We start from the raw sequence: 72,089 nt of genomic DNA, 5'->3' as shown, positions 1-72,089 counted from the left end.
ATTTAACTATTACTATAACTTAAAAGAGAAAATGACTAGATGAGACTTTTTCTTTTCTTTTCAATTTAGAGAAAATGTTTGTGATTTATTTTTAATATCACATTAACATGGTATACCATATGAATATGATTTTCCATTTTTATTGTTTTTTCCTCTATTCTCAATTTTATATATATCCACACTTGAATTTGTATTATTTTATACTAGCGTCCAGACGGCCACTCGCGTGCGTACCCGTCTGTCCGCTTTCTTAATGCACATCATTGAAAATATAAGTGATATTTTTTATTTAAATATGATTTTTAAAAAGTACAGCATGTGAAAGTTATTAGTAAGAAGTTACGTGGAAGGTATTAGTAGGAAGGTACGTGGAAGTTAATAATAGTGGTTTTATTGGAAGTTATTAGGTAAATTACACAATAAAATAAGGGTAAAAATGGTAGGAAAATAGGCTACACCAAAAGAAAGTATTCCCTTTATATATTGTTATAGATTATGTTCAATTAGAGCGCCGGTATATTTTGAGGCCGGAAGCAAAATTTAAAATTAAATATTTTAAATATAAATTTTTAAAATTAATATATTTTAAACATTTTAGGTTGTTAAATTATTAAATTAGTATAATAAATTTTATTTAGTATTTAATTTTAATTGATAATAAAATCAATTCAGCCATAGTTTGAAATTACGGACCATCACTTGAAGCGGCCGCAATGTTGCGGATGCGGACGGCACCGCAACGGCAACACACCGCAATTGTGGTGTGAAATGAAATCACATGGAATCGCCACAACAAAACCGCATCATCGTTACACCGGACTACATCGCCGCCACACCAGACTGCATCATCACCGCATCGGACCGCATCACTGCTGTAACAAGAAGTCCTATTCATTTCTATATAATTTTGTGTTTGGTGCGAGTATAAAAGTATTTCACACCGCAACCGCATCCGCAACCGCATCCGCAACCACAATTTAAAACCATGAATTCAGCTAAACACTTTTCTCATTATTTTAAAAAATTCAAAAAAATTCAAAATTGTAAAAAGAAAAAATACTTAATATTAAGTCTCCTATTAAATTAAAAAAACAAAACAAAAATGTTTTTTATACATGTGGCTTTTAAACTAACAAATTAAACAATTCACATTTTATTATAATAAAATAATTTATAAAACTATTTTTAATAAAAATCAATTAATTAAAATTATACAAATATAAAATAAAAATTTGAGGCCCTAGGCGGCCTGTTCAATTAATGTGTATTTAAACAGTTTTTCTGTTTTTTCATTAGGAATCATTTTAATATTTTCATTAAATATTATTATATGAAAAGAGAATTAAAAAAAGGTTGTAATTATTATTATATGAAAAGAGAAATTAAAAAAGATTAACCTATCAAACCAATTACAATATTGTCCTACAAAAAGAATACTATATACCATTTATAAATATACTATGGATAATATGGGGACAAACTTAAAAACTAAATAATTTTTTTTTTGGAAATTTATATATAATTAATTCTTTTTAGTGCTTTTAAAAAAAAATTGTCGTCTTTTAAAAAAACCAAATTACTCAGGCTACATCAAGTGAGAAATACACGAGCCAAAGTATCCGGTCTACAAGACGCGGCTAACGACCCATCGTGATGAAAAGCTAAACCATACACACTTCCACTATGACCTACTTGAAGAAGCAACTCCTCTCCTGTTTCAACGTCCCATAATATCCGTGCAAGACGATCAAGATGACCCTCAAATGTTCTCAAAAGAGATCCTTTATCATTCCAATACTTTGGATAATGAATGGTTTGTTCGTGTCGAAATTTATTAATTCTCTCTATGGTGTTTGATTAAATTAAAAGAAACGAGAAGAAGAAAAGAATCAAAATTGTCGCATTCATCACAAGAAAGACAAAGAAAGTTCAAGAACGGTAAATATGTAACGAATCAGTAAGGAGTTCAAGGCTTACCAATAGAGGGGAGGATTCCTCCTGTTATTATTGCAAAGAATCGCTGATGAATTTATCAAAGAGAAACTCGAAAAACATTAAAGTAAGCTCCTTTAATCTCATTAATCCTTGCTTGATAATTATGATTAAATATAAATAATGAATGTAGAAGATGAATCTTGAATGTAGAATATTGATGGATATGCTTGAATCTTGATGAACTTTGGATGATGATTGTTGAAACTTGATTGATGATTTGTTGAAATTAGATTGTGGCTAAGTTTCACCAAATTTATAACTTCAATGTGAAGTTCTAGATGATGATGAATATGAACTTTAGTGATGGTGAGAGAGTGAAGAAAGGAGAGAATGATGAGATAACTCTCACTTTAGCTGATTTATCTGTTACTCACCCTTATGATGTTCTAGAAGATGTGTTAGTATATGTGTTGGCTCCTAATTTCGATGCTCATATTGGAATTAAGAAATGGAGTTCCCTGTGAAGATATTTCGACTAGATCTGATATTGGAAGCTCTAGTCGAAGATGCCTTTATGAGAGGATCAAGATGTTGCATGGACTTAAAAATATTTTTTAGTGTTTGAAGACGTTTTCGACGAGAGATTCAAATTCAAATAAAAGAGGGAACTTTTTTTCTTATCTGAATTGCTGAAGATACACGTCAAGTATAGTGGATAGTTGCATCCATGCAAAGTGTCATTTGTCTCGATGTGATAGAAAGGCTGTTAGAAGCGGTTATTTTTATTAGTATAAATAAAAGGTCTTAGTGCTAGGCTCAGGGGTGTGTTCAAAGTGTGTACAAAATCTGTAAAATTTACCAAGTATCCGTGTGTAGAGAAACAATAAATTGAGAAATGTACGTTTGACTTACATCATTGTCATTTACTTTGAAGTAATTCAATTCATCTTTATTTTCCAGAAATATCTCTTTATTTAAAGGATTTATCTTTGTTGCCATTTATCTTCGTTCTTACAACGTTCTCTTTACTTTGTGTTGGTCACTTCCTTTTTTTAAGTATCTTCACGAATCACTATTATTGCAAACACTATTGAAGTGTTTATGTTCACTAGAATTCACTTTAACAAATAATTAGCACATGTCCTAGGATCAATCTGATCGATCCTGTAAGTAACCAAATTTAGTAATTTGGAAGATCAGTGGTTGTTTACCAATTTTCACGGTAAACAAATTGGCAGGCCAAGTGGGACAGTGCTAACGATTTTGAAAAGTGAAATTTTCCTCATTTTTAATTCTGGTTATTCAGTCATCTTCCCCCTTTTGAAAGAATTCGTTGTATGTTATTAAGAAGTGGTAAAGTAGCCACAACCAACGAACACAGATCAAGGAGAAGATCCACTAGGAGAATGGCGAATTTAAATGCTCCAAATAACCAAAACTCTCAAAATCCATCAACCAGCAATGTACCATCCATTCTTCTTCGATAGGGGTGAACATGGTCACAATGCACGTGTTTGAACCGGTACCATCTATGGAAAGTTCGATGCCTACGCATTCGATTTCCCATACTGAACCTACTTTGACTTACATTGGGTCTAGGGGACCTCCTAACACAAATACCCAGCCTTACCAATAACTCTGCAGCAGTGTGGAGACAACAGATGGACGAAAGCAATCATGATATGGTCCAAATGCTTACCCAAACATTGACCATCGTTTTGAATCCTTTGATTCAAAATACGACACAATCGAATCAGGAGATAACAACAAAGATGGCGCGAATGTCTGACTTCTTGGGTGTACCACAACCTCATCGACACCCTCCGAGGGATTGGATAAGGGAAAACCAGAGGGTAACCTTCGAAGAAGACCCTACTATTAACCAAATTCCACAAAATCAACCGCCACCAGAGATGGTAAATCAGGGAGTAGGAGACGAATCCCCTAGGGCTGAACCATAAATCCCCAGGGAGAGCGAGCCAAGGATAGTAATGGTAAATAGAAACCAAAATGCTGATAATGTCATACGGCAGATTCGACATGATGATATGAAAGCAGATAACAATCTGGAAGCCATGGCCGTAAGGATTATGGTTCGAAATGGGGTAAACTTTGGTCTTCGAAGGCCAAATTATACATCACCTTTGTCAGAATATATCCTACAGACAGAAACACCCCCTAGAACAAAAATCCCCAAATTCACTAAGTTCTCTGGGGATACTACTGAATCCACTGTCGAACATGTGGCTAGATATTTAATAGAGGCCGGAGACATTTCGAACAACGAAAACCTTAGGATAAAATATTTCCCAAGTTCTCTCATAAAGAATGCATTCACATGGTTCACCACCTTGCCACAAAATTTGATCCATACTTGGAATCGGTTAGAAAGAATGTTCCATGAGCAGTTTTACATGGGGCAAACAAAGATAAGTCTGAAGGAATTGGCCAGTGTTAAATGAAAGTTCACTGAGCCAATTGATGACTATCTAAATAGATTTTAATTACTCAAAGCTAGGTGTTTTACACAGGTACCAGAGCATGAATTGGTCGAAATGGCCGCTGGGGGCCTTAACTATTCTATCAGGAAAAAGTTATACACCCAGTATTTGAGAGATATGACCCAATTGGCTGATAGGGTTCGACAGTTAGAACGCTTGAAGGAAGAAAAGGCTAGAGCAAATAAGAATAAAAGAGTAGCCTACGTCGAATTCAGTAATGATGACGAAGGGTCCTATAATGAGCCTTTAGACTTCGAAGAAAATGAGATTGACCTTGCTGAGTTGAAACAAGGGTCACCTTACGCTTGTAAGGTTTTGGCCCCGTTGAATGGAAAGAACCCTATTGAACCAGAAAAGAATGATAAATTTCCTAAGAAAACTTACACTTTCGACGTTACAAAATGTGACGAAATCTTTGATTTGTTAGTTGAAGATGGTCAAATGATAGTGCCTCCTGGTGCTAAAGTGCCTCCATTAGAATAAAGAAACAAAGGAGGATTTTGCAAGTACCATAGTTTTCTGGGTCATAAAACATCTCAATGTTTTCTTTTCAGGGATCTTGTTCAGAATGCTATCCAAGAAGGGAGACTTAAGTTGGGAGACAAACCTAGGAGCCAGATGAATATCGACTCCAATCCTCTGCAAATGGTTGATGCCCACTACACCGAACCAGAGGAAGTAAACATGGTCGAAGTCATTGATGATTTCGACATGATCGAAGTTGCTGAGGACTTTGCCAACAAACCTGTCATGGTTAGGGTCTCTGAGCATCTTGATCAGGGATTCTTCAAGAACTTCGTTTAGGAAGCTGTTAGAGATGTCACCAATGGAAACACTGATGGTTTCAACACAGGAATCACTAAAGATTCCAACCTGATGATAGTAACCAAAGAAACTGTTGATGGTTTCGTGCAAATATATAAGGCTACTGAGGGCCTTCGATTGAAATTCCAGAATTTAGACATCACTGAAGATGTCGACATGGAGGTTAATATGGTCGAAATCTCCCAAGAAACCTCCATGGAAGTTGACAACGAGTGTCGACAAGAAGAGTACAATAAAGTAACCTTCCCCCAAGAAGACAAAACTTTGACTGATTTCCTGCGGAGGTGCTAGAAGAAATAATCAGAGGTTATGTTTGTCGCAACCTGAAAAATACAGTGTGCGAAAAAACAACCGGCAAAAGAAAATGACAGAAGAGTCGCCACCGTGCGTTATTTATCCCAAAGGAGGGAAAGGAAACGCTCGAAGTAAACCTGAAAAGAGGCAAGGAAAAGACAAGGTCTCGCAACCAAATCTTGGGTTCGGGAGTCGGTTATGCGAAGGGAAGGTATTAGCACCCCTACGCATCCGTAGTACTCTACGGGATCCACTTTTGTAGTTCTTGTCTAAAGGGTGTGAGTTTATTTTGTGCTGTTTACTAAAAAAAAGGGTTAAATGAAAATGACTCACGCGGATGCCGCATCCACTGCATACGTATCTCATCTGAATATGAGAATCAGAGTCTTCGTAGCTCGGCTGACCTATGGGTTTGGGGGATGTGTGCTCGCTAAGACATCGCGTCTTATGCCTACGTATCTCATCTGGAATGAGAATCAGAGCAAGCCGTAGTTCGGCTAACTACGGGGTTATGGATTGGGTTTTGGACGAACGACGTTACTACGCAATCTACCAGATGCTCGACCTTTGGAGACTTACTCACCTGTAGTAGAAGGAGTAAATGTGTGTTTAGGAGAAGAAAAATCAATGAAGGGTTAGGGTTTGGGAAACTCATGCAAAAAGAGTCCTGGACGAAGGAACCTGTAAAAAAAAATAAACACACAAAAACATTGCCTCCTATCGAGGTCTTCCAGCTAGGAAAGCAGTAAAATGCGGGAAAAATGTAAAAGTACCACGCGGATAAAGATCCGAAGTAACAACAATTAGAGGAATGGGAAACCCAGGGATCCTTCCCAGCTAAACACCATCAAAGAAAGTGAGTCAGTACAGGTAATCAGAATGAAACCTCCAGGCGATATCCCACAAATAAAGTGGAAAACCACGCAAGTTATCCCTGCAAAAGTCATGTGACACTACGCCAAAAACTGGAATAGACAGCGCACCTTAGAGGGCGCTTTATTACAAAAGCGCACTCTAAAGTGAAGCGAAAAAATAAGGAGCGAACAACTGGAATAGACAGCGCACTTTAGAGGGCGCTTTTGTAATAAAGCGCCCTCTAAGGTGAAGCGAAAAAATAAGGAGGAGATAGAGGGACAACAATACAGGGCGCTTTTTAGAAAGCGCCCTCTAAGGTTACCCTTAGAGGGCGCTTTTAAAAAAGCGCTCTATAAGTCCATGTGCATTTCCAGTTTATAAAGCGCTTTTGGAAAGCCTTAGAGAGCGCTTTCATAAGCGCCCTCTTAGACCCCCTTTAGAGGGCGCTTTTTTTCCACAAGCGCCCTCTAAGGTCCCCTTTAGTAAACATTAAAATTATAACATACTGCACGTTTTGTTATTTCACTCTCTGTTATTTTCGTTCTTTTTCACGTTAGGGTTCTCACTGCTACGATTTTCGCTACTTCTAAGGCGTTCTCCTTCAACCTCTGTTAGATCTACGACGTTTCCTCCTTCTATTAATTCGTTGTTAGCTGTTCGATTTTGACACCATAGGTATTTTTCTAATCTTCATATTACTTGGTTTCTCTTCTGACGTTCGCTATTGTTCATTTTTGGTTTCATTTTTCTTGGTTCATACATTTATTGAGTATTCTCAACAATAATTATTGTGTTGCAATGCTAGCAATGGAGACTAGGCATTATGGGTTAAATTTCACCAACTGTTCCATTTGTTTCTCGATGTAGAAAAAGGAGGCAGCAATATCTAAAACACCTTCTACCAATCAAAGGTACACTATGCAACTTATGAGTGTATTTATTCTAGCATACATAGCGTAGCTAGTAACTTAAGAAGTTTAGGTATGGATGTTATTTGATAGAGTAAATTAGAGTCGACTATTCTTCTGTAAGCTTTCAGTTAGACCATTATACAATTCTACATATATATTTTCTAGTCAATGTTTATCTTTTGTAAAAACTATATGATGATATATAACTATGCTACAAATTAGTGCATACCACTAATGCTTAATGCATGGTTCATACATTCTCATGCTATTGAAGTCAGAGATATCTGAAAATGTTGAGAAACTAACTCAATAAACCAAAATTGTTTTGGTTTTGGGTTGTTGTTGGAGACATGAATGCCCTGCACAGAGACTAACTCAATAAAGCGAAATTGTTTTGTCTCATCCCATTTTTGGTTTCTCTTCTGAAATTGTTTTTTGTTTATTCTAATTAGTAATGGATAATACATGGATGTCTTCCAATCGATTGTCGAGAGAGTACGAGAATGGGGTATCAGAATTCGTTAAGTTTGCGGTTGCGCACGCCGAAGACCCCAGTAGAATGATATGTCCTTGCTTGGGTTGTTGTTATGGGAAACAGGTTGACACAATTCAGTTGACATCGCATCTAATGAGGCATGGAATTGATCGAAGTTATACATGTTGGAATTTGCATGGTGAGAAAAGTAACGAGAATGTTGAACCGGGGGATAGTACGACCTATGCCTCAAACTATAGTGGCGCAGATACATACGATTGTGATCGAGTTGAAGAGATTGCAGAAGCACTTGAAGGAGATCTTAAGGATTGTCCCGAAATGTTTGAGAGGTTGGTAAGTGATGCAGAGAAACCTTTGTATGATGGTTGCACTAAATTCACAAGATTGTCTGCGGTATTAAAGTTGTACAACTTAAAGGCGGGCAATGGATGGTCGGATAAAAGTTTCACAGAGTTATTAGCCATTTTGAAAGATATGCTTCCTGAGGATAATGTTCTTCCCAATCGAACATATGAGACCAAAAAGATGTTGTGCTCTATTGGCATGAGCTATGATAAGATACTTGCATGTCCAAACGATTGCGTTTTGTTTCGAAATGAGTATGCATCGTTAAATGAGTGTCCTAAATGCGGTGTCTCGCGATATAAGAACAAGTTGTCTCCAGCAAAAGTCTTGTGGTATTTTCCTGTTATTCCGAGATTTAGACGCATGTTTCGTAGTGAAACCGATTCAAGACACTTGACCTGGCATGCAGATGAAAGAATTATAGATGGAAAGTATCGACATCCGGCAGATTCACCACAGTGGTTGAAAATTGATAATGATTATCCTTAATTTGGAGAAGAATCAAGAAACCTTCGCTTGGCATTATCTACTGATGGAATGAACCCACACGGTATCCAGAGTATCTCACACAGTACATGGCCTGTGATTATTATGATTTATAACCTACCTCCATGGCTATGTATGAAGCGAAAGTACATGATGTTGTCTATGTTGATTTCTGGACCTAAACAACCAGGGAATGACATAGACGTGTACTTGAAGCCCTTAATCGAAGATTTAAAGATTTTGTGGGAGACCGGTGTGGAGGTTTATGATGGATATAGGAAAGAAAGTTTCAACTTGAGGGCGATGTTGTTTGGCACAATTAATGATTTTCCAGCATACGGAAATCTATCAGGGTATAGCATAAAAGGTCAATGTGCGTGTTCTATTTGTGAAGATAAAACAGATTGGAAGCGCTTGGAGTTTGGTCAGAAGAATGTCTTTCTCGGTCATCGGAGATTCTTAAATTCAAATCATCACTACCGTGGATGGAGAAAGGTGTTCAATGGAGAGACAGAACAAGGCAGAGCTCCACCTATATTGACGGGTGATCAATTTTTTGAAAAGGTGAAAGATTTGGATACTCAGTTTGGCAAGCCTTTTTCCCACACACTTGTCAAAAGTGGGTGGAAGAAGAGGTCAGTTTTTTTTGAATTGCCGTATTGGAAGTCCTTGTATGTGAGACATTTTCTTGATGTTATGCATATTGAAAAAAATGTATTTGAAAGTGTTATTGGCACGTTACTCAATATACAAGGAAAGTCTAAGGATGGCCTTAAGGCAAGAAAGGACTTGATAGCGATGGGAATAAGAACTGAATTAGGACCCTTGAAGAAAGGAAAACGAACATATCTACCGCCTGCTGCTTATACTCTATCTAGAAAGGAGAAAAAAACATTGTGTAAGTTTCTAAGTGAAGTTAAAGTTCCAGAAGGGTACTCTTCAGATATTAGAAGTCTTGTGTCTATGAAAGACCTCAAGTTAAAGAGTTTAAAGACCCATGATTGCCATGTTATAATGGAACATTTTCTCCCAATAGGTATACGTTCTATTCTTCCAGAAAAAGTAAGAAGCTCTATAACTAAGTTGTGTTCTTTCTTCAAGTCAATTTGCAGTAAGGTGATCGATCCTACGATCTTACCAATGTTGCAAAAAGAAATCGTTATTACTTTGTGTGAGCTTGAAATGTTTTTTCCTCATCATTTTTTGACATAATGGTACATCTAGTTGTTCATCTTGTGAAAGAGACACAATTGTGTGGACCAGCTTATATGAGATGGATGTACCCTGTTGAACGTTATATGAAAATATTAAAAGGGTACGTGAAGAACCGAAGTCGACCAGAAGGTTGTATGGTTGAAAGATACATTGTTGAAGAAGCGATTGAGTTTTGTACTGAATATTTGTCTAATGTTCAGTCAATCGGACTCCCCAAGTCTCAGCTTGTCGAAAAGAAAGAAGGAAAAAATCTAATTGGAAATAAAATCGTGGTAGTATCAAGGGTCGAACGGGATCAAGTGCATTTGTATGTTCTGCACAATGAGAATGAGGTTGAGCCGTATGTTGAAATTCACAAGGATGTTCTCCGAGGTTTAAATCCCAATAGAAATGAAAATTGGATAGTACGAGAGCACAATCGATGTTTTATACCTTGGTTTAAGGATCATATTTATTCAAAGTATTATTCAGATCCCGCTTCAATAACAGAAATGTTGAGATGCTTAGCATATGGTCCAAGTTTCCATGTTTTTTCTTATAGCGCATACGCGATTAATGGATACACATTTTATACCAAAGAACAAGATGATAAAAGTACTATGCAGAATAGTGGTGTCACCGTGGTAGCTGAAGCAATGCACATATCAAGTGTGAAGGACTTAAACCCCAAATTTGCAAATCTGTCGTATTTTGGTGTTATCGAGCGCATTTGGGTGTTTGATTATGAGAAGTTTCAGATTCCTATATTTGGTTGCAAGTGGGTTGAAAATAATAACGGCATTCGAATGGATAAGTCAGGATTTTTGCAAGTGGATCTTAATAGGGTGGGATACAAAGATGAGTCTTTTATTCTAGCCTCTCAAGCTAGACAAGTGTTCTATGTCAATGATCCGAAAAGTACGAAATGGTCTATAGTTCTTTTTTCCAACAAAGTAATTGATGAAAACACTGGAGATCAAGGTGATATTGATGTTGAGATTGAATCGTTTACCAGAAATGATCAAGATGAGAATATTATATCAAATGATTCATATATTAGAAATGATCATAATGAGGGTATTTGGATCAATCCAGCCGTCCGTGTTGTTAAGAGACATGTAGAACATATTCCAACCAAGAAAAGAAAGAGAACTTAGTGAAAAAGGTACAGGTCAAATGATTTTAATTGTTTTCTTTATTACAGGTAAAATGGCTTTTATTACAGCAAATCGAGTCAGTTGCATAAAAAAAAAAGGTATAAACACAATTATATGATATTTATGCATAGAAAATGTTAATTCTTGATCTTATACTTCACCTAACTAATTTTATGATATTTTAGGTTCATGCTATTGATATTGAACAAAAAGAGGTTGTTGCTAAGAAGACTGCGGCTAGCAAAAAAAACATACATCTCAGAGATGCTTTTGCTACTTAGTTTTATTTCTTTTTAAGTTATGAATTGGTTGTATATTTAGAATCTTTAGAAGTTAAACGATTATATATCAGTGGATTGTTGTATATGTATGGATTGTTGTATATAAGGCTTGTTGAATGCAATGTGTGAAAAAGGGCTTCAAATTATACAGTTTTAGGTGTACTGCTTCAATGTACAGGTTGTCTAAAATAAATAAAAAAATATAGCGTTTTTAAAAAAAAATAAATTAAATAACCACCCACTTTAGAGGGCGCTTTCCAAAATAAGCGCCCTCTAAACCCTTTAAATTTCCACTTTAGAGGGCGCTTTCCAGTAAAAGCGCCCTCTAAACCCTTAAAAGTTTCCACTTTAGAGGGCGCTTTCTTTAAAAAGCTCCCTCTAAAGTGGCCCTTAAAAGCGCCCTCTAAAGTGGCCCTTAAAGGGCTTAAAGAGCCACTTTAGAGAGCGCTTTCACCAGGAAAAAAAGCGCTGCCTTTACCTATGCCAGCGCCAGATTAGAGGGCGCTTTAAAGCGCTGTTATAGGCCAAAAAAAGCGCCCTCTTTTCCCTTATTTGGCGTAGTGTGAGTCCTCACAAAAACTCAACAAACAGGTTAGAGACAAAAAAATAGGGTAATCAAGGGTTGCCCCCAAATCAAAATGTAACCACATGAATCATGCCATTAAAATTCACAAAAAAGACATGCATCAAAAGGGTATCAAATTCACCCATAATACCTCAAACATTCAGAGTATTCAAATTCAAAGCTCAAAGGTAATGGGAATAAGGGCAAATCTGATTGGAGAGCTTGATTGAAATTGAGTTGCACCCGTGAGGTTTACAAAACAATCTTTAGGGTTTATGTGAGGCAGAAGTGATTCTGTGCAGTTGAGTTCCCTTCAGGGTTTGGAGGCTGCTCTGAACTCTGTTAGCTCTTCTCTCACTATCTTTTTCCCCAGGGTTCTTCTCTCACTATCTTTTTCCAGCCAGGGTAATAGGAATAGAATGGCCTTTTGTTTCACTAAAACTCTGAATTTATAACCTGATTTTTGTGGACCTGTGGGCTCAAATGAGAGAGGTCCAAGTCCAAGATTTTTCTTTTATTTATTTATTTATTTTTGTTTTCCGTTTTTTTTTTCGTTTTTTTTATTATTTTTTTTCGTTTTCCGTTTTTTTTTCGTTTTTTTTTTCTTTTTCAAAACACGTGGGCTTCGCCTAGCGAGCATGACAGCTCATGAACAAACCTTTGCTCCTTCAAGATTAACGTTTTAACTGATGAATAGACCCCTGTTGGAAGTATCTCAAGTCATTTCCTTGTGTTGACTGATCACCCAGATAGGACCCACAAAGTTTCTTGGATGATATTCAAGTTTCTTGGATCTAATTCCGATTGACATGATGAAATGCAATATGAAATGTTAAATGACCTAAAAATGAATGCATGCATAAGGGGTAAAGCGTATGCTTCCAGGAAAAATGAAGGGTAAATTTTGGGGTATTACAGCTGCCCCTCTTCAATCAACTGGAGACCTGGAATGAAGATAGTAGCGGCTTTCGTGCTTTCGAGGTATCAAGGGATTGAATACAATAAAAGCCCGAAAATTTGCACTGAAGTGAAGTGAAGTAACAATGCCTGTCAGAATCGGCAAAGAGGTGGTCTTGAAAGAAGAATCCGTCTGGTACGGTGAGAGTTAGTCTGAATACCGAAAAAGAATGTTAACCTGGATACCAAAATAAATGGTAACATAGAAATAACCATGGCCTGAATGTCGCTCATCAGTCTGAATACTGGAAATGACTGTTAACCTGGATACCAAAATAAATGGTAACACAGAAATAACCATGGCCTGAATGCCGCTCATCAGTCTGAATACTGAAAAAGAATGTTAACCTGGATACCAAAATAAATGGTAACACGGAAATAACCATGGCCTGAATGCCACTCATCAGTCTGAATACTGGAAATGACTTCGATCTGAACATCGGGAGATATGAGATTATTAATATCGGTCTGAACACCGAGAGGCTGGCCTGAATGCCACAAGTTGCGTTGACCTGAACGTCGGAAACTTCTTCGATCTGAACATCGGAAAATTGGCCTGGATGCCACAAGTTGCATCGACCTGAACGCCGGAAACTTCTTCGATCTGAACGTCAGAAAATTGGCCTGAATGCCACAAGTTGCATCGACCTGAATGTCGGAAACTTCTTCGATCTGAGCATCGGAAAACTGGCTTGAACGCCACAAGTTGCATCGACCTGAACGTCGGAAACTTCTTCGATCTGAACATCGGAAAACTGGCCTGAACGCCACAAGTTGCATCGACCTGAACGTCGGAAACTTCTTCGATCTGAACATCGGAAAATTGGCCTGAACGCCACAAGTTGCATCGACCTGAACGTCGGAAACTTCTTCGATCTGAACATCGGAAAACAGGCCTGAACGCCACTTCGGTCTGAATACCAGAAACTTCATGCCTGTCAGCATTGGCAGAAATAGGGAACGATAATAGAGGCGGCGCATGGGCCAATGACACTTGTTGGGGATACCAAAGGTAAGTCATGAACAATCTTCAGTCTGAGTACTGGAAACACTACAACAAACAAGACCTTAGACAGCACTTTTTTTAGCCTTAGACAGCGCTTTAAAGCGCTGTCTAAACCTCCGCTGCTAAAGGTTTAGACAGCGCTTTTTTAAATCTTAAAAGCGCTGTCTAAGCCCCCCCCCCCTTAGACAGCGCTTTGGCCAAAAGCGCTTTATAAGACCCTCTTATTTTAAATTTTTTAGGTATACCTTAGACAGCGCTTTTGAAAAGCGCTGTCTAAGCCCCACCCCCTTAGACAGCGCTTTGGCCAAAAGCGCTTTCTAAGACCCTCCTATTTTAATTTTTTTAGGTATACCTTAGACAGCGCTTTTCAAAAAGCGCTGTCTAAGCCCCCCCCTTAGATTAAAATTTATCCTATGTAAGCTTTTCTAAAAAGCGCTTTCTAAAAAATATGTGCATCATTCACAACAGAATAGGAACCTTAGCAGAAGGTAATGCTCCATATAGCTTGTCTGTATTCCATGGAGAAATTTGTTTTTGTACATAGTTAGAGAGTATTATGCGGCTTTAAAAAAATAGAAAATGTAACACATGATAGGAAATAATTGTAGACAGTTGTTGAATAGAAAAATAGATTATTAAATTAGATAAAGTGTATAGAGTCTATCATAGATATGGATATAATTAGCTCAATATTGTGCCAGCTACTGAAAATATTGAACAAAGTTTCATTTATGTCATAATCCCTAAAAACATAAAAGGCACAAATATGTATTCATCAGCATTCACCAAGAATCCATATATTAAAAGTTAGAACCAAAACAAAAGCTCATCTATTTCACTTCTAAAATAATTCCTAGAAAGCTCTCTGACTTGATTACCAAATTCACAATTTTCATATAACAGACTACCTACTAGCTATATGTTGGTGTTTTTCATTTCACACAAAATAAATGGATTCCACACAAAATCAATTTGATTTGTATATTTAGGCTTTAGAGAAATGTTAGCTTAAGGATATAATCAGCAATCTACCAAATCTCTTGAACTCTAGGAAACCCCGATACTCCAAAATAGTCAAAGTATCGGTGTCTAACACATATCTGACACCATAAACCTGTCCGATACAGAAAACTATATATCATGTTTGATTATAGCACACATTTTCAGAACTGTTAGACAAAAACGCACTCAATCATAATAACATATCCTGTGAAATTAGTGGTCTAAACTTTGTGCCTATATACTATTTAAGACTACATGCACAACAAAAACTTTTGTGTTTCTCCCAGCTAATTCATTCATGGAAAATATACTGCTATCATAAAGTAATCCTCACATTATACATCAGTAATAACAATTACAATTTTTTGTCAAGAGAAAGGACTTAGTTCCAAGGAACTCATTTCATATCAATTTATTCAATCTAATGTGACTCACTTACAAGGCAAAACATAACAAATATGAATAAATTAGACAATTTAGAGAGGACTGCAAAACGCATCTACTCATATATGAGGAAATAACATAGATTAAACTTACAATATGAATGTATAATGATGGCGAGATAGGAGCACGAGACAAAGATGAACGACAATGAGAGAGTATGGACTGAAAATGAAAACTAGTGTTAAAGAAATGATAAGTGTGAAACATTTGTAGAATGAGGAAGGAACGAAAAGATTAAACTTACAATATGAATGTCTAATGGCGGCAAGACAGGAGCCGGAGAGAAAGATGAACGGAGGTGAGAGAGTATGCGCTGAAAATGAAAACTAGTGTTAAAGAAATGATAGGTGTCAAATGCACACGCAAAACAGTTACAAGATTAAAATTGTTAATTTGTAGTAATTAAGTAGCCTAGCTAACTATTCCAATTCAGATGATATGTGACAACAGTTACTAGATAAAAAAACTCATCTACTCCTATAACTTGTTCAACAAGTTCTCTAACCAAGACAAGTCACCACTTCATTTATACACACAAGTTATCTTGCAACATTATATACTAAAATCATATAGCAAAAAAGTTGTATACTCCTTAAAAAACACATACACATATTTTAATTGAATACATACTAACTGTATAATAGACATCCCAAAGTATCTAATATATCAAACTGCACCTAAAAGCAAAATCTCTTTCTATTAATTCTACTTAACTCTTCAAGCTAGATAAGTAAGATAACTGGTAGAATTAAGTTGTTACATTGCACTTGGAGAAATTACGCAACTCAATCTTTTCAATAAATTATATATTAATAGGTGAAAGTCATGTTGATCTCATTCAAATAAGAAGTTATCTCATTCATTTCATTATAATATTATTTGGGGAATGTATACAAATTATGAATCAATATCTTAAAGTGCCATAGCACGTTAAATGCCAACACAATAAACATACTTAACAAACAAACTTACACCTGGTCTCTTCCAACACCAACCGAAACATGCAATCTATCAATCATTCTTACATCTTTCAAATTAACTTTTTATTTATTGAAAAAGCCAAAAAGCAATTTATTAATTAAGGCACAAGATGTGCAACCAGGACACCACAGACATCACAAAGAAACTAGTACAAGAACCAACAAATATGCTTCTATACCAGATACAACCAAATTAACAAAATAACACACTACCATAAATATAACTCATCTACCACCTCCTATTACAAACTTGAGGAAAATAAGCCAGCATTCAATATTCATTCACCTCTGCCGACGTAGCAAAGATGAGAAAAGATACACTCTAAACGCCTTAGACCAACCAACAATTTTTCAATGAACCAAGTGCCAAGCCAATAATAAAATGTGCCTCAGAGCTAGACTCAAAAACACGGTCCCAAAACCGGAGCGCCAACATAACAACCCTGCAAACCCTCTACAAGTTGTCAACTCATAAACGGTCGAATATCATGCCTCACTGCACTGACAGGTTAGAGCTACACTAATGACAGCAAAAGCCAACAGGACCCTAATACAAGTCGGTTATACACCTCCAAAACTAAACTTTCTGCAGAACACACAGACCCAGAAATACAAACCAGAATGACATAATCAATCAAAAGACAACAGCCTGACATCATCGTAACAGCTGAAACCATAGGGGAAGCATTTGACTACAACTTAGCAACATTAACTAAAATACAACATTGCAGACTTGAAGAGATTATTATCCAAATCATTAGTTGAGCTTATTGGTTATTCAAAAGCCTAAGTATTGCTCCCCTGTTATCCCAAGTTCACATAACGTAATAGAAAAAATATATTTCCTTCATGATTTACACAAACAATAAAGTAGTTGTGATTCAGATTTCATGCATCTCTATATGTTAAACAATAAACCCTAAAGTTGAGTCAACAAGCCCAACTGTGACTCCCACAACACCAATTACTAGAAATCTTAAACCCTAAAAAATCAAAAATTCAAAGTAACATAGTTTCAATTTATGATGTGATTCCAACAATCATTAGTGAGAAAAATACAATAAAAAATTAAACCCTAGCAAGAAAGCAGTCAAGAGAGATGAGAAAAGGGTACAACAGAGGAGCCAAGAGTAAGTTACCGGTGCGAGCTTCGATAACCCCCGTTCATGAGTGACCGTCATGTTCTTTGTTAACCTTCGTTCTCGAGTGACCAGTGTGAAAAAGCTTACATAGGATATACAATCGGTAAGGACAAAGCTTACATGAGTGACCGTCATGTTCTCGTTCGCTGTTAGGGTTCGCTGGAGGGGTTTAATCGCAGGAGGGAAAACAAAAAGAACTGAGAACGAAAATAGAAGTCTGAAATTTAATTTTAATTAGACCTTAGACAGCGCTTTTGTGGAAAGTGCTTTCTAAGATAAGCCTTAGACAGCGCTTTCCAAAAGCGCTTTCTAAACCCCCACCTTAGACAGCGCTTTTGGTTTTAATTTTTTTTTTTAATTGAAAGACTTTAAACAGCGCTTTCTCAAAAGCGCTGACTAAGGTCTATATTTAAAAGCGCTTTCTAAAAGCGCTGTCTAAGGGGGGGTCTTAGACAGCGCTTTCTAAAAGCGCTGTCTAAGACCCCCCCTTAGACAGCGCTTTCATTATTTTTTTAGAACATTTTCCGTGTTTTATTTTTATTTTAACCTTAGACAGCGCTTTCTTTTAAAAGCGCTGTCTAAGATGCGCTGTTAAAAAACCTTTTTGGCGTAGTGAAACAACTTCTGGCTTATCACTTGGGATATCGAGAATGTTTTATGCTTACATGCGTATGTTTGAATTTTTCAATGGCATAATGCTCCATGAAAATGGAAATGCTACGCGATTTGGGAGGATGCAATGCAATATGATTCTACATGCAGGGATGCGAAATACTGGGTAGAATGCCAAGCTGAGGCAAGGGGATCTGCTGGGGAAATGATCACCATCTTCTGGACCCTGGCAAGGCTGCTGGAGATGCACAGCGCAAAGAATTCTGTAGGGAAATGACCCGCCACATGGTGTTCTAGCAATGACGAAATACCGAGATTCTGACTGGGGAGAGAACGACACTGAAAACCTGTTGTTGGGGAAAGCGATAGTGGTTCTGGCAACCACGATCTGCGAGAGATGACTCAGCAGGGGAAGCAAACACCGATACGGTACCGAGGTTCTGCTTCAAGGAAAGAAACCATGGATCTGGCATTGGGATTATCGATCTGGCCTCGAACTCTGAGGAGCAGCCGCTTCTGCTGGGAAGATACAGTCTGACACTGTCAACTCCGCTGGGGGTATATATTCTGACACTCTCAACTCTACTGGGGAGTGTATAATCTGAAACCACCGCTTGGGGGGAGGTACAGTGGTGAGAACCTGCTGGGGATTGAAGAATCCAACGCTCTGATCAGCTCTGCAGGGATAAGATACTGAACTCGTCTGTTGGCGGAAAACATTCACGATCATCTGCAGGGGATTTTAAGGAAATGCCCCGAGGGTACTGTAAGACCCCAATTTTGTCCCTAAGATCCCTCATGGCATCATATCATAACATTGCATTGCCTCAAGGATCATTGGACACCTTGCTTCCTTCCCTGTGGGTGGGTCATCTTTTTGAGAGTGATTCTTGATCACCAAACATTGCTTGCATTTGTATATCATTGTTTTTCTTTTTATCACTAACCAAAAATGTACAAAAATATGTCATCTAACCTTTGTCTTGCAGATGAAGCAATAACAGGTCAAGGCATCAAAGGCATTCATTGAGCAATAGATGGTGGTCATTCTTGAGATTTGGACCCCACAATCATTCACAAGAGTTCATATGAGCTATGATGTCATTTTGAAGCAAAATCCCAAGTGGTAGAGGCTTGAATCTCATCAGAACATTCTCAGGTCATCTGAAGACCTAGAAAGTCAACTACAAAGTCAACTGTGGATTTGGAGGTGGGAAGTAATTAGAAATACTTCATTCATGTTCAAACAAGTCTCATTTGACATTTCAAACACTCACATTGAAGAATTTGAGGTCCAGTCAAAAATTTCCCAAAATAGAAAGTGACCCATAATTTGAACTTCCCAAAAATGGAAGGGTTTTAGACCAACTTCAACTCCATCTTACATCATCAAAAAAGCTTCAAATGAAATTTTGTTGAACATGAAAGTTGTAGATCTTTCTCTCCTATTTCCAAAATGTCAAAGATCATGAGCATATGATGTGTGGTTGAGGAGATATGATCCAATCATGGCAAAGTATGCATGGGACTTCAAATGGCCATATCTTTCGATTCAAAGCTCCAAAATGAGTGGTTCTTTTTGCAATATTCTCCTCTTGACCTCTAATTTCCAAATCATGCATCACATTACATAAAATCTCATCACATAATCACTTGCTATTCCATGACTTTTTTGGAGGGAAAATGCAAAATTCAAAAATGGTGCATTGTATGGACTTTCTACCATTGCCATTGAGTTTAAAAAAGGATTTTAAGTGAAAATGATGAGGCGAATGGTATTGTTCACGTGCAAATAGTACATGCACCATGCAAATTTGATTTTTTGCAAAACACCTTATTTCACTTAACCAAATTAATTATGGATTAGCAAAGTGATTAGGAAAGCATATATATACTCTAATCATAACAAAATTGAAGGAGGTTAATCACAATTCACATTTTCAAGATCCAAATTCTCTCTCCCTCCAAAATTTTCTTCCATTCATAATTCAAAAATTTTCCAAATAGCATTGCAATATTACTTCATATTCTTGTTCCCTAGCATTGATTTAGTGCAGATCAAGTATTTGTTTGAAGAATTCGTGCAAGAATGGTGCATAGCAAGCTCATGAAGTTGAAAATGGAAAGTCAAGATTAAGCTAGATCTACACGTGTGCAAGCTTCCTTTTCTTCACCAAATATCATTTCAAGCATTGTAGAGTGGATTTGGATACTTACAAGCTGTGGATCGTGCAAAATCAAGAACTGTTCTTCAAGAGGTACTTAAGTTGCTTTAAGTTCATTGTGAACTTTGCTTTGCTTGGTTGCTTAACCACTTAGGTATAATCCCTAATCTTCATGTAGTCTGGAAGACCTACTGTTATTGGTAGGCACCTGTCTGAAGCCCTCCTTAAGAGGCAATGTTTGTGCTTGTTTAATTTTGTGCCAAGCAGGTAAAGTCCTCTTAAGAGGCAATTGGCAGATAAAAGAGATGTGTAATCTATCTCCTGCTACTCAGTGTGTCATCCACCTTGCTCACACCATGTGTTGATGCATGGTGAATAATAACCCAAGATCTTATAGAGTCAATCATTTGTGGAGAAGAGTTCCAACTTTCTGAACTCCCACACTTTCTATTGTTTAAAGCTCTCCCTGACCAGGGATAAGAGCTATGAGGCACACCCCTCATCTCCATTTCACCTGCTTCACCCTAACTCTCAATGTTAGGGTTAAGAGCTCAAAATACCCCATTCCAGTCGGCTGTAAAGCCTAACCTTGCTTGAGCCTAATTGATTGTATATAGTGTGTGCTAATTGACTTGTTTGTCTGCTTACTTGATTCATCTGTACATATTTGCTTATGTGTGCCTTTGCATTTATCTTCATTACTTGTATATCATTTCATAATCATTGTTCATTACTTTGTGACATTTTGTTTTGTCCATTGAGGAGTCAATTGTAAGTCCAGCTATTGGCAGTTGTTTCCTATGATCTTGAGGGATTTGGAACTAAGACCATTCATTGGCATTCCTTTCCTTGGAGTCGAGTGTAAGACCATTTATTGTCAACTTGTTTCCTCTTGCTTATTGCATTTGTTGTTTGTTTCTTGTGAGGAGTCAATTGTAAGTCCAGTTATTGGCAGTTGTTTCCTATGATCATTCCTTGGAGACTGGTATAAGTCCATTGATTGGCATCTGGTATCTTTGTTCCTTTGCTTTGTGAGACTGGTATAAGTCCATTGATTGGCATCTGGTATCCATGTTTTTCTTTGTTTTAGGAGATTGGTATAAGTCCATTGATTAGGATCTGGTATCCATTTTGTTTTTGTGAGATTGGAATAAGTCCATTGATTGGCATCCGGTATCCATTTTCTATGTTATTTGCTTATTGCATTGTTGCCTATTCCAAAGGAATCACTTGAATCATCTACATGTGATCTCAAGAGGTGAATATCTAAGAAGTTTTACTTCCCCACCCCCACCTTTTGTTTCTTTAAAACCTCCATTTGCATGTTAACCCAAACCAAAAAATATTGTGTAAACATTTTCATCTGTTTTTTCAAATTAGAAACCTAGGCCTTAAGCCTCTGATTTTCCAAACTTCATTTTCATAATACTTCTTTTGAATTGCATTCTAATCACACTTTGACCATCTTTTGTGAATAAATTCTAATTGATTAATTCCACTCATTCAATTGTTTTTGTGGCTCAAGTCCACTTTCTTGATAAGTTTTCATACATTAGCCATAGGTTTGATTTATCCTAGTTGGTTGATGTTAATCTCACCTTTTGTCCTTAGTTATTGAATTGTAAGACTTCCTTGCTTATTATAGGGTTAACCCCTCACTAGCAAGTTGAAGTTGTTCTCACATGGTGGACTTGTTGTTTGTATAGGTTGAGTTTTCTCCCGTGGATAACGAAAGACCTTAGGGCTTTTGTTTTAAAATCAATTCACATACTTTTGGAAATCTTTTAGCTGAACTACGGCGTTTTGATCCTTACCTTCCATGGAAAGGTACGTAGGCAACGGGTTCATCCGTTCAAACACAAAAAATAATAACTTGTATATTCTTTTCTCATCCCTTCAATCCATGTTTGCACAATAAATATTTCATAAACAAATAACATTTCGTACGACAAGTTGTGAAAAGGGCTCCCTAGGAGTACCTAGGACGTTTTGGGTGCCTAACACCTTCCCATTGCGTAATTAACCCCTTACCTAGATCTCTGATCTTTTCATTAGTTTTCTATGTGTAAAACTTCTTAGGCTTTTGTTCGCTTTTTAGCCATTCCTTTGGATAAATAAAAGTGCGGTGGCGACTCGATTCTTTGTATGCTTTGCTTTTGATTTAATCAATAAATCATAAAGTGACGAATACACCGCTACAGAAAAGTGGCGACTCTGCTGGGGAAATCTCCTTGGTGGTTTTGCCTACTTTTCACCCTTGTTGTATGATATTGTTTATTTGTTATATGACATATTTTTGTACAATTTGGGATTACTGTATTGATTGTAATGATTGAATTGCTTGATATACAATTGCTGTTTGCTTGGTGATCTCTGTGAGATGAGTTCTATACCCGAACTCGAGTGCACCTTAGGATAGGAGAATGGCATAGTCTCGTCGACTTGTGTGGAGTATTCCTTAGCAAGTCCATTCACTTGGTGGAGGTCATGTTGGATTAATAATGTCACACAAGTCATTTGTGGTTAGGCATTATTCTTTCAATCATGTGCCTTAGAAGCTAAGGACCTTAGTTTACCAAGCCCATCTTGGCCTATTTTTAGGACGTAGTGCGGAGGTCGTTCAGATGTAAGATCTGATGCGATTGTTACGCGATACTACACTCATAAGAGTCTCTCTTGAGAATATTTTTGGAATACGAGTATCCGTTCCTCTGATAATATTCGAAAGGTGGGATGATGACTATGGGAACCTCTGGTAGAACATGTTCGACAGGTTTAAACCCTAGTACACTCCCTTTGGGTGGTTCTTAACCGAGACTCCATGCTCGTGACTCTCAACAAACCCGTGATTCATGGTTGAGTCGTTCAGACATCCTTAATATCAATGGAACTTGGGTGTTGATAAGGTGAAAACCATAATCCACCAAAATGGATGATTGATATTAAGGATGATTGAGCCGGTTCATGTATCGTTAATATCAATGGAACTTGGGTGTCGATAAGGTGTAAACCATAATCCACCAAAATGGATGATTGATATTAAGGATACTATGAGCTTTCCCATGACCTTTGTCTGGTGTGATTTGCTTGATCCTTGAGTGTGATTGCTGCATTCATACATTCATGCATTCATCTGCATCCATATCATAAAAAAATGAGAATTTTTTTTTTCAAGGAACTTAAGGGGTTTCTTTGCAAAAATTTTCAGACATGGAAAGACAAAGAAATATTTGATGAGATATTTCCATATGCAAACAAATGATTAATATTTCAAAATTTGCAAATAAAACCCTAGAGTTCCTTTGAAATAAAAACAAATCATATGCACAAGCATTGCATGCATCATTTGCATAAGCAGGTGTTGTTCTCAGCCTCTGGGTCCTGTGATCTGACTCTCTGTTGCTCTTCATTTATTTTGAAGACAAGCTGACTCATTGGTACTACACCAGAGCCAACTCTTCCAGATTGATGGATCATCTAGAGCAAGAGAACCGTGAGCTCAAAGATGAATTTGCCAGACTAAGTGCTTTTGATAGATTTATTCCTGGTTAGCCACTTGTCTTCCTTCTCATACATTGATGCTGAGGATGAAGTTGGAACGCCTTTCCAAGCTTTGTCTATAGCCGAGCCTGTTGAGAAGAGGACTCCTTCATTTGCTTCCTATCGAGATGCGAAACTGGCCATTGAATGTGGTGCAGTTGCTGGTCTAGGAAAAATGATCGAGCTTGAAGACAATAAATCCCGGGCTGGCATTGGCTATTCTTCTGGGGTCTTCAACAACAAAGGGTTGTTCAAGAGTGGAGGTTTCATCCACGCCGATCAAGCTGAGGAAGCTGCTGCTATTCTGGAAGAGGATGCAGAGGATACTGACAATTTTGTCATCCCTGGTGGTATCTGCCACAATTGGGTCGCTGTGGATGTTCCTACGGTCATTCATAAGTCAGCGTAATATGTTCACTTTGTCCAAAAAACCCTTCTCCCATGCCAAAAGGAGAAGTGATGACATTGTTGGCAACATTTAATACAATGACGTTTTCATTCAATAAACTCATGTTAAAACATTTGTTTTTCCATTTGTTTTCACTTTTTGCTTTTGCATGAAATTGGTGATCACAAAAAACCCTAAAAACAAGAATAAAAGCAATTTTTTCATCTGCATAATGGTTTGCTTGTTTAAATTCTAAAGCTTTTATTATCCAAAATCATTATGCAGGTTGATTCTTAAACCCATTGAACATAATGATCCAACGTCATCTCCCAATTGTGGATTCCCTGTATTCGAAGCAGAGGAAGATGATGTTGAAGGGGATTCCTGACGAGATTACCCATCTTCTTGAGCACAAAAAGAAGATCATTCAGCTGTATCTTGAGAATCAGCAGAACAGTCAAACTGGGGCATTACAAATGTAAAAAAAAAGGGTGAAAAAAAATCGAAAAAAAAAAATCAAATCAAACAAAAAAAAAAGAGACAATTTATACCCTCAAACCCCAAGTTGACTAGTACTGAATGGGTTCAGAGTCGTTACGACCGGCTGAATTTGATTGAAGAAAAGCGATTGACTGCCATGTGCCATGGTCAGTTATATCAGCAGAGGATGAAGAAAGCATTCGATAAGAAGGTCAAGCCTCGTGAGTTCCGAGAAGGTGACCTCGTGCTCAAGAAAGTCTTGTCTTCCGCACCCGATTCCAGGGGCAAGTGGACTCCAAACTACGAAGGTCCATATGTTGTCAAGAGAGCCTTTTCAGGCGGTGCTTTGATGCTTACAACAATGGATGGGGAGGATTTCACTCGTCCTGTGAATTCAGATGCAGTCAAGAAATACTTCGCCTAAAAATAAAAACAGAATAGCTCGCTAAGTTGAAAACCCGAAAGGGCGGCTTAGGCAAAAATGAGCGTCTCGGTGGAAAACCCGAAAGGGCGATCCAGGAAAAAATTAGAGACATGAAAAGAGTATATTTGCATCCCGCTAGATTGAGTACCTCACCCTGGGGCAATCTAGGCAAAAATTAGGGATTTGGCAAGTAACTGCATCCTGACAAGACTTTCTGTTCCACAACTGTCTTTTCGTCAGAGATTTTTGATTCGTCGTCAACTGAAGCTTCGAATACATCGAATTCAAATTGGTAGAGAAAGGATCATTATGTTCAATGTAGCCCTCTTCCAATATATATCACCGATTTAAAATTTGTACAGATCTATGGAGTCTTGCCATTTGCAGGCTACCATTCCATCAAATCAATTTGAGCTTTTATCCAATTATTTTCACTCTTATTTGTTCCAATTTAACAAATGTTTTGCATGTTTTAATTGATAAAATGTCATTGTTTAAACAAATAAAATTTTTCAAATTTTGTTTTAAACAAAGCGAATATTCACAATGATGAAAGGATACTTAAGAATTTCTCAGTGCTCTCCCAAGGGTGGCATGATTTCCAACAGGGTAAGTTATTTGCTCATATTCCTGGGATGGTTGTATCCTCTTTCTCCAAATTGTTGTTGGGATTGTTCCCTAAGCAGAGCTTCTGTTGAGATTTTGTTCCCTAAGCAGAGTGCTTGTTGAGGACTTCACAGCCCTCTCCAACAATATTCTCTCCCCCAGCATGGGTGCTTTCCTTTTGGAAGATTCGGTAGTTGGTGGGTTGACATCCCGGTACTTCGTCTGTTTCCTCAGTATGGTCGCCCGCGGAGTTGTTGGTATGATATACTTCATCTATGCTATTTCTCCCTATCAGAGTGCTTGTTGAGGTTTTCACCTCTTATCCCTTCAGTAGAGCAGTGATTATTTCCTCCTCAGCAGTTGTTGGTTTCTTCTTGGAAGGTTCAGTATTTGGTGGTTGATCACCAGTTCTCCTTCTCTTCCTTAGATAAATCCCCAGTAGATTTGTGGTACGGTGGATTGTGTCTGTGATGTTTCCCTGCAGAAGTTTCGTGATTTCCCTGCAGTATACTCAACAGAGTTGGTATCCTCAACAAATTTGTCTTTGTGGCAGTTTCTGCCTGTTGTGAACTTCTGTTCCCTAGTTGGGTTGGTTGGTGATCTATCATTCATAGATTTGGTTGATTTCCTGATGCTTTTGATCCCCAATAGAGTGGCTTGTGGCAGAATCTACTTGTGCGATCTATTTTCCCTCAGTGGGTTTATCCCCAATGGAGTGGCTGGCAGTATCCCCAGTAGAGTTGCTTGTGCGGCTAGATTCTACTTGTGTGTTCTGTTCTCTTCAGCAGTTCTTGCCTGTGCAGTGAACTCTTGTTTCCCAGTTGATACTGAGGATCCCCCTGCAGAAATCCCAGGATTTCTCCATTTCCCCAACAGATTTATCTTTATGGCAGTTTCTGCCGGTTGAGAACTTTTGTTCCCCAGTTGGGTTGATTGATGATCCATCACTAAGAGATTTTGTGATTTCTTTGATATCTCTGATCTTTGCTTTTTAGCATATAGATCTTCAGCAGATTGGATTTCCAGTTGGATTTCTTTGGATTTTCCTCTGGAAGTGTAGTACCGGGCGTTTGATTCCTGGGCCTGTTTGTGTTAGATATGTCTGTTTTGTCAGCATTCATCAAACATAAATTACGCATATTCATGCATACTTTCAACATTCAGATATTCATGATTGCATTTTTTGCCATATATCTTTTGTTTGTTGTCTCCTGCTAATGGTGATATAGATCTCTCCAGTAGATCATCCCAAGCAGATATCGGGTGTCTAATCTCTCAATATAGAGTCAGCCCCATAAGCAGAAAGTGTCTGTCTGTCCTTCTGCAATTCCCCACTGAGATATATCCTCGTGGATGACGGTTTTTTCCGTTTCCTCCCAACACATATATTGGGATGGATTTTCCTATTGAGTTATATCCTCATTAGGATGAGTTTTGATTCAGTTTGCCTTTTTGGTTTGATCCTGAATTGGCATTTTTCAACTGTCTCTTGTGCTTCTCTATGGAATAAATGAATAAATTGCCCAGTAACCGGCAATAGTTCATCTTATCCCCGGCGGAATCTTTTGGGCCTTCTACCCAGTAACCGGTAGTTATAAGTCCTATCTTTTTGGTTTTCTACCCTGTAGTCGGTAGTTGTAAATCCTGTATATCTTTTTCCCTTTTGTGGAATCTGTGGTTGTGGACATCTTTGTTCCTCAGCAAGAGTCGATGGGCCTTTACCCAGTAACCGGTAGCTGTAAGTCCTATGTTCCTTTTCCCTCTTGGCGGAATTTGTGGTTATATACCTTTTATTCCTCATTAGAGTTGTTGGTTTTCTACCATTTATTCGGTAGTTACAAATCCTACTTTTATCCCCTAGCAGAGGTAACCTTTGTGGTTCATTCTGGTTGATAGTGGATTTTGTGGTCTTCTACCCAGTTTTCGGTAGTTGTAAATCTTATGTTGTTGTTGTATCCCTAGCGGAGTCTGTGCTTTCTTGTGGATAATTGCCGTATGCTAGCAATTTTATCCTCAGCCAGAGTTTTTGGTCTTCTACCCCGTATTCGGTAGTTGTAAATCCTAATTTCTCCCCTTTGCAGAGTTAACCTTGTTGTTCATCCTAACCGATGATGGTTACTCTTTGAGGTTATCCTCATCCAGTATTCGATGTTGATATTCCCTCTTTCTTTTGGGTAATTGCCGTATGCTAGCAATTGTATCCCCAACAGTCTTTCCTTGTGGATAATTGCCGGATGCTAGCAATTTTATCCTCGGCGGGTCCTTTCACCGTATGCCAGTGAATTGTTCCCCGGATCATTGATGTTTATCAATGTATCCCTGGTGAGTTCTCTTTCATTTACCCTTTTGCTTGGTAATGATTGTTACTCCCTTTGATCGGTCATCTTTATATATCTAGTTTTGGTATCCCGATGCCTTTCTTTTCGGTTGATTTATCCTTTATTAACCCAGTAACCGGTTGTGGATAATCTTCCATGCGAGTATGTTATCCATGTTCTGACGGTAATGGATAATATATCTCATGCACTCTTCAGTCGAAGCCTGTTGTATTTCCCCAGTCGAGTAAGATTCGTATTCCTTTGTGGAATCGAATATTTGATATGTCTCTTGGATAATTGCCGGATGCTTGCAATTTATCCCCTGTGAGTTATCTTTCGTTTACCCTGTTGGTGTTGGTATCGATTGTCTCTCTTTTCGGTCGGTCACCTATTATATACCCGGTAACCGGTATCCCTGGTGTTCCTTCCATGCGAGTATACTATCTACGTTCTGACGGTAATAGATAATATATCTCATGCGAGTATACTATCCATGTTCTGACAGTAATGGATAATATATCTCACGCGCTCTTTGGGTTTTTTTCCCCCAGTTGAGTAAGATTCGTTTTCCCGTTGCAGAATCGAATGTCCATCCTGTAAGTTGATTTGCTTTTTCAAGCCCTCCTTTCGGATGATGAGTGTTTTGACATATATACCAATTCACGCTTTGGTCGGTCACCTATTATATACCCAGTAACCGGTATCCCTGATGTTCCTTCCTTTCTGCTCCCTATTATGACCTTGGTCCCCTGTGGAGTCAGATTTTCCTGAGTTGATGTACCTTTTTCAGGTCTTTCTCAGATGTTTGGTTGATTGATATCTCTTACCCTTATACCGGTCTTAGATATTCATTCTTCCTGAGCTTGTTGTTCTTTCACCCAGTAACCGGTGTTTAGATCACATGTCTCTTTGAGTTTGTTACCCGGTAGCCGGTAACATCTCATCTTGCAGATTTTCCCCAGGAGAGTCTTTGTTAGACGTTCCCCAGTGGAGTTTCCGTTGTGATTTTACCCTTTCGCTGTATTGGCGTTTTCCCCAATATATGCAGTTTTCCCCGGCAGGGAGATTCTGTGTGAATCTTTTTCCCCAGTCCGAGTCCGGATTTTCATCCGAGGTGTCCTTCGTGGATAGTCTGAGTCAGCTTAAGTCTTTCCAATGGGTTTTTTCCCTTTGGAAATTTCTTCTTCTTTTCCCCAGTTTGAGTCCTCTACTCCCCAGTGAGGTCTCTAGTCCAGTCGTGTCTTGCTCACGCAGTGTCAAGTTCTTTTTCCCCTAATTCAGAGTCGTGTCCGGCTCACGTTTTCTTTTTCTTATCCCCATGAGAGTCCTGTTAGAGTCTTTGTTCCTGATGAGTGTATTACTCCGATGGATCGTCTTTTCTTTGTGGACCAGTATTCCCCACAGAGGTTGTTTCTTTTGCATGCATACATTTGCATCATGAGGTCTCTTAGGGACCAAAATTTTTCTCATTATTGTTATTTAAGCCCATTCTACCGCGTCGAGATGAAGATTTTAACCTTCACTTCTCCGGCTAGAATGACCTTAAATAGGGGCATCTGTAAGACCCCAATTTTGTCCATAAGATCCCTCATGGCATCATATCATAACATTGCATTGCCTCAAGGATCATTGGACACCTTGCTTCCTTCCTTGTGGGTGGGTCATCTTTTTGAGAGTGATTCTTGATCACCAAGCATTGCTTGCATTTGTATATCATTGTTTTTCTTTTTATCACTAACCAAAAATGTACAAAAATATGTCATCTAACCTTTGTCTTGCAGATGAAGCAATAACAGGTCAAGGCATCAAAGGCATTCATTGAGCAATAGATGGTGGTCATTCTTGAGATTTGGACCCCACAATCATTCACAAGAGTTCATATGAGCTATGATGTCATTTTGAAGCAAAATCCCAAGTGGTAGAGGCTTGAATCTCATCAGAACATTCTCAGGTCATCTGAAGACCTAGAAAGTCAACTACAAAGTCAACTGTGGATTTGGAGGTGGGAAGTAATTAGAAATACTTCATTCATGTTCAAACAAGTCTCATTTGACATTTCAAACACTCACATTGAAGAATTTGAGGTCCAGTCAAAAATTTCTCAAAATAGAAAGTGACCCATAATTTGAACTTCCCAAAAATGGAAGGGTTTTAGACCAACTTCAACTCCATCTTACATCATCAAAAAAGCTTCAAATGAAATTTTGTTGAACATGAAAGTTGTAGATCTTTCTCTCCTATTTCCAAAATGTCAAAGATCATGAGCATATGATGTGTGGTTGAGGAGATATGATCCAATCATGGCAAAGTATGCATGGGACTTCAAATGGCCATATCTTTCGATTCAAAGCTCCAAAATGAGTGGTTCTTTTTGCAATATTCTCCTCTTGACCTCTAATTTCCAAATCATGCATCACATTACATAAAATCTCATCACATAATCACTTGCTATTCCATGACTTTTTTGGAGGGAAAATGCAAAATTCAAAAATGGTGCATTGTATGGACTTTCTACCATTGCCATTGAGTTTAAAAAAGGATTTTAAGTGAAAATGATGAGGCGAATGGTATTGTTCACGTGCAAATAGTACATGCACCATGCAAATTTGATTTTTTGCAAAACACCTTATTTCACTTAACCAAATTAATTATGGATTAGCAAAGTGATTAGGAAAGCATATATATACTCTAATCATAACAAAATTGAAGGAGGTTAATCACAATTCACATTTTCAAGATCCAAATTCTCTCTCCCTCCAAAATTTTCTTCCATTCATAATTCAAAAATTTTCCAAATAGCATTGCAATATTACTTCATATTCTTGTTCCCTAGCATTGATTTAGTGCAGATCAAGTATTTGTTTGAAGAATTCGTGCAAGAATGGTGCATAGCAAGCTCATGAAGTTGAAAATGGAAAGTCAAGATTAAGCTAGATCTACACATGTGCAAGCTTCCTTTTCTTCACCAAATATCATTTCAAGCATTGTAGAGTGGATTTGGATACTTACAAGCTGTGGATCGTGCAAAATCAAGAACTGTTCTTCAAGAGGTACTTAAGTTGCTTTAAGTTCATTGTGAACTTTGCTTTGCTTGGTTGCTTAACCACTTAGGTATAATCCCTAATCTTCATGTAGTCTGGAAGACCTACTGTTATTGGTAGGCACCTGTCTGAAGCCCTCCTTAAGAGGCAATGTTTGTGCTTGTTTAATTTTGTGCCAAGCAGGTAAAGTCCTCTTAAGAGGCAATTGGCAGATAAAAGAGATGTGTAATCTATCTCCTGCTACTCAGTGTGTCATCCACCTTGCTCACACCATGTGTTGATGCATGGTGAATAATAACCCAAGATCTTATAGAGTCAATCATTTGTGGAGAAGAGTTCCAACTTTCTGAACTCCCACACTTTCTATTGTTTAAAGCTCTCCCTGACCAGGGATAAGAGCTATGAGGCACACCCCTCATCTCCATTTCACCTGCTTCACCCTAACTCTCAATGTTAGGGTTAAGAGCTCAAAATACCCCATTCCAGTCGGCTGTAAAGCCTAACCTTGCTTGAGCCTAATTGATTGTATATAGTGTGTGCTAATTGACTTGTTTGTCTGCTTACTTGATTCATCTGTACATATTTGCTTATGTGTGCCTTTGCATTTATCTTCATTACTTGTATATCATTTCATAATCATTGTTCATTACTTTGTGACATTTTGTTTTGTCCATTGAGGAGTCAATTGTAAGTCCAGCTATTGGCAGTTGTTTCCTATGATCTTGAGGGATTTGGAACTAAGACCATTCATTGGCATTCCTTTCCTTGGAGTCGAGTGTAAGACCATTTATTGTCAACTTGTTTCCTCTTGCTTATTGCATTTGTTGTTTGTTTCTTGTGAGGAGTCAATTGTAAGTCCAGTTATTGGCAGTTGTTTCCTATGATCATTCCTTGGAGACTGGTATAAGTCCATTGATTGGCATCTGGTATCTTTGTTCCTTTGCTTTGTGAGACTGGTATAAGTCCATTGATTGGCATCTGGTATCCATGTTTTTCTTTGTTTTAGGAGATTGGTATAAGTCCATTGATTAGGATCTGGTATCCATTTTGTTTTTGTGAGATTGGAATAAGTCCATTGATTGGCATCCGGTATCCATTTTCTATGTTATTTGCTTATTGCATTGTTGCCTATTCCAAAGGAATCACTTGAATCATCTACATGTGATCTCAAGAGGTGAATATCTAAGAAGTTTTACTTCCCCACCCCCACCTTTTGTTTCTTTAAAACCTCCATTTGCATGTTAACCCAAACCAAAAAATATTGTGTAAACATTTTCATCTGTTTTTTCAAATTAGAAACCTAGGCCTTAAGCCTCTGATTTTCCAAACTTCATTTTCATAATACTTCTTTTGAATTGCATTCTAATCACACTTTGACCATCTTTTGTGAATAAATTCTAATTGATTAATTCCACTCATTCAATTGTTTTTGTGGCTCAAGTCCACTTTCTTGATAAGTTTTCATACATTAGCCATAGGTTTGATTTATCCTAGTTGGTTGATGTTAATCTCACCTTTTGTCCTTAGTGATTGAATTGTAAGACTTCCTGGCTTATTATAGGGTTAACCCCTCACTAGCAAGTTGAAGCTGTTCTCACATGGTGGACTTGTTGTTTGTATAGGTTGAGTTTTCTCCCGTGGATAACGAAAGACCTTAGGGCTTTTGTTTTAAAATCAATTCACATACTTTTGGAAATCTTTTAGCCGAACTACGGCGTTTTGATCCTTACCTTCCATGGAAAGGTACGTAGGCAACGGGTTCATCCGTTCAAACACAAAAAGTAATAACTTGTATATTCTTTTCTCATCCCTTCAATCCATGTTTGCACAATAAATATTTCATAAACAAATAACATTTCGTACGACAAGTTGTGAAAAGGGCTCCCTAGGAGTACCTAGGACGTTTTGGGTGCCTAACACCTTCCCATTGCGTAATTAACCCCTTACCCAGATCTCTGATCTTTTCATTAGTTTTCTATGTGTAAAACTTCTTAGGCGTTTGTTCGCTTTTTAGTCATTCCTTTGGATAAATAAAAGTGCGGTGGCGACTCGATTCTTTGTATGCTTTGCTTTTGATTTAATCAATAAATCATAAAGTGACGAATACACCGATACAGGTACCTGTTCTGAATAGACGATCCAAAGCACTTAAAATTTACAGCAATTTTAAATGTTTATTAAGCATGTACCTGTAAAGCTCTTATGTGTCATGATGCAATGTTTATCAAAAAATTCGGACGTCATTTTTGCAAACAAAACAGAAAAATGAAAATGAAAACAGAGATATACTGAATAACATGATTTTATTGATTGAACAGCCTCTAAATAGGCATTTACATCAGGAAGCAATCCCTGGAAAGAGGTAATCGCACAACAGATAAAAACAGACATTAATCTAATGGCAATGTGAAATGGATTTATATTGGGTTCCAATTCTGTTATGACTTGCTCGTCTTCAAGATCCTCCAGATGATCAGCTTTCTGAAAAGAGTGGTTGGACTGTTTCCTATCCTTCAAAAGTTTCTAGTCATTGACATGAGATGAGATTCAGAACTACTCAGATCGCAATCATTCGCTTAATCCCTAACTTTTGCCTGGATCGCCCTTTTCGGGTTTTCAGTCCACCGGGATACCCATTTTTGCCTAAGTTGCCTTTTCAGGTTTTCAACTTACCGGGTGTACAATCTTTTCACTTTTAATCCCTAATTTTTTCCCGAACCTTTTTCATTTTCTTGGTTCGCCGGGATGCCCATTTTTTCCTGGACTACTCTTTTTATTGTCCAGCGGGTCTATTTCATGCGAAGTATTTTTTAACTGCGTCTGAGTTCACCGGGGAAGTGAAGTTTTCACCATCCATCGTTGCAAGCATTAAGGCCCCACCATCAAAAACCTTGGTGACAATATACGGTCCATCACAGTTAGGAGTCCACTTGCCCCTGTGATCTGTCTGAGGAGGAAGGATCCTTTTCAACACCAAATCTCCGACCTGGAAGCATCGAGGACGCACTTTCTGATCAAAGGATCTCTTCATCCGACTTTGATACAACAGCCCATGACAAATGGCTGCCATTCGCTTCTCTTCGATAAGACTCAACTCATTAAACCTTGTCCGAATCCATTCAGCTTCGTCTAACTTGACATCCAACAGGACTCTTAGAGAAGGAATCTCCACTTCAACAGGTAGGACTGCTTCCATACCATACACAAGGGAGTAAGGGGTTGCCCCGGTCGATGTACGTACTGAAGTACGGTACCCATGCAAGGCGAAGGGTAGCATCTCATGCCAATCTCTGTACGTAACGACCATCTTCTGCACAATCTTCTTTATGTTCTTATTTGCCGCTTCAACAACACCGTTCATCTTAGGGCGGTAAGGGGAAGAGTTGTGATGCTGAATGTTGAAGTTCTGGCACAACTCCTTCATCATTTTGTTGTTGAGATTAGAACCATTATCAGTAATGATTCTTTCGGGAATCCCATAGCGACAAATGATTTCTTTCTTGATGAATCGGGCAACCACATGTCTGGTGACATTCGCGAACGATGTTGCTTCAACCCACTTGGTGAAATAGTCGATGGCAACAAGGATGAAGCGATGCCCATTGGAAGCGGTCGGCTCAATCTTTCCAATCATATCGATTCCCCGTATAGCAAAAGGCCACGGCGAAGACATCACATTCAAAGGATTTGGCGGCACATGCACCTTATCAACATAAATCTGGCATTTATGGCACTTCCGAGCATATTTGAAACAATCAGATTCCATGGTCATCCAGTAATAACCTGCTTTCAACAATTTCTTAGCCATTGCATGTCCGCCGGCATGAGTACCGAAGGAGCCTTCATGAACTTCCTGCATTAACATGTCTGCTTCGTGTCTGTCCATGCATCTGAGCAAAACCATGTCGAAGTTCCTCTTATATAGAACATCGTCTTTGTTCAAGAAGAAACTGCCTGCCAATCTTCTCAAAGTCTTTCTATCATTGTTGGATGCCCCTGCAGGGTACTCTTGATTCTTCAGAAAGCACTTGATGTCGTGATACCAGGGCTTGTCATCAACTACCAGTTCAGCAGCAAACACATACGCGGCCCTATCAAGGCGCATCACGTCGATCTTGGGAGCATGGTTCCAACGGATCACCGTGATCATGGAAGATAGAGTAGCAAGAGCATCTTCCATCTGGTTCTCATCACGAGGTATATGGTACAACTTTATTGTTGTGAAGAAAGTCAACAGTCTTCTTGTGTAATCTTTGTAGGGGACCAGATTGGGCTGGAGAGTGTTCCAATCACCATTCACTTGATTGATCACCAGAGCTGAATCTCCGAAGATGTCCAAAATCTTGATTCTCAAATCAATGGCTTGCTCAATACCCAAGATACAGGCTTCATACTCAGCTTCATTATTGGTGCACTCGAAAGTCAGACGAGCGGTGAAAGGCATGTGGACACCTTTCGGAGTTGTAATGACAGCACCAATTCCACTTCCTCTGGCGTTGACGGCCCCATCAAACATTAAAGTCCACTTTTCGTCTGGATCAGGTCCCTCTTCAACAACTGGCTCTTCACAGTCTTTCATCTTGAGGAACATGATGTCTTCATCTGGAAAATCAAACTTCATCGGCTCATAATCTTCAACCGGCTGTTGAGCAAGATAGTCTGACAGAATACTCCCCTCGATGGCTTTCTGGGAAGTATACTGGATGTCGTACTCTGTCAGTACCATTTGCCAATGAGCAACTCTTCCGGTGAGAGTTGGCTTCTCAAATATATACTTGATTGGATCCATTTTGGAGATCAGTAAGGTTGTGTGAGACAACATGTATTGTCTCAATCGCTTAGCAGCCCATGCAAGTGCACAACATGTTTTTTCAAGCATTGAGTATCTTGACTCGTAATCTGTGAATTTCTTACTCAGGTAGTAGATGGAATGCTCTTTCCTACCTGTCTCGTCGTGTTGACCGAGAACACAACCCATGGAATTGTCCAGTACTGTCAAATACATAATCAGCGGTCTCCCTGAGACCGGAGGCACAAGGATAGGAGGATTCTACAAATACTCTTTTATCTTCTCGAACGCCCTTTGACAATCATCATTCCACCTAATAGCCTGATCTTTTCTCAACAATTTGAATATTGGCTCACATGTGGCTGTTAGGTGAGAGATGAACCTTGCAATGTAGTTCAACCTCCCTAAGAAACCATGGACTTGTTTCTCTGTTCTTGGCTCAGGCATTTCCTGTATCGCTTTCACTTTGGCCGGATCCACCTCAATCCTTTTTCCGCTAACAACAAAACCCAGTAGTTTTCCAGATCTCACCCTAAAAGTACACTTGTTCGGATTAAGCCTCAGCTTGAATTTCCTCAAACGCTTAAACAGTTTCTGCAAATTCACCAAATGTTCTTCTTCTATCTGAGATTTGGCAATCATATCATCAACATAAACCTCGATTTCATGATGAATCATATCATGGAACAGAGTCACCATCGCTCGCTGATATGTTGCTCCGGCATTTTTCAGACCAAACGGCATCACCTTGTAGCAGAAGGTGCCCCATGGGGTTATGAATGTTATCTTCTCCATGTCTTCTGGTGCCATCTTAATTTGATTATAGCCAGAAAAGCCATCCATGAAGGAGAATACCGAGAACTGAGCCGTGTTATCCACCAAAACGTCAATGTGAGGTAAGGGGAAATCATCTTTAGGACTAGCCCTGTTCAGATCCCGGTAGTCAACACACATCCGTACCTTTCCATCCTTCTTAGGTCCCGGAACGATATTTGCAACCCATGGCGGATAATTTGTGACTGCTAGAAACCCTGCATCCAACTGTTTTTGCACTTCTTCCTTTATCTTGACAGCCATCTCTGGTCTTGTTCTTCTGAGCTTCTGCTTAACCGGAGGACAATCCTCTTTGAGCGGCAAGCGATGTACCACGATGTCTGTGTCAAGCCCTGGCATGTCCTGATAAGACCAAGCGAAGATGTCAACATACTCTTGCAGCAATTCAATCAACCCCTTCTTCACATTGTCTTCCAAAGCAGCCCCTATCTTGATTTCTCTCTTAGCGTCCTCGGTGCCGAGATTAATCACTTCAACAGACTCTTGATGCGGTTGAATGACCCTTTCCTCTTGTTTTAATAACCTGGTAAGTTCTTCAGGGAGTTCACAGTCTTCATCACCCTCTTCTTCAGCTTGAAAGATTGGATTTTCAAAGTCGAAGCGAGCCATAGCAGAACCGTTATCAATAGGATCCAGTGATGTGCATCTGCATGAGTGATGGTATGTGCTTATGAGTGTGAAAAAAAAAAGTGGAAACTAAACAAAACATTGCCATTTTTTTAAAAAACTGCAAAAATAGAAAGACAGGGAACGAAATATTTGAATGCAAAAAGACGTCCTTTATTTATGATAAAAAATGCAAGTGTCACATAGATGAGTCCTACAATGAGTCATTACGCCCTGGAGGAACGTAAGACTTGGATATGCATGAATAAACAAAGAAAATTACTCCTCCAGACAAGTGGCTTGGACAATCTCCTCAGAAGACCAATTGTTGAGAACTTCACCCGGGATCCTCGGATGCACCCAGTTATCGATGTCGCAATCACTATCCCCATCTTCATTGTTGACCGCAGAGACTAATTTGACTTCTCCTTCAACCATGTTAACGTTGGCTCCACCATGCTGGGGCATGGGATTGTTGACGACATTAGGAGCTGGTGCAAAGTTAACGGCCTTTGAATCAATGAGGTCCTGAACTACGTGCTTAAAAGCTTTGCAGTTCTCAATATTGTGGCCAGGTGCCCCAGAGTGGAAGCTACACCTAGCGTTGGCGTCATAACCCACCGGAAGCCTACCAACGGGAGGAGCCAGAGTGCGCAACTGCACAAGTTGTAGTTATTAAAGACTAGAAAGCAACTGAGCGTACGACATTGGAAGAGTGTCGAAACGCCGATCCATCGTCCTTGGCCTCGGTTGATAGGCGGGTCTGTTACCCGGTTGTTGTGGTTGGTACTGAGCTGGTTGACGTTGTGGTTGTTGTTGTAGTGGTGCTGCAGCTGGAATGGTCACAGCCGCAACATACGGTTGCTGATGATAGTTCTAAAAGTTATTCCTCCGGTCATCCCTGTTCTGATAAGAAGATATGGCATCTGCATCCCTGTGCTGATGATAGTTCTGAAAGTTATACCGATACTGCTTCACGAAAGCCTCAACCAAATCCCTCCTGCAATGGATGTGGGCTCTGTCCAGCCTCATATACCATTCCAGGGATGCCCCAGCTAGGCTGTCCTGGAAAAAGTACATAAGCAACTTTTCGTCATCGGAGTATGCAACCATTTTACGGAAATAGGCTTGCACATGGGTCTTCGGGCAAGAGTTGCCATTGTATTTGTCAAATATCGGGACCTTGAATTTTGGTGGCACTCTCACACCTGGGACCAGCCCCAAGTCAGCAACATCTACTCCCAGAGGATTCTATCCTTCCACTGCCTTCAACCTCTCTTCCAATCTTCTAAACATGGGGTCCACACCATGACCCATACCAAAGTCTTCCTGCAGTAGGGGGAACTGATCGTCCTGATCATCATGAACGGGCTGTTGACCGGAGGTGACATGTAGGATTGGGATAGGCCCCGGTCCATTGGGTCCATTAGCCTCTCCAAATGGAGGATCAGTCACCGTCTCTGGTTGAGCAGGGGGATTCCTCTGTATCATCTGCCTAAGCTCTTGCTGTCCCTGAGCCACCCCTTGAACCACATCCATGAATTGATTCATGCGGATTTTCATCTCGGAGAACTCTGCCTCTAGGCTCTCCATTACTCTCTGTTGGTTTCTGCGGGTACCGTACCGGTGAATGCTTGGGTCAGCTATCCTGCTGATTGAACACCAAACAAACTGAGAACACTGTGGCGGTACCTGTTATGCAAGACATGCTAATGAATATGTAAATGCAATGACATGTTTATCAATTCAAAAGGTATTCTACCCCCTTGATTCCAATCTCTCAATAGATAAACGATGTAAAAAAAAGACTAAGCCGTTGATGAGAACCAAGAAAATTTCGACTAGAATCAAGTAGAAGATATAAACCCCACAGAAATGGATAAACATGTGTGAATGATTATGAATGCAAAATGATGTGATGCAAAATAATGTGAATGCAGTGCAGTGGCATGGGAATCAGGATCGCTGTATCTGCTTGAACATCTGTCAGGTTGCACTGTCTGGAGAGAAATTAAGAGCACACCAAACAAAGGTCATGGGATGGATCATGTTATCCTTAATATCAACCATCCATTTTGGTGGATTATGGTTTACACCTTATCAACACCTAAGTTTCATTGATATTAAGGATACCTGATCGGATCAACCATGAACCAAGGGTTTGTTACAAGTCACGAGCATGGAGTTTAGGTTAAGAACCACCCAAAAGGAGTGTACTAAGGTTTAAACCTGCCAAACCTGTTCTACAAAAGGTTCCCATAGTCATAATCCCATCTTTCAGATATTCTCGGAGGAACGACTACTCGTATTCCAAAAATATTCTCAAGAGAGACTCTTATGAGTGTAGTATCGCGTAACAATCGTATCAAATCTTACACTTAAACGACTTTCGCACTACGTCCTACGAATAGGCCAAGATGGGTTTGGTAAACTAAGGTCCTCGGCTTCTAAGGTCTATATTGGAAAAAGTAACGTCTAACCACAACTTACTTGTGTGACATTATTGATCTCAACATGACCTCCACCAAGTGAATGGGCTTGCAAGTCAACTTGCTAAGGAATAACTCCACACAAGTCGACAAGACTATGCCATTCTCCTATCCTAAGTGCACTCGAGTTCGGGTATAGAACTCATCTCACAAAGATCACTAAGCAGCCATAGCCAGCCAACAGATACAACAATGATATGTACACAATGCAATAAGGTAAAGCAGGTAAATAAATAACTGTACAAAAGCATGAACACCCAATAAACAAACAAACTACAAAAGCTAGGAAGGAATCGCTTAGGGAAACCGGGTCCCCAGCAGAGTCGCCAGCTGTCGCAACCTGAAAAATATAGTGTGCATAAAAACAACCAGCGAAAGAAAATGACAGAAGAGTCGCCACCGTGCGTTATTTATCCCAAAGGAGGGAAAGGAAACGCTCGAAGTAAACCTGAAAAGAGGAAAGGAAAAGGCAAGGTCTCGCAACCAAATCTTGGGTTCGGGAGTCGGTTATGCGAAGGGAAGGTATTAGCACCCCTACGCATCCGTAGTACTCTACGGGATCCACTTTTGTAGTTCTTGTCTAAAGGGTGTGAGTTTATCTTGTGCTGTTTACTAAAAAAAGGGGTTAAATGAAAATGACTCGCGCGGATGTCGCATCCACTGCATACGTATCTCATCTGAATATGAGAATCAGAGTCTTCGTAGCTCGGCTGACCTATGGGTTTGGGGGATGTGTGCTCGCTAAGACATCGCGTCTTATGCCTACGTATCTCATTTGGAATGAGAATCAGAGCAAGCCGTAGTTCGGCTAACTACGGGGTTATGGATTGGGTTTTGGACGAACGACGTTACTACGCAATCTACTGGATGCTCGACCTTTGGAGACTTACTCACCTGTAGTAGAAGGAGTAAACGTGTGTTTAGGAGAAGAAAAATCAATGAAGGGTTAGGGTTTGGGAAACTCATGCAAAAAGAGTCATGGACGAAGGAACCTGTAAAAAAAAATAAACACACAAAAACATTGCCTCCTATCGAGGTCTTCCAGCTAGGAAAGCAGTAAAATGCGGGAAAAATGTAAAAGTACCACGCGGATAAAGATCCGAAGTAACAGCAATTAGAGGAATGGGAAACCCAGGGATCCTTCCCAGCTAAACATCATCAAAGAAAGTGAGTCAGTACAGGTAATCGGAATGATTACTCCAGGCGGTATCCCACAAATAAAGTGGAAAACCACGCAAGTTATCCCTGCAAAAGTCATGTGAGTCCTCACAAAAACTCAACAAACAGGTTAGAGACAAAAAAATAGGGTAATCAAGGGTTGCCCCCAAATCAAAATGTAACCACATGAATCATGCCATTAAAATTCACAAAAAAGACATGCATCAAAAGGGTATCAAATTCACCCATAATACCTCAAACATTCAGAGTATTCAAATTCAAAGCTCAAAGGTAATGGGAATAAGGGCAAATCTGATTGGAGAGCTTGATTGAAATTGAGTTGCACCCGTGAGGTTTACAAAATAATCTTTAGGGTTTATGTGAGGCAGAGGTGATTCTGTGCAGTTGAGTTCCCTTCAGGGTTTGGAGGTCGCTCTGAACTCTGTTAGCTCTTCTCTCACTATCTTTTTCCCCAGGGTTCTTCTCTCACTATCTTTTTCCAGCCAGGGTAATAGGAATAGAATGGCCTTTTGTTTCATTGAAACTCTGAATTTATAACCTGATTTTTGTGGACCTGTGGGCTCAAATGAGAGAGGTCCAAGTCCAAGATTTTTCTTTTATTTATTTATTTATTTTTTATGTTTTCCGTTTTTTTTTCGTTTTTTTTTTCAAAACACGTGGGCTTCGCCTAGCGAGCATGATAGCTCATGAACAAACCTTTGCTCCTTCAAGATTAACGTTTTGACTGACGAATAGACCCCTGTTGGAAGTATCTCAAGTCATTCCCTTGTGTTGACTGATCACCCAGATAGGACCCACAAAGTGTCTTGGATGATATTCAAGTTTCTTGGATCTAATTCTGATTGACATGATGAAATGCAATATGAAACGTTAAATGACCTAAAAATGAATGCATGCATAAGGGGTAAAGCGTATGCTTCCAGGAAAGATGAAGGGTAAATTTTGGGGTATTACAATGTTGTGCCCCCGATGTAGCGCCGTGTTCAACAAGAAAGCGCCTTAAAACCTCGAGGGGGTAAAGAAGGCTAAAAACCAAGGGTGCCAGGGAGCCCCCAAAGATCAACAAGCTTTCCAGCTCATAAGGGCTTTCGACACAAGAAGATATTATGATCCAAGGAGGCCTATGGTGAAGCTTGATGAAATAAAACAAAAGGGTCCTGCAGCAAGACCCATCTCCTTCAAACCCAACGCTAAGGCTTCAAATGGAAAATGGGTGAAGCAAGTCGATAGCAGAAAGTGCGGCTAGGGAAAATGGAAGAACTTCGAGGTAGATAGAGGTTCGTCATTAACATACCGTAAGGAGTTCCAGGCTGACATAAAAACATCCCACATCTCTAAAAACTACAGAGGAAAAAATCCCATGACAAGGTCTCAATGGAGAAGGGAACAGAGAAGGGGGAAAGCACAGAGGGATGCTGGCGAAAAGGAAAAAGCTGAGTCCAGCACCAATGTGCCTGCAAGGAAAAAGGAGGACTTAAGCCTCAACAAAGGAAAGTTTAATACTCCAGCAGAGGCGGCCAAAGAGAAATATGATCGAATGGCTGCAGAAGACGAAATGCTGATGGATAACTTCGAATCTGGGTCAGAAGCTTCATTGGATATCTTAGTCGGTATGGTATCAGTGATGCCCAAGGAGTTCGACCAAATAACAGAGGTTGAAGACACAGACAGCAATACAAAAAGAGAAATGGATGCTCACAAGCCAATATGTTATTATGTGATGAACAATGGTTACGTGGAGGAGCAAAATGCCTTCTTCGAGAGACGCGGTGAGGCTATCAAGAGTCATCTTTAGCCTCTCTTTATTACTGGTGTCATACCCCAATTTTGCCCCTCATTCATTAAATAGATACTCTCATCATGAGTTTCACATCATCTGCACATCGTAGCATGCATTTCATATTGCATTATACCTGAAATATCAACCAGAATAAATTTTCGAATTTACAGATAGACCGGTCGAACTGATCCTCAAATGTACGTAAATTTTGCGGGCTAAAATTTTCAAGATCGATCTTGCAGATGTCAATTTTATTAATCTACGGTTCACGTAGTTTAACCTGGCGTGCTCGTTTTAAATTTTTGACTATTTTTTCGGTCGCATTTTGGTCAGTCTGAGCCTTTTAACCGGTAAAATTTTATTTCAAAATTGGTTCAAACGCTGTATATTTCCGAGAGGTTTATTTTGCACTGATCATTTTGGTGTAGTTAGTTTAACTTTTTGAGCATTTTTTGCCCGCTTTTTATTCAGCTTCAGTGATTTTATTTTTATTTCTTTGTCAAAAAGTTCATAATAATAAATTAGGATTTTTTATATTTTGGTTCCGATTTAATTTTATTTATTTATGTTAGTATTATTTTTGCTTAATCTAATTTGTTTACAACTATTTTTATACTAACAATACTCCAAAGGGCATTGTTAGTATTAAATAAAGTTGCAACCCTAAAACTCATGCTATATATTGTAACACCATTGGCCTAATGAGGAGGAGGAGACTACCAATAAACAAATAGAAACGACGCCCCCCACGTATCCATTTCTCTCTTTCAGTAGAAATAAAAAAATGGAATAAGCAAAAATAGATTTTTTTCTTGACTAATCCACCTACCATCCTTATGGTCCATACAGTAAAAATCCTATCCTTTTTTTTAATAAAAGTTATCTCTTCTTCATTCCATCTTCTTCTTTATTAATTATTCTACACCATAAACATCAATCTTAAAAGATCATCTTTCTTCATGAAAAGAAAAAAACAGTGAAGCTACTCTTATCATTCTTCATACATAATTCATCATTCAACCCACATCTTTTTTTTTTCACATACTGCTATATAATACCATATATTTCAATTCTTTTTTTAACCATACATACTACCACTTTTCACCATATACTATCATCCTCTTAGCAACTCACACTCCATAACTCACTATAACACAAGTAAAAATTTCATGTACACTTTCTTTTTTCATTAACCTCATTATCTCCTCCAAACCCCACAAAAAAATAACCATAAAAATCTCACACAAAAAAACTCCACCATTAACACCATGTTAACCACCATGTGAAACTCCACACTTAAACTCAAACAACTCTCCTTTTTTTATCATTTTAAAACCTCATCTTTACTCTTCAAATACCATAAAAAGAACCTCACAAAAAAACCCCAACAACAATATAACTAACCACACCTACAACAAAATAAAACTTGCTACTCATCTTCATCAAGACATACATCTCTAACACACTTTCGTTTCCGGTCGTCTATCTCCACCGTGCAATAAAGAGAAACATCCGCCACCGCTATCATTTCCTCGTTCCCAATCGGTATCCTCTTACTTCCTTATCTTAGTACCAATTTGTAATTTGTTTTTTTTAGATTTTGTTTGAATTTGATTTTGATGTGAGCATGCTATTGTTGTTGCTATAAAAGTTGGAAGCATAGATGAAGCTAGAATGATGAGTGAGTGTCTTGTGAGAGATGCCAAAACAAAAAAGGAAAGAAGAAGAGTTATCTTTCATTCTCTGTTCAGCCTGTTTTCATGAATTTTGTTTACTTATTTTTTTATTTTTTTATTATTATTTTCTTAATGGTCATGTGTCAATACACCATTGGGTGTTTAATTGTTTTGAAAAAAAAAACAAATGTTGATGTTGAACAGCGCTTCCACCCTCCTCTCTTTTTTTCTATATTTTTAAATTTTTTTATTTATTATTATTATTATTTATGTTTTTTGACTATTATTATTTTTAATAATTATATGTTAGTATTATAAGATGAATTTAGATGAAGTAGTGGGCTCTTGTTACATATTTAGGCCCATGTTTATTTTTAACAACCCCATGTTCATTCATACACCCTTATGTATTTTAGTTATTTTATTATCATATTTTTATTTGATTAATTTAAATTAGTAGTTAATTAGTTGTTTAGATGATTAGTTAATTAGTTATTTAATGAATTGTTTACTTTTGATAATGTGATTTAACTATTTAATGGATTTCATTTGTGTTTAGTCAATTAATTATGTAATTTCTCTATCTATGTTCATGTTATCTCACATGTAAATAACCGTATCACTAACATTTCACGGTTGACTAAATAATTTCAAACTTTTTTCTTAATAAAATTGGAAGAAAAAGATTACTTGGATGAAAGGTCCAGTCGTAATCCCGAATTCTAGGCCAAAGTTGTAAGAGCTTGCAAACCATAAGTGTTCGTCTTCCCTTCAAAACGCTTGTAAATATTCAAACTTTTTTCTTAATAAAATTGGAAGAAAAAGACTACCTGGGTGAAAGGTCCAAATGTAGTCCCGAATGCTAGGTGCAAGTTGTAAGAGCTTGTAAGCCATAAGTGTTCGTCTTCCCTTCAAAACACTTGTAAATATTCAAACTTCTTTTCTCAATAAAATTGAAAGAAATAGATTACCTAGGTGAAAGGTCAAGACATAGTCCCGGGTATTAGACCTAAGTTGTAAGAGCTTGCAAGTCATAAATTCTCGTCTTTCAAGCCCAAAAATATATTCAACCAATAAAAACTCTTTTTTCTCGCCGTCGTGCGATTAATTCGAAAAACCTTTTCAAAAACGAAAGATATCTTATCTTAAGATGATGTGAAACAATGCTTCGTCCATAATTGTTGAGTTGGGATAAATGACGTTTTTCCGAATGTTGACTTGTAAATCCATTCGATGTGTGGTATACGTCCGCTCCTCATCTGTTTTGGGTAAAACAATGTTTTTCGTCAATTAATACAATATAACGTTTGCTAAAATTGACCAACAAACAAACATTTTCTATCCAAAACTACGTAAGCCTTGAGTTCTCTATTGCACCCGGAGATACGTAGGAGCAGGATTTGTAAATCTTGTCAGACTCATTAATAAAAAACTTAGGTTTAGTCCCCTTCATTGCAAAATCCAAAAACATTCTTCTCTCTTCTGTTCTTTCTTTCCCACATAATAACTCGAGAAGCCTAACACTCCCAGCTAACACTGACGTGCACAATTAACCTAATGGTTCCCGTTGAGTATAATGGACGTGAGGGGTGTTAATACATCCCCCTTACATAATCGACTCTCGAACCCTGATATTGGTTGCGATGACCATAATCATTGTCGTTCTTTCTTGGGTTTTATCGATATTTCCCCTTTCCTTTTTAGGAATAAATATATGTTCGGTGGCGACTCGGTTCAGTCCATCATGCGAGCGTGCGATTGCGCTTCGCAAAGTCGTGTTTTCTTTTTTTGAGGTACGACAGATGGAGACTCTGCTGGGGAAGACATGTTTCCCTAAGTGAGTCAAGTTTAGTTAGGTCGTTTGTATGCCTTTGTCTGTTTACTTGTGTGGATTTTCTTTATTGCTTTTGTTATCTTTATTGTCATATTGATAAAATATGTTATTTTGGTTCCATTATGCTTTGGTACTTGGATACTCTGATTGTGAACCTTGTGGGAAAGACTCTCTACCCGAGTCTCGAGTAAAAACATAAGATAGGATGAGGTTGAGTCGTGTGGGTCCACGAGATGAATTTCTCATTGGATCGATGCGAGAACCTCACTTAGAGTAGATCCTTTGAAGGATGTTGTCGCCCGACAAGTAAGTTGTCATAAGCTTTGATATTTTCATCAGGATCCATGACTCTAAGGACCATTTCTAGAACCTTAATCCTTTGGCCAAATAGGAAAAATGGTTGCTTAGTGTGGGTCTATGAGATGAATTTCTCGTTGGATCGATGTGAGAACCTCACTTAGAGTAGATTCTTTGGATGGAGTTGATGCCCGACAAGTAAGTTGCTGCAGGAAGCAAACAGTCTTGTGGATCCATGACTCTGGGAACCTTTGTAACCCTAGATCATACTCGGTGAGAACCTATTCTTGGAAAGCAATCACATTCATTAGTACCACAGACTTTTGAACTTGTGTATTGAAAAAAAACAAATATACATGCCTTGCATTGCATTCATTCACATTCCATTGCATCTACATCTCATCAAAATGCATGTCATTTACCAGACAAAATACAAAAAAAAAACGCATCCATCCTTTGTCCATGATCAACAAGGTGATTGCCGACACGTGTTTAGAACAAAGAACCATGTCTCAGGAGATGATGGATGAGCTAAGGAAAAGTAAAAAAACATTGAAAGAGGAACTCAATCTTTTAAAAATCCAAATGGGATGGGTCTTGGAAACCCTGCAAGCCTTGTTGGGAAAAGAGAGCCATCCCATACCTATTGCTACAATGGAGGGAGCTACTGCTCCACATCCATCCGGTGTTACCCTATGCCAAGGGAAATTCTATGTGGAAACTCCTCATCTGCCGGCATGTGGCCCTCCCTCAGGATGTCATCATCAACATCCTATGACTATTCCTCCTCAAAATCACCGAAGTCAGGTTAAGAACAAAAATCAGAATCAGAACGAGGGGAACAAAGATCACAATGACCCGATTCTGGTGCCATATAGCAAGCTCTACCCGTAGCTGATCCAGAATGCTTTGGTGACCCCTCGAGCTCTCACACCTACATCACCATACCTGTCGTGGTACAATCCAAATGCAACATGTGAATTCCATAAAGGGGCAGTGGGACATGACCTTGATTCTTGCTTAGCGCTAAAAGCCTTGGTACGAGAACTGATTAACAAAAAGAGCTTAGTCTTTGAAGAAGATCACCTAAATATCAAGTGCGGATACCATACTAGACCAATGGGGCACTCCATCGAGGAATGCAAGAATTTTAAGTTCAAGCTGCAAAGATTGATTGACATAAGGTCACCAACACTCAAGGAGGAAGGCTCAGGTACATATATCTTAATTTTTGGGCCAGGTAATGAGAAAGGCAAAGGATCCCTGAAACCACTCAAGGTTTTGTACTACAAGGAAGAGGTCAGGGATGTGGCTAACAAGATATCATCGTTTCCCGGTAAGAGCATTTAAATACCGCCTTGGATTTCCAATGTCACGACCCATGCCAACGGAAGCAAAGGAGAAGTGAGTAGTGGATCCAAGAGGATTGCGTCCAACGATGAGATTGAAGGAAAAGAATTTGAAGATTGTCGTGCCAATTTCAAAAATCTTATTGATCCCAACCTTCGAGTGGCTGAAAATGAGCAATTAGCAATGCCTAAAGTGCCATACCAGTAACCACTACTGTTTAATCTTGATTACCAACAATCCTGGTTTGCTCCTCATCCAAATCAACGAGCCCAAGGCCCGAGATATTGAAATCAGCATTAAAATCATCCTAGGCCTTGAAATAACTTGGAAATAAGAAATGCTCCTTATCATCCAATCCTCATGACATATAGCCAACTTCTACAACCTCTGATTCAAAACTCGTTGGTGGTTCCCAAGTCTCTTAAGTCGGTTCCACAACCTTACCCAACCGGGTATGACCCAAATGTGCAATGTGGATATCATGCCGGATCAGAAGGGCATTCAACTGAAGACTGCAACACTTTCAAAGCCAAAGTACAACAGTTGATTGACAACATGTACATAGCCTTTCAAGAAGGAAGCTTGGTGGTGAACGTTAACCTATCGCCCGGATAAGTGTGAAGACCTCAAGGGGTGTCCCCTGAAGTTAATGGATCAAGTTTTAAGAAGTCAATTCCCTAAAGCTGGCAATCATTTGGTTGTTTCAGTATTTCTTTTGTAATTTCCTTGCATGTTGATTGTTAGTTGCTTTTAAGCATTTTTGTTTTCTTTGAAGTGGTAAGATTAATGAAATGTTTATGCATCTTTTGAATTAATCCATTTGTATTCACTCATTTTTCATTTATGTTAAAAAAACACGTCTCTCATTCACTTTTGTTTATCAAACCGTTGTGTAACAAAGATTGGAAGGAGGAGGATGAAAATGAAACACCTGAAACTGTTGTGGTATGCTTTTGAATAAAACCATGTCGATGATGTAAGGCATTGTTTCAAATCCCCAAACACCTGAGAGATAAGGAGTTAGTCCCTACTCAACCACTTTGAGCCGTGAAGTTAGTATTTATTTCGGAACTAAAACCCTTAATCTTAACCAGGGGCAGGGTAGTTTGTTCAGTTAATCTGACTTTGCATTTAAATTGCAAGAGGAAACATCCCATTTAAAGAGATCAACCATATGCTTGAAGTGTCGAAGAAGTTGTGAAAAACCCAATATTATAGCGGTTGTCCCTCAATAATCAATGACATGGAAGTCACAAAAAAAATCATCAAAAATAAAAAGCCCGCTAGGTTGAATACCACAAAAAACGACTTAGGAAAAAATCAGGGCATCCCGGTGGACCAAAAGCTTCAAAGAAGCGGTCCAGGAAAAAATTAGGGATATAAAAAATCAAAAGAGGTCACATCATCCTCAACAAAAATAAAATAAGGTGACTGCCATTTCAAGAAAATCTCATCTTGAATCCTCATTTTCATCTTCACACCTTTGAATTTGAATGCGTGTATTGAATTAACTGAACATAGGAACTGGAGATCATCAAGAAGAAGTGGTGGGTAAAAATTAAATTTTGAGCCTTATATCCTTTTGTTTCAAAAAACCGTGAACCAGACCATGTTACAACCCTTAAAAGACCTAATTGAGGCATGATCTATTTTGAAATCATATTACAACAAGGTTGTGTTAACCTGACTCCAAACGATCTTTGTTATTCATTTGATCGCACCATCTTGCACATTGTGAGTGACTAGATCATCATCATGTTCTTATCAGTGACCCGTTTACTGTATAAATTTTTATTTCAAATTTTTGCATAAGCACTGCATTAAAATTACCATTTTTGAATGAACAATCTTATTTGCGAGTCAGCACTTAGCATTAAAGAAATTCCAACAATATACAACTAAGGAAGTTGATAAAGTGAAAGAAGTCTAGTCATGGGAAATCGCTTTGAGTATCAGTCAATCCGAGCCAATCACCCCAAGGGTCATTTAGTCAAGAGTAATTCTCTTCAAAACTCATACTGGGGCAAGCCACCTCAAAAGCTCATTAAGGCTAACTATCCAAAGACAGTCAATCATAAGTCTACCATTCCAGGTTTTGGTTAATCAAGGTTAGATCATAGTGGTATTCAAACATTAGGGCAAGCCATCTCGAGATCGTCTCATGTCAAGCTGTTTCAAACTCACTTTCAAGGTGGACATTTTTAAAGACCTAACAGACTGGGGAAAGATGAGCCACAGAGGATAAGACCCCCTTCATGCTTTCAAACTACTCAAACAAATTCTACCATACGTCAACAACTATCGAGTTTAAGACGAGTGCCCAAAATTATGCTGGCACGATTCATTAATCCTCCAAAAGGACCTCATTGGCTAAGTTGTGGCTGTCAAGCTTGATAGAATTCTCCTTTGACAACATCTATCACAAAATATCTGGTTGAGTTCTCGGTGTTGAGGAATCATGACCTCCATAAAAGCCTTTACGAACTCTCAGTCCACTCAAGTGTCAGCATTTTCATATCATGATCATTCATATATCATGCATAAAAACAAATTCAAATAATGCATAGCCGAAATGTACTTCACACTCATTTTGCATTGATCCAGGTCTTGTTGTTAATCCTATATCCTTTGACCTCTAATTCCAGTTTGTCTTTGGTGCCCTTAAACCATCATCCAGTTTTCGCAGTCATTTTAAAGTCCAACGCAGTTGACACCTATCAATTTTTTTCCATGAGGTTCAATTCCTTTTTGGATTATCTGATGAATTTCTGGATTACTCCTTTGTTTATTGATGTATTTCCATAACTTGTTTGATGTATTTTCAGATGTTTTCCCACCTATCTGATGTATTCTCGAATATGTCTGTCTTATATTCTAATGTATTTCCAGAATTTCCCCGATGTATTATCGGATGTGTCTGTATTCTGCTGTATTTCCAGAATATCACTTGTAATTCTAATGCATTTCCAGAATTCATTTCTTTTACTCTTCGATGAATTCCCAAACATGTCATTTTTGTTCTGACGCACTTCCAAAACCCATATGCTATTCCCTAGCATTATTTCAAGGATCATTGGTGTCTCCTAAAATTCGGTTGTCACGGGAATTATTCCAAGCTCATTTGTTACTATAACTCATTTTAAACCCAATTGTCGTTGGCATCATTGTCACTTCGTTTGTAAATACAATCGTAATGGGTATCTGAAGTTTGGTTGTCACCAACATCATTTCAAGTCCAGTTGTTGTTGGCAAATTTTGTTGTAGTCGGTAATTATTTTACTAATGCTTTTGGTCAAGTCCAATTGTTGTTGGCACCTATCTGTTAAAAGTTGGTTGTAATCCTTTGCTTACGGTCAAAGTCCAATTAATGTTGGCAAAATCCGTTAAAAGCTGGTTGTAATCCATTGCTTACGGTCAAAGTCCAATTGTTGTTGGCACCTATCTGTTAAAAGCTGGTTGTAATCCATTGCTTATGGTCAAAGACCAATTGTTGTTGGCAAAATTTGTTAAAAGCTGGTTGTAATTCGTTGCTTATGGTCAAAGTCCAATTGTTGTTGGCACCTATCTGTTAAAAGTTGGTTGTAATCCATTGCTTACGGTCAAAGTCCAATTGTTGTTGGCACCTATTCGTTAAAAGCTGGTTGTAATCCATTGCTTACGGTCAAAGTCCAATTGTTGTTGGCACGTACAGAGAGTTTGATTACCCTGTCTTTCCTGATGGTTCCGTGAAAGTCATGTATGACTCATCATCTTGAGGAGTTCCCAGAAGCTTGGAGGTTTTTGTGTTAGAAAACTCCAATGATGTTGGTTTTGTTTGATTTCTTTGTAAAGAATCATCATATCCTTTTATGTGGATGATCTACTTATAAGAAGACTCTCGTTTATCTTTGTTTTGCATAAATTCTCTGTTAGGAATCTCCAAAATCTTTGATTGGATGAATTTCTTGTGAGAAATCTCCAGAACTGTCAGATGTATTCTAAAGTGTCAGGTCATGTACGAACTTGTTGATGAAGCTTGCTTTGTATATTTTCCAATATTGTCAGGTCATGTATGAACCTATTATTGAAGTTTTCTTTGGGTTTTCTAATGTTGTCAGGTCGCGTCTGAACCTGTTAATAAATCTCTTTGAAACCTCCAGAATTTTCAGGTCATGCATGAACCTGTGGATATACTTTCTTTCAATTGTCCAGTGTTGTCAGGTCATGTATGAACCTGTTGATGAAACTCCCTTTGATTTTTCTGAAGTGCTGTCAGGTCATGTCTGAACCTATGGGTGAAACTTTCTTTGAATATCCCAATGTTGTGGTCATGTATGAACCTATTGATTAAACTTTCCTTTATTTTCTAGTTTTGTCAGGTCATGTCTGAACTTTTTGTTGACGCACTTTGAATTTTCCAATGCTGTCAGGTCATGCATGAGCCTCTTGATGGAACTTTTTTTGTATGCTTTCCAGTATTGCTAGGTCATATTTGAACCTGTTGATAAAACCTTTTGATATCCCCAGCATTATCAGGTCATGTTTGACCTGTTATTGAAACTTTTTGAATATTCCAAATGGTTAGGTCATGTATGAACCTATTGGTGAAATTCTTTGATTTTTTCCGGTGTTGTCAGATCATGTATAAACCTGCTGACTAAACTTTCCTTGATATTCAGGCTGTCATCAGGTCAATGTCCGAACTGGTTGTTCAAACATTCTTTGTATGTTCCCTATTGTCGTTAGGTCATGTTTGAACCTGTGAATTGAGCACTCTTTGAATAGTCAAGTGTTGTCAGGTCATGTTTGAACCTGTTGTTGAAAATTCATTGAATATTCCAGTGTTTGTCAGGTCATGTACGAACTTGTTATTAAAATCTTTTTGCATATTCCCTAGTTGTCTTTCCTCCAGCATGATTGTTATCCCCCAAAAGTTTTCACCTTCATTTTTGTTTCCTGTGGGCCACCGTTATAACATGTCTCCATCATTACACACAGGTCCATTTCACAAAATATCCAGTTATGGTTCATCTCATCTCACATTCCTAGCAAATCAAAATAAAAAATTTCTTCATGCATTCATAACATTTCATGTAATCTGCATTTAGGAACAAAATTAGGATATTTTTAGTATTTAAATATCTCCCACCGCGATCATATGAAGATTAACATTCTTCATATTCTCTGGTTGAAGATATTTAAATAGGGGCAACTGTCATACCCCAATTTTGCCCCTCATTTAGTAAATCGATACTCTCATCACGAGTTTCACATCACCTGCACATCGTAGCATGCATTTCATATTGCATAATTCTTGAAATGTCAACCAGAATAAATTTTCGAATTTACAGATAGACCGGTCAAACTGATCCTCAAATGTACGTAAAATTAGCGGGATAAAATTTTCAAGATCGATCTTGTAGATGTCAATTTTATTAATCTACGGTTCACGTAGTTTAATCTGACATGCTCGTTTTAAATTTTTGACTACTTTTTCGGTCGCATTTCGGTCAGTCTGAGCCTTTTAACCGGTAAAATTTTATTTCAAAATTGGTTCAAACGCTGTATATTTCCGAGAGGTTTATTTCGCACTGATCCTTTTGGTGTAGTCAGTTTAATTTTTTGAGCATTTTCTTGCCTGAACTTTATTCATCTTGAGTGATTTTATTTTTATTTCTTTGTCAAAAAGTTCATGTACACTTTCTTTTTTTCATTAACCTCATTATCTCCTCTAAACATCACAAAAAATAACCATAAAAACCTCAAAAAAAAACTCCACCATTAACACCATGTGAAACTCCACACTTAAACTCAAACAACTCTCCTTTTTTATCATTTCAAAACCTCATCCTTACTCTTCAAATACCATAAAAAAACCTCACAAAAAACGCCAACAACAATATAACTAACCACACCTAAAAAAAATAACACTTGCTACTCACCTTCATCAAGACATACACCTCTAACACACCGCCTTTTTCGGCCATCTATCTCCACCGTGCAACAAAGAGAAACATCCTCCACCGCTATCATTTCCTCGTTCCTAATAGGTATCCTCTTACTTCCTTATGTTAGTACCGATTTGTAATTTTTTTTTTAGAGTTTGTTTGAATTTGCTTTTGGTGTGAGCCTGCTATTGTTGTTTCTACAAAAGTTGGAAGCATAGATGAAACTAGAATGACGAGTGAGTGTCTTGTGAGAGATGCCAAAATAAAAAAGGAAAGAAGAAGAGTTATCTTTCATTCTCTGTTCAGCCTGTTTTCATAAATTTTGTTTAATTATTTTTCTATTTTATTATTATTATTTTCTTAATGGCCATGTGTCAATACACCATTGGGTGTTCAATTTTTTTGAAAAAAAAACAATGTTGATGTTGAATAACGCTACCACCCTCCTCTCTTTTTTTTTATAATATTTTTTAAACTTATTTATTATTATTATTATTATTTATGTTTTTTACTATTATTATTTTTAATAATTATATGTTAGTATTATAAGATGAATTTAGATGAAGTAGTGGGCTCTTATTACATATTTAGGCCCATGTTCGTTTTTCACAACCCCATGTTCATTCATACCCTTATGCATTTTAGTTATTTTATTATCATCTTTTTATTTGATTAATTTAAATTAGTAGTTAATTAGTTGTTTAGATGATTAGTTGATTATTATATTTAATAAATTGTTTACTTTTGATAATGTGATTTAACTATTTAATGGATTTTATTTGTATTTATTCAATTAATTAGGTAATTTCTCCATCTATGTTCATGTTATCTCACATGTAAATAACCGTATCACTAACATTTCACGGTTGACTAAATAATTTCAAACTTTTTTCTTAATAAAATTGGAAGAAAAAGACTACCTGGGTGAAAGGTCCAAATGTAGTCCCGAATGCTAGGTCCAAGTTGTAAGAGCTTGTAAGCCATAAGTGTTTGTCTTCCCTTCAAAACACTTGTAAATATTTAAACTTCTTTTCTCAATAAAATTGAAAGAAATAGATTACCTGGGTAAAAGGTCCAGACGTAGTCCCGAGTATTAGGACCTAAGTTGTAAGAGCTTGCAAGTCATAGATACTCGTCTTTCAAGCCCAAAAATATATTCAACCAATCAAAATTCTTTTTTCTCGCCGCCTTGCGATTGATCTGAAAAACCTTTTCAAAAACGAAAGACATCTTGTCTTAAGATGATGCGAAACATTGCTTCGTCCATAATTGTTGAGTTGAGATAAATGATGTTTTTCCTAATGTCGATTTGTAAATCCATTCGATGTGTGGTATACGTCTACTCCTCATCTGTTTTGGGTAAAATAATGTTTTTTGTCGATTAATACAATATGGCTTTCGCTAAAATCGACCAATAAACAAACATTTTCTACCCAGAACTACATAAGCCTTGAGTTCTATATTGCACTCGGAGATACGTAGGAGCAAGATTTGTAAATCTTGTCAGGCTCATTAATAAAAAACTTAGGTTTAGTCCCCTTTGTTGCAAAATCCAAAAACATTCTTCTCTTTTCAGTTCTTTCTTTCCCGCCTAATAAATCGAGAAGCCTAACATTCCCAGCTAACATTGACGAGCACAATTAACCTAATGGTTCCCGTTGAGTACAACGGACATGATGGGTGCTAATACCTTCCCCTTGCGTAATCGACTCCCGAACCCTGATGTTGGTTGCGATGACCATAACCATTGACGTTCTTTCTTTGGTTTTATCAATATTTCCCCTTTCCTTTTTAGGAATAAATATATGTTCGGTGGCGACTATATTCAGTCCATCATGCGATCGTGCGATTGCGCTTCGCAAAGTCGTGTTCTCACTTTTTGAGGTACGACAACTAGGAAGATCAAAGATGTACCAATTAATAAAATCTTAGTGGATTGTGCGCAATGGTGAATTTGATACCGCATCATATGTTGAGAAAAATTAGCAAATACGATACAGATGCCAAACCCCATAACATGGTGCTTTCCAATTATGAGGGAAAAGTGGGTTCCACTCTTGGTGTAAACCAGGTCGAGTTAACTGTAGGAACTGTCACCAAATCAACAATGTTTATGATTATGGAGACAAAGACCAACTATAACTTGTTACTTGGAAGAGAATGGATACATAGGGTTAGGGATGTTCCATCTTCAATGCACCAACAAATCATCATATGGTGTCCATATGGTATTGTGGAGAATATAGAAGCAGACCAAGGTTACTTTAAGACTCCTATCAACCATGTCGATAGACGTTGGTTCGACAAACATTTGAACAATATCGCTATGTATGATCCGGCCAATTTTGCATTTACTCCAAACGATAATGCCTACTGTTCCTTATATTTGCACCCCAACAATGGCTTTCACTGGGATAGACAGGTGGTAGGCGAAGACGATTTGGATATCTAGGAGCGTCAGGAGTTGACCCCACAGGTTGGGGAAGCGAATTCAATGCTGGTGACTAAGTTCGAAGCTCTAAAAAGGATTTCAGCTTACATAGTCGAAAACAAACATCAATTGGCCTTGGAGGCTGAAGTTAAAAACATGGTTGTCGAAGCCATCAAAGAGTTCCATTAAATAGGTCCTGGAAAGGACTTCGATCCAGATCCACCTGATAAGGTTCAGGATGAAGATCAAGGCCAGAGGCTCGACGCCATCTATGATGAAGAGCCTTTGGGATTCGAGAAGGATCTGCTGGAAACAAATACTAAGATGTTGTCTCAAGATTGACTTGAGGAAATAGACTTAGGAGAAGGATTGACAAAAATGCCAACTTACATTAGCGCCAATATCAGCCCCTAACTAAAAGTCGAAGTGATCCAGTTGCTAAAGGAGTTCAAGGACTATTTCACGTGGTATTACAATAAGATGCCTGGTTTGAGCAAAGATCTGGTCGAATTGAAGATTCCAATTAAGCTTGGAAAAAATCCTATCAAGCTGAACCCAAGGTGATTTGCACCTGCAATTCTCTCGAAGATCAAAGAGGAGGTCGAAAGGCTTCTTCGCTGTAACTTCATCCGTACATCCAGGTATGTCGAATGGTTAGCCAATAATGTACCTGTTATTAAGAAGAACGATGCTTTGAGGGTGTGCATAGATTTTAGAGACTTAAATACTACAACCCCAAAGGATGAATATTTGATGACTGTGGCGGAGATGCTAGTCGATTCTGCCGCAGGCCATGAGTATCTTAGCATGCTCAGTGGATATTCTGGATATAATCAGATATTCATTGTGGAAGAGGATGTCCCAAAAACGGAATTTCGATGTCCTAGAGCCTTAGGCACCTATGAATGGGTGGTGATGCCTTTTGGTTTGAAGAATGTTGAGGCAATATACTAAAGAGCAATGAATTCGATCTTCCATGATTTCATAGAGACTTTTATGCAAATTTACATAAATGATATTGTTGTTAAGTCTGTTTCAGGGATGAGCCATATAGACCATCTTCGACTGTCCTTCGAAAGGATGAGAAGACATGGTCTAAAAATGAACCCTCTCAAATGCACTTTTTGTGTGAAGGCATGGGATTTCTTAGGCTTTGTGGTCCATAAAAAGGGAATTGAAATAAACCAGAATAAGACCAAGACCATAATGGAGGAGAAAGCACCATCGACGAAGAAGGGATTGCAGTCACTGCTGGGCAAGATGAATTTCCTGAAGAGATTCATCTCAAGCCTTAGTGGAAAGACGCAAGCCTTTTTGCCTTTGCTTCGACTCAACAAGGAAGGATTCAAATGGGGGCAGGATCAACAAAACACGTTCGACAAAATTAAAGAATACCTGAGTCATCCACCAATTCTGACACCACCTTGTAGGAATAGGAGTATGAGATTGTACATATTTGCATCTGACAAGACTTTAGGGGGCATGTTGGCTCAAGAAGATGATGATGGTGTCGAAAGAGACATTTACTACCTCAGTAGGGTCTTAAATGATGTAGAAACTAGGTACAACATAGTTGAAAATTTGTTTTTATGCTTGTATTTTTCTTATACAAAGTTGAAGCATTATATACAACCTGTTGATGTTTATGTTTCATCTCACTTCGATGTCATTAAATATATGTTGTCTAAACCAATTTTGCACAATTGAATTGGCAAATGGGCACTAGCTATAATTGAATATTCCTTAACGTATATGCCATTAAAAGTTGTTAAGGGACAAGTGGTAGCAGACTTTATAGTCGACCACTCCATAGCAGAGAATGCACTGGACTATCTCGAATTAGAACCCTGGAAGTTGTACTTCGATGGGTCTAGTCACAAAGATGGAACAGACATAGGATTTCTTATTATTTCTCCTAATAAAATTCCAACGAAACTCAGGTACAAAGTGGAGGGCCTCTGCTCGAACAATGAGGCTTAATATGAAGCTCTCATAGCCAGACTTGAGATATTGTTGAAATTGGGGGCAACTCGGGTCAAAATAATGGGTGACTTAGAGTTAGTTATAAAACAGATTACAAAAGAGTACATGTGCGTTAAAGAGAATCTCATTATGTACTTCATAATATCCAGTTGGTTGCTAAAAAGATTCGAGATGACTAGTATTCGACACATACCTCGATTGGAAAATCAAGTGGCTAATGACTTGGCTCAAATTGCATTCGGGTATAAAATTTCAAAAGAAAAATTGTAAAAAGTTATTGAAGTCAGAGGAAGAGTTATGTCGATCAGATTAGCCCCATCAGACTTGGAAAATACAAAGTTGGGATACGTTGATAAAGAAAATTTCAAAATATAGGCAATAGATAACCTGATCAACGGATATTGGAGGAAATCAATTGTGAAATATTTACAGGATCCAAGGGCGTCTGCCGATTGAAAAACCAGGTATCGAGCTTTAAGTTATTTTCTTTTGGGGATGGAATTGTTCAAAAAGACTCTTGAGGGAATTTTGCTTAAATGTCTTAGTGAGTCAGAGGCATATTTAGCCCTTTCGACTGTCCATAGTGGGGCATGTGGGGCGCACCAAGTTGGCCATAAGATGAAACTGCTTCTATTTTGCCAAGGGATGTATTGGCCCACCATGCTGAAAGACTGCGTCGAATTTGCCAAAGGATGCCAAGAATGTTAGGTACATGCGGGCATACAACATGTCCCTGCGAGCGAATTGCACTCTATAGTTAAACCTTGGCCTTTTAGAGGTTGGGCTTTGGATTTGATTGGGGAAATTTAACCACCATCATCTAAGAATGAGAGGTATATCTTGGTTGGCATTGATTATTTTACAAAATGTGATCGAATTTATCCATAAACATATTATTTATAGATTTGGAATCCCAGAGACTGTCACAACATATCAAGGATCAGTATTTACTGGTCGAAAGATGCAAGAATTTGCTAAGGAAATGGGTTTCAAATTGTTAACGTCTACGCAATATTATGCTCAAGCTAATGTTCAAGTCGAAGCATCTAATAAAGTGATTATTGGCTTGATTAAGAAGCACGTGATTAAGAAACCTAGAAATTGGCACAAAACTTTATATCAGATTTTGTAGGCATGTCAGACCTCTCCCAAGGAAGCCACTAATTCGACCTCTTTTCGAATGACCTTTGGTCATGTGCAGTTTTACCAGTAGAAATTTATCTATAATCCACAAGAATTTAGAGGCATCATGAAATTCCATCAGAATCATATTGGAACATGATGCTGGATGAGCTAGTCGATCTCGATGAAGAGAGACTAAATGCCTTGGAATTATTAAAAAGGCAGAAGACAAGAGTAGAGAAATCTTATAATAAGAAGGTTAAAATTAAGACATTTTCGCCTGAAGACTTGGTCTAGAAAGTTTTCCTTCCAATGGATCGAAAGGATAGGGCCTTAGGGAATTGGTCTCCCAAGTAGAAAGGCCCTTTTCAAATTTTGCAAGTATTCTCTAATGGTGCCTATGAGATTGAGGAAATTAGTGAAGACAAAAGAATCTTGAGAGTAAATGGAAAATATTTGAAAAAATATAAGCCAACACTCCAAGAAATAAAAATAAGAAACGAGTAATTGCATGCAAGTTAAACAAAGCCAATATGGTAAAGGGTGCCAAAATGGCTTAAATTCGCTTCAAAGGCCCAAAGGGCTAATATTCATTACAACCAAAACTTATCAATGGGCAAATGGAAAAGGAGAATAAAACTAAAAAGGAAGATTAGCCTTTATGTTGAGGTATTTTGTCTTGAGAAGTTCCAGGCGTTTTTCACATAAGGACCGTTTCGACCGGAGAAGTATGAGCTATGACTCAAGTTTGCGTGCTTTTTCGATGAAATCCATACCAAACTCCAGCTCTTTAGCCATCAAAGCATCATTAAACTTCAGAAGTTCGCTTTTGCGTTTTTCGGCTTCAGAGATTTTGGCTTGCAGTTCCTTTATCTGTTTTTTCCATGAAGCAATGTCACGGTCGTGGCCTTTGATCTCCTTTTTGTTCTTCTGTTTCGTTTGTTCCAGTTCCATGGCCTTGTTGGTAGACTCAATGGAAGCATCCCAGGCATCTTTTCCTTGATTTTCACCCTTGAACAGGAACAAATCACCCTTGAAGACCTTTTCTTTGATTTTCAAGAGCACTTCATTTGTAGGTGTGCTCGAAGGTTGGTCATCAGATGTCGTAGTGGTGATAAGGCTTCTCTCAGATGAGTTTTCCATGCTGCTTAGCATAGCTTTCAGGTATTCAAGTGGTTCGTTTCGTTTCAGGGTTGCTAGTTCTTCCGGAAAAAAACCAGTGCTTCCTGTCAAAACTCTGCCTTCTGGAATAGCTACAACTGTTGGAGTGGCAAGAGTTTGACTCTGAGTTTGTCCTTCGACTGTGTCCTGGTTCCCCTCACCATTGTTCTCCTCTTCTTAGGAGCCTCTATCACCATCACCATTACTTCCCTCATGTCCAGTGTTGAGTGGGGTCTGGTTGCCTCTGTCTTCCTCCTCCATTGTCGCATCTTCTCCATTGTTACCCTCTTGGTTGGTATGGATTGTGCCTTCGATGTTAGGCGAACCATCTTCAAGGTTATCTCCAGCCTGAACCTCTTCATTCACCACCATAGTATCCTTGTCCACTCTAGCTTGGTCTTCTTCGCCTGAATTAGCTTTGTGATCAGAACCGCTGGTATGTGAATGTAGGGTAGTGGTTTTCACTCATGGAGTTTTTCTCTGATGATGGTCGATAGGTAGGTTTGCCAGCACTATTGAGGACATCTGCTATGGAAATTGGCATGGAGGAAGTTGCGACTGTTGTTCACACGGTAGTACCTGCACCATCCTGAAACCAAAAAAATCGAAATATAAGTGGTAAAAGACATTAAATCAAATGATAAAGGCAAAGTAAGGTATGTATTTACCTTGTCCCCTTCGACTCCAGGGATGGACTTATCACTTTCGCTCTGAGCCGCTACTATCTTCGCCATAGCCTCAGGAATATGCTCTTGAATATTTAGGGCAGTAGGCCTTTTCTTGGAAATTTTTGTTTGAGGTTGGCTCAAAGTTTCAGTTATTTTTGGTTGTTGTTTTCTTTTCCTGGAAGTGAGGTAGAGAACAGGTGACAGGTCTTCTTCGTCAGAGTCTATTATAATAGGAGCTTCTGTTGTTTTGGTTTGGATTTTTATTGGAGTAAGAGGAGGTTTTCGAGCAGCCTGAATGAAAATACTGAAGTATTAATACCATTAGACATAACAAAGAGTAATGGGTAAGACATAGGTATACCTTTGTGGGATTGCTGCCTCCCTCAATCTTCGTTTCGACTGACCTTTTGATTGTTGGCTTCTTGGGTGGAACCCTGGTGGCTAAAAGAAAAACAACACAAAGTAGTTAGTATAAGCTAAGGGTGAATATCCTAATAGAGGGTGTCATACCCCAAAATTTGCCCATTAATATTTCAAGACATTTTTCAGGGCACTCCGACTCATTTTTATGACACTGATCTCAAAGGAACGAAGGCCCAGCTCACGAATGGCCCAATCCAGAAAATGGCCCAAAACTGGCCTGTTCGCTACACGCTCGCCTAGCGAACGTTACGTTCGCTACACGCTCGCCTAGCGAACGTTCGCTACACGCTCGCCTGGCGAAGCAAACGTTCGCTACCAGCTCGCCTAGCGAGGCTGACAGACAACAAAAAATTTCGGGCTTCATTCTGAGCCCATTAGGTCATGAAAAAGGGCATTATAAATACCAGCACTTCAGTAATGAAAGAAAACGAAAAAAAGGAGAGAGGAGAACTCTAGCAAGCAAACCCTAGCGCTCACAGACGGAAAACCCTAAAGGAAGCCCTGAAGGAAAAGCCGGCGGCGGCAAGGTCACTTCCGCTCAATTCGATCCGATCAGCCAATTCAAGGTTACAATTCGATTACAAACAGGTTGGCATTGCTATTACTACCCTATGTTCTTAATTTGCACATGGTATCATGATTGAATTTATGAAACTATCTTAAGTTTTACATATGAATTTAAGTATGCATGAACCGTTGAATGTCTAACCACATAATCTCTGTAATGAATGCTATAAAGTGTGAAGCTTGCTGCCATTATATCGTTATTAAAACCGGAATCCGCAGCCGCTCGCTAGCACATCGCTAAGCGAGCATGCAGCGAGTATTCGCTAAGCCTTCGCTAGGCGAGGCAGGCGCGAACCTGACAGTAGCCGACTTTTCTATTCTGATTTTTCATTCATGTTTTACCATAGCCAGGCATTGTTTATCTGATCATATTACTGTTGTGATTGCTTTTGCGGTGTAATCCTCGATTGCACCCTGATTTGGTATTCTAACCCGTTTGCTGAATGTTGCAAAGGTTCACACATCCCAGGAAAAGATTGTTGTTTAGGTCTTCCACTTTATTTGTGGGATACCCTTGTGAAGAGCTGCCCTAAATTGCTTAATTAATTTTAATTAATTAATTTTAATGTATTAATTTTAATGTATTATTTTTAATGTATTGATTTTAATGTGGAGATTCACCCTAATTACTTAATTAACTTTAAAATATGGACTTTAAATATGTGATCTTGGACCTCTCTTTTGCCTTACGATATTACGGTATTACGGTCATGTCCCGCGAATGTGGGGATATACTTAGCAAAGACCCTTCGGTTAAATCATCATAAAATAAATCATGGTCCCTCGGATGTTGCCTTCGAAAATACGATTTTGTCCCTCGATGACCCTTCGGTGTAGCCTACGGTTAAATGATGATCGTCCCTTCGAATGCTAAGGTATCCTTACAACTGTTGCCTTCAATGACCTATCGATGACCCTACGATGACCCTTAAACATCCAAAGGGTAAAATTACTTACTTCTCAATAGTAAGGACAGTTTTACCCTCATAAGGATAGGAAACGTTCATAAAGACCTTAGGAAGGTATAACTCTCAATTACTGGATCACCACCTAAAATATTTTTCACACCCCACACCTTTCAAAACATCTTTTAAAAAATCACCACTTGGTATACATTCATACAAGAATCATTACCGAGTTATATTTTTCTAAACAATTGCAAAACTAAACGAGATAACCACTTTGTATACATTCATACAAGAATCATTACAAAGTTAAATTCTCTTTTCAAAACCTTTTCTAAACCGCTTTCAAAATTAAACGAGATAAATACTTTGTATACATTCATACGAGAATCATTACAAAGTCAAACTCTCTTTCAAACATTTTTTAAGCAATCCACCGACACTTTTTCAGACAAAAAGATAAGTGATCCAGCAATTAAGAGCCCATGGATAACCATGGATACAAAGGATGCTAATACCTTCCCTTTGTATAATGTACCTCCCGAACCCAAAATCTATTGAGGTCTTTCCTGTTCTTTTCCACCTTTCCTTATTGGATAAAAGAAAAGTCGGTGGCGACTCTTGCTATCCGCGACATTGCGATAAAAAGCAAAATACCCCAAGTCAGTTCACCGTATGACAGAACTGGCGACTCTGCTGGGGAATACTTTACAAGAGAGGTTACCTTAAAAAACAAGATCACTTATTTAAAATTGTTTGATTTACTTTTAAGGGATTGCTGGGGTATTCTTGAGTGAAAGATCCTACACCCGGATCTAGTGTACCTTAGGTAAGTAGCAATAGATCATCGCGACTATCCGGCGTATACTGGAATGGTTAAAATGATGGCTACGGTTAATGTGACACTTTGGTTGTCCTGATGTTCCTCATGTTACTTGAGGAAAAATTTGGCTTCCGCGTGGTGTCATCAAAGCATTAACCAGACTTCTAGAACCTTAATTGACTCATCCTGGCCATTAGAAAGTAGTGAGATAACTGACTTCGGTTCCGACTGGGGTTGGTTGAGACTCGATACTACACTCTTTGAGATTGGACTTTAGGGAAGCTTCGGTCAACCACTTGGTGTTGCACTGAAGTGGACTTAAAGGAAGGTCGATGATCTGAGATCCTTCTAGAACCCGGTTACTATTCTAGGACAGGTTGAACCAACTAAACTTCAGTGGGGAGGGTACTTACCTATGGAACTCATGCAAGCCTTTAAACCTAGGAATGATTTTTGTGTGACTTGCTTGTTATTTATTTAACATCATAACATCATAACATCATGGCATTGTACTAACCATTTCGAGGACTTAGGGATTTAACTTTGCTCTATTTAAAAATAAAAAAAAAAAAAAGAAAAAAAAAAGAGCAATGTTTCCTTTTTTTGGTAGTTTATGCAAAGTTAAATTCCAAAAGTCCTTGAAAACATTTCATACATTGCATAGCATAACATTGCATAACAGGTGTTCTAAAGGGATCAATGTTCTCACGGTTTTCATGCAAGCAGAAAAATGGACCTCGAACAAACTGTCAAAGATCTCCAGACTCAGAATGCTCAATTCAAGGAGATGATGCTAAGCTTATCCAAGGGGCAGGAGGAACTGAAGGCTCTTTTGCTCGAAAAGAAGAAAGACAAGAAAGCTGTGAGTTTCATTAACCCGGGAAGAAGGCGTAAAGGACAGGCCGCAGGAGTCAAGTTTGGAATCCCGAATGGTCCAGAAGAGGGGGCGGAGAATGATTCAGAGGAAGAGAATGCTGATTTCTCCAACCCTGAGGATGACGATGAAGATTATGAAAATGAACAGTACTCTCCAAGAGATGATAAGTACAAGTTGCTGGAAGAACGTATGCTAGCTATGGAGGGTCAGAAGGCGCCCGGTCTGGATTTCGAAAGTTTGGGTCTGGTCTCCGATGTGACCATTCCTCGCAAATTCAAAATCCCCACTTTCACTAAGTACGATGGTGCGTCTTGTCCTCAGATGCATCTGAGATCTTATGTGAGAAAGATTCAGCCGCATACCACTGACAGGAAGCTATGGATCCATTTCTTCCAAGAGAGCCTGTCTGGCACACAGTTGGAATGGTATTATCAGCTCGAGAGCTCTGACATCCGCACCTGGACTGATTTAGCAACAGCTTTCTATAAACAGTACCAGTATAACTCTGAACTAGCGCCTACCCGGCTACAGCTGCAGAATATGACTATGGGATCTAAAGAAAGCTTTAAAGAATATGCTCAAAAGTGGAGAGATTTGGCTGGCAGAGTCAAACCCCCTATGACTGACAGAGAATTGGTGGACATGTTCATGGGCACACTGACCGGCCCATTCTACAGCCATCTACTGGGAAGTTCTTCATCAGGTTTCACTGAACTTATATTAACAGGTGAACGTGTTGAAAGCGGCATCCGAAGTGGAAAGATACAGGCGGCTGCCTCTGCAAGTACTAAAAGGTCCTATCAGGGGAGGAATGAATCAAATGCTGTGTACGGTCAAAAGGGTCGTAACAAGAAAAACCGTGACCACGACATTGGAGCAGTTACGATTGCAGCACCACCATCTCAAAACTTCCAGCAAAGACCAGACAGACCAAGAAGGCAGTTTACCAAGCTCAATATGACTTTAGCACAAGCACTGCAAAGTATGCTAAAGGTAAACTTAATCACTCTCAGAGGTCCTCCTGCAAATGTCAACACTGCTTCGCCTCGTTATAATCCCAATGCCAGGTGTGCATATCACTCCGATAGCCCCGGGCACGATACAAACGATTGTTGGCTGTTAAAGAATAAAATTCAGGACATGATCGACGCTGGGGAAATTGAGTTCGAGCCTCCGGAGACTCCTAATGTCATCACTGCCCCTCTGCCTAATCATGACAAGACTGTCAATGCTGTGGAGGATACTGATAGCGGTTGTGACTTGGATAGTTGGATTCTACCCAACAATTGGTGACGGACTCAATAATTGGAAGGCTGAAGACACTATCCCAATTTCCTTTAGTCGGGAGTAATTGTTATTGCCATTTTAGTATTTCAAAAGCATTGTGTCTATGCCCGGGGCACAATAGCTAATTTTTCAAGGGTTTTGTCATTTTCATAAGCATATTCATATTCAATAAATCAATGGACTTTTTTGCATTCAAATATTGCGCTCTTTATCTTTCCTGTCATTTTTCAAGTAAGCTATGTTTCTTGCACACACTCACGTAACAATTTGCCGATCCATATCCACTCTGGATCCTGTTGATAATAATTCTGCTACTGTTCGTTATGACTTTGAAAATCCGATCTACCAAGCCGAGGATGGAAGTGAGGAAGATTGTGAAGTCCCTGGAGAACTCGCCAGACTGGTACTACAAGAAGAAAAGACCATACAGCCGCATGAGGAATCCATTGAAATTGTAAATCTGGGTACTGAAATAAACAAGAAAGAAGTCAGAGGTTTCTTGGGGCACTCGAATTACATTGCCCGATTCATTCCACACTTGACTGCTACCTGCAAACCCATCTTCAAATTACTGAGAAAAAATCAAGAGATGGTATGGAATGATGAATGCCAAGAAGCTTTTGACAAAATCAAGAAGTATCTCCGAGAACCTCCAATTCTGATACCACCAGTTGAAGAGAGACCTCTCATCATGTATTTGACCGTGTTAGAAAATTCAATGAGGTGTGTTGGGGCAACATGACGAGTCTGGTCGAAAAGGGCATGCCATATATTGCCTTAGCAAAAGGTACCGACTGTGAAACAAGATACTCACAGCTCGAGCAAGCTTGCTGTGCTTTGGCTTGGGCTGCTCGCCGACTAAGACAGTATATGTTGAATCATACCACTTTATTGACTTCTAAGATGGATTCTATCAAATACCTATTTGAGAAACCTGCTGTCTCCTGAAAGAGTTATCACTGACAATGGTGCTAATCTGAACAACAAGATGATTACTGAACTCTGCACGCAGTTCAAAATAAAACACCATAACTCTTCTCCGTACCGGCCAAAGACGAACGACGCCGTGGAGGCTGCTAACAATATCAAGAATATAACAGTAATATACAAAGACTGACATGAGATGTTACCTTTTGCTCTTCATGGTTATCGCACTTCGACAGGGGCAACTCCGTTCTCTTTAGACTATGGAATGGAAGCCATCTTACCAGTGGAAGTTCAGATTCCCTCTCTAGGAATCAGGAAAGAGGCGGGCTTAGATGAAGAGGAACGGATTCAGACTCGACTCGATCAGATAAATTTGATTGAAGAGATTCGCGGCTGTTTGTCATAGGCAGATATATCAGAAGCGCATGACCCAGGCATTTAACAAAAAGGTCAAGAGACGAGTGTACCAAATCGGCGACTTAGTTATCAAGCGTATCATTCTACCACAAGGTGATCCCAGGGGCAAATGGACTCCCACATACGAAGGGCCATTTATGGTTAAGAAGATATTCTCTGGTGGAGTCATGATACTTGCTACAATAGACGGCGAAGATTTCCCGCATCCTGTGAACGCTGACATAGTTAAAAAATACTACGCATAAAAGAGACCCGCTAGGTCGACGTACCTAGGCAAAAGTAAGGGCATCCCGGCAAACCAAAAGGGTTCGGGCAAAAATTAGGGATAAACATATAAAAACGTACACCCGGCAAGTCGAAAACCCTGAAAAGGCGGCTTGGGCAAAAAAGGGTATCCTGGTGGACTGAAAACCTGAAAAGGCGGTCCAGGCAAAAATTAGGGATTTAAGCGTAAGACTATGTCCCGTTCTCAGTCAGCTTCAACCAAGTTCCAAGGACTGAGCAAGCCAATCACTTCTATCCGACAGCAGGAGATGAGATGCTTGAAGACATAATGACAGTGGTGGAATTAGAATCAATAGGACGTTTTCGGCATAGCTTTCTCTTTGTTTTCTTGACAATTTCCTTTTACTAGGATTTCTGTCTCCTTGTACACAAATTGCCTGTTTATAGGCCCTCTTTCAAAATCAATACAATTTCATTTCCAAAAAGATGCTTTTGTTTTACCTTTTTCTGTTTTGTTTGCGTAAACGTCCATTGATTTACTTTGAATTGATTTATGCATTTGAATATGATCAGTGTTTACCAAAAATGCATGCCTAGAATAGTAATAGCAATTACTACTAGACTTCAGGATCGAGGAGAAGGGCTAATCATGCTTTCCAATGAATCCGTTGCTAATTCTATTCCCCAACAAGAACCAGCTATTTCCCAGCAAAGGTTGGCATTACTAGACAAATGGGTCATCTCTTCCACCCCTAGTCAGGCTCTGTTGGATATTTCCACCATCAGACAGAAATCAAGTATCCTCAGCTAAGAAAGGGTCATCAATACGAATATCTCCGACCAGAAGACTGAGATTTATTTCCCCAGTAGAGTCCCCTGGAAGAACGTTTCAGACACATAATTCATTCATTACATCATTTCACATCACATACCTACATACAATTTTCGTTCCGCATCATATACATTACATCATTTCATAACATATACATGTATACAATGCTCTCATTTATTCCAGACGCATAATTCACTCATTACATCATTTCACAGCATACGCATGCATACAACATTTGCATCTCATGCATCATGACATGGCATGAAGTTAACTTTATTTTTCAGGTTAATTATCCTCCTGATACAGTCAAAACAAAGGTCCATTCAGACGGACATCCTTATCGATTACATTCAAGATTCAACTATATCCCTCAGATACTGCCTAGCGTACGGTACATTCCGAGCTCACCCCAGACATTCATTGCCAATACAACATATACAAATACTATCAGATATAGCCTAGCGTACGGTCCACCCTGATTCATCTCAACACATGACTCCTTCAACTCAGATACGATCTAGCGTACGATCCATTCTGACATTCAATAACTCAGATACAGTCTAATGTACGACCAAGTTAGACCTTCAAATCTTCAAATACCACTCAGATACAGTCTAATGTACGATCAAGTTAGACCAGATTCTGCTCAGTGACAGTCTAATGTACGACCAAGTTAGACCTTCAAGTCCTCAGAGGCCACTCAAATACTGTCTAATGTACGACCAAGTTAGACCTTCAAGTCAGATTCTGCTCAGTGACAGTCTAATGTACGACCAAGTTAGACCGTCAAGTCCTCGGACAACTCAGATAAGGTTTAATGTACGACCAAGTTAGACCTTTATCTCCTCAGATGCTACCTTCGGACAGGTACATTTCTGAATGGTAGTCTAGTATACGGCTACTCCCTTACTCAGATGCTACCTTCGGACAGGTACATTTCTGAATGGTAGTCTAGTATACGGCTACTCCCTTACTCAGATGCTACCTTCGGACAGGTACATTTCTGAATGGTAGTCTAGTATACGGCTACTCCCTTACTCAGATGCTACCTTCGGACAGGTACATTTCTGAATGGTAGTCTAGTATACGGCTACTCCCTTACTCAGATGCTACCTTCGGACAGGTACATTTCTGAATGGTAGTCTAGTATACGGCTACTCCCTTACTCAGATGCTACCTTCGGACAGGTACATTTCTGAATGGTAGTCTAGTATACGGCTACTCCCTTACTCAGATGCTACCTTCGGACAGGTACATTTCTGAATGGTAGTCTAGTGTACGACTGCTCCCTTTTCAGCAGATTCAGCCTAATGGACGGCTCATTCTGCTCAGATATGGTTTAATGTACGACCAAGTTAAACCTTCATCTTCTCAGATGCTACCTTCGGACAGGTACATTTCTGAATGGTAGTCTAGTGTACGACTACTCCCTTTTCAGCAGATTCAGCCTAATGGACGGCTCATTCTGCTCAGATATGGTTTAATGTACGACCAAGTTAAACCTTCATCTTCTCAGATGCTACCTTCGGACAGGTACATTTCTGAATGGTAGTCTAGTGTACGACTACCCCCTTTTTATCATCAGATTCAGCCTAATGGACGGCTCAGTCTGCTCAGATACGGTCTAATGTACGACCCAATTAGACCTTCGTCTCCTCAGATGCTACCTAGTGTACGGTACATTTCTGAAGTGTAGTCTAGTGTACGACTACCCCCTTTTATCATCAGATTCAGCCTAATGGACGGCTCATCCTGCAACTCTAATACAGTCTATCATAAGACCCATTTGGATCTTCAACTCAGAGACGATCTAGCGTACGATCCATTCTGATTTTTCATCCTCGGCAAAGTCAGCTGCCTAACGAACAGCTCACTCTGGTATTCAGATACGGTCCAGTGTATGATCCATTCTGATCCCTTATCCCCAACAGTATATAGCATACTCCGACTCCCCGGCGAAGTCGACAGCCTAATGGATGACTCACCATACGGTCTAGCGTATGACCCGGTATGACACCCATGTCTTCAGATATCGTCTAACGTACGACACAATCTGAAGCTCCCATCATCAAACTTCCTGGATGGCATCTTTAAGCCCATCTCCATCAAGACCAATTGACAAGCGCAAATTTTCGGGGCATTCTAGTGTTCAATAATCTTCCACCTCCAGACCACGAATGGTGCACATACCATTCTACTCTCTCGGTTCAAGAATATTGAACAGGGGCAGCTGTCATACCCCAAAATTTGCCCATTAATATTTCAAGACATTTTTCAGGGCACTCCGACTCATTTTTATGACACTGATCTCAAAGGAACGAAGGCCCAGCTCACGAATGGCCCAATCCAGAAAATGGCCCAAAACTGGCCTGTTCGCTACACGCTCGCCTAGCGAACGTTACGTTCGCTACACGCTCGCCTAGCGAACGTTCGCTACACGCTCGCCTGGCGAAGCAAACGTTCGCTACCAGCTCGCCTAGCGAGGCTGACAGACAACAAAAAATTTCGGGCTTCATTCTGAGCCCATTAGGTCATGAAAAAGGGAATTATAAATACCAGCACTTCAGTAATGAAAGAAAACGAAAAAAAGGAGAGAGGAGAACTCTAGCAAGCAAACCCTAGCGCTCACAGACGGAAAACCCTAAAGGAAGCCCTGAAGGAAAAGCCGGCGGCGGCAAGGTCACTTCCGCTCAATTCGATCCGATCAGCCAATTCAAGGTTACAATTCGATTACAAACAGGTTGGCATTGCTATTACTACCCTATGTTCTTAATTTGCACATGGTATCATGATTGAATTTATGAAACTATCTTAAGTTTTACATATGAATTTAAGTATGCATGAACCGTTGAATGTCTAACCACATAATCTCTGTAATGAATGCTATAAAGTGTGAAGCTTGCTGCCATTATATCGTTATTAAAACCGGAATCCGCAGCCGCTCGCTAGCACATCGCTAAGCGAGCATGCAGCGAGTATTCGCTAAGCCTTCGCTAGGCGAGGCAGGCGCGAACCTGACAGTAGCCGACTTTTCTATTCTGATTTTTCATTCATGTTTTACCATAGCCAGGCATTGTTTATCTGATCATATTACTGTTGTGATTGCTTTTGCGGTGTAATCCTCGATTGCATCCTGATTTGGTATTCTAACCCGTTTGCTGAATGTTGCAAAGGTTCACACATCCCAGGAAAAGATTGTTGTTTAGGTCTTCCACTTTATTTGTGGGATACCCTTGTGAAGAGCTGCCCTAAATTGCTTAATTAATTTTAATTAATTAATTTTAATGTATTAATTTTAATGTATTATTTTTAATGTATTGATTTTAATGTGGAGATTCACCCTAATTACTTAATTAACTTTAAAATATGGACTTTAAATATGTGATCTTGGACCTCTCTTTTGCCTTACGATATTACGGTATTACGGTCATGTCCCGCGAATGTGGGGATATACTTAGCAAAGACCCTTCGGTTAAATCATCATAAAATAAATCATGGTCCCTCGGATGTTGCCTTCGAAAATACGATTTTGTCCCTCGATGACCCTTCGGTGTAGCCTACGGTTAAATGATGATCGTCCCTTCGAATGCTAAGGTATCCTTACAACTGTTGCCTTCAATGACCTATCGATGACCCTACGATGACCCTTAAACATCCAAAGGGTAAAATTACTTACTTCTCAATAGTAAGGACAGTTTTACCCTCATAAGGATAGGAAACGTTCATAAAG

At 38.9% G+C, this 72,089-nt stretch overlaps 1 long non-coding RNA gene across 1 annotated transcript; it reads left to right on the top strand.

The window, feature by feature from the left end:
• Nucleotides 1–43,359: 43,359 nt before the first annotated feature.
• On the top strand, nucleotides 43,360–44,377 carry LOC127120461 (uncharacterized). The gene is made up of 2 exons (XR_007803206.1): nucleotides 43,360–44,172; nucleotides 44,279–44,377. It is a non-coding gene; the product is annotated as an uncharacterized LOC127120461 (long non-coding RNA).
• The last annotated feature ends 27,712 nt before the right edge of the window (nucleotides 44,378–72,089 follow it).

This window comes from Lathyrus oleraceus, chromosome 2 (genome assembly GCF_024323335.1).
Source record: "Lathyrus oleraceus cultivar Zhongwan6 chromosome 2, CAAS_Psat_ZW6_1.0, whole genome shotgun sequence".
Taxonomy (NCBI): domain Eukaryota; kingdom Viridiplantae; phylum Streptophyta; class Magnoliopsida; order Fabales; family Fabaceae; genus Lathyrus; species Lathyrus oleraceus.
Note: the sequence above shows the minus strand (reverse complement) of the source record. Positions and strands in the feature narration are given on the sequence as shown.